This window comes from Elephas maximus, chromosome 20 (assembly GCF_024166365.1).
Source record: "Elephas maximus indicus isolate mEleMax1 chromosome 20, mEleMax1 primary haplotype, whole genome shotgun sequence".
NCBI classification, from domain to species: domain Eukaryota; kingdom Metazoa; phylum Chordata; class Mammalia; order Proboscidea; family Elephantidae; genus Elephas; species Elephas maximus.
In genome coordinates, this window is record NC_064838.1 from 74,963,619 (window position 1) to 75,035,707 (window position 72,089).

The window sequence follows — 72,089 nt, forward strand, 5'->3', positions numbered from 1 at the left end:
TGACTATTTCTCAGTGGAAGAAATCATAGGAAACTATTAACAGTGATTATCTGTTTACAAAAGGATGGGAAAAATAGATTTTTTTTTGTTTTGTACATTTTTTTAAATTTGTGGATTTTCAAAACTTATGCATGAATTTCTCTATGTTTTCATGTGAATAATATCATATAGATGGTGAAATTATAGGCTAAATTTTCTTCTTTTTGTATGTTTTTATTACAGAAAAGAAAAGCAGGAATTCATATTTAAAAAAAAGAACAGCATTTCCTGTGAAACATGGTGAGCTATCCATAAAAGTGCATTTCCTCCCTCTTCTAAATTTTCATTAAAATAAAAGTGAAATTGAAAATTACATGTTAATTTACAACAAAAAAAAATACGAAATGCCAGGTGCTTAAAGACTTTCAGACATTTTTCAAAACATAATTTTAGGTACCTGCCTTAACAGAATGGAGAAAGTTACAACTATTTGAGGATGGTTAGAGGAAAAAGCAAATTAGCTCACCTGGAAAGCTCCTGATATGGTACAGGCTTGAAGCAGCAGTTTCAACAGAATAAAGTGGTGAAACATGCACTCGTGATTGGAGAATTATTTTATTTTCCCACTCTATATTCCATATAATCAGGAAACACCCTTCTACCCATGGGGCTCAGGTTTCAGCAGAGCTTCTAGACTAAGATTAGGAAGAAAGGTGAGTATATCTGAAAATTAGCCAATGAAAACCTTATGGATCACACAGAGTACTGTCTGATTTGCACAATTTGGACATTAGGATGGCTCAATAGCCAGAAGAGAATATCATGTTTGGTGAAGAAAAAGGAAAGCAAGGATGAGGAAGACCCTCAGTGAGGTGGATTGGCACAATAGGCACAACAATGGACTCGAACATGCTGGTGATTGTGAGGGTGCTGCAGGACCAGGCAGTATTTTGTTCTGCTATACGTAAAGTCTATATGAGTGGAGTAAATTCAGCAGCAGCTATCAGTCTATCTCTACTCTTTACTATCAGGTTGCCTGCTTATGGGTGATGGGGTGCATGGTAATCTGAGATGATGAGAACAATCTCATACTTTTGTTGTTCATGAATAAGTATTATGTCCTAGGCAATGTTTGTGGGATATCATGTCAGTGTATGACTTAGTCTGTGAACCCTCAATCATTGTGTAGTTGAAGACACTGTGAAGACAGAAGGCACAATCTATATCTGAAGTATTTATCATTTCAACCTATATATGAAGAATTTATCATTTCCAGTAAGTTTGTATCATTAAGGTCACAGGCCAAATTACAGTTGCTAATTATCTAACTTTAAAACAGGAAGATTATCCTGCATTATCCAGATGAGATCAGTGTAATCACAAGCATCCTTAAAGGTGGAAGAGAGAGGCAGAAGAGAAAGAGGAAGATGTGGTAATGGAAGATTTGTCAAAGATACGCAATGTGGCTGACTTTGAAGATTCATGAAGGGGATCATGAGCCAGGACACGTGGGTGACCTCTAGAATCTGGAAAAGCCTAAAGCCTCTAAAAGAAACACAACCATACTGACACCTTGATTTTAGCCCAGTGAGGACTATGTCAGACTTCTAACCCAGAGAACTTAAGATAATAAATTTAGGGTGTTTTAAGCCATTACATTTGTGGTAAGTTGTTACAGCAGCACTAGAAAACTAATACAACACCTTAAAGCATACACTTTAAAGAGCTGGCTCTGGATGCCCTTGCCAGAACATCACATTGCAAATCATTGGTGAGTGCCCTCATGTCAAAATTTTTTCAGTCTCCAGGCTTATGTTCTGTCTGCCTATGCTAACACCTTCAAGATTAACTCCCATAGTGAAGTGTTTCCCCATTTCTCACTGTACATATTAGCTAGGTACTGCAATTCCTTCATGTAAATCATTTCTAAAAGAGTGAGGATTGTACTTTCCTGCCTTGGCTTACCTGAGAATTATCGCTGGCTAGTTGTTTGGAAGTCTTAAGGGATATAGGACAAAGCTCTGGGGGAGAACAAATATCATCAGAAGACAACCTGTTCCTGTGAGATAATTGCATGGGATCAAGGCAAGGAAGACTGTATTCCCTCACATGGGAGAACTAACCCAGAGTATTCAGAAAATTTTGAAGTTCATGGTCTTCACCATTCCCCACAAAGATTGCCATATTTTGGCTCTCCGAATTTCATTCTATCACTATCAGGACACTGATTTCAACAAAGGAAGTTCATTTTAGCTGCACCTTCAGTCTTCTTTGCAGTTCTGCCACTTTTTTTTAAATCAAATCCTGACTCTGATCTAGAGCACAATCTCTGTCTGCAGCAGATGTGGTGACATTGGTAGCAAGGGCTGTATACTGAGTGCATGTCAAGAAGACATAATAGATGGAGTGTTTCTGGGTAGGCATCTAATCTGGATCCAATACACACTCCTTTTTTTATCTTTTCCTTACTTTGAAATAGAGAAAAACACCAGCTAAAACTCTGCCAACTGGAATCTACTACTATGTCAACCTTTCAAAAGCAGAAAAACTATAGCTTCCATAATCAATAATAAACTACTTGCTTCAGATTTCACCTTCAAATTCATATAATCTAAAAAAAAAAAATAGGGATGTGTATCTGTCACTATGGTTCATGGTATAATGCATAGCTTTCCACATCCAACAGAAATGTAAATGGTCATTTTCTCAACATAAAGAAATGGTAAAGCTCTTGGTACAATAAAATTGGTACAAATTTAACAGATGTAATATGATTTAGTACAAAAAAAATAGAAATAGAAGAATCAAATAAACACAAATACTCATTTTTATTTTCTTTATTGATAAAAATACAAATAAGAAATTAACTTGAAGTTAGGTTTTTATGATCATATAATTGGAGACTTGTGTTAGATGGACAGTGACAAAAGTTGGTTTCTATCTCCACTACAGAAACGTACATTTCATATAATCATTTCAAACCTCTGTACTCAAGTTATTCTCTTCTTTGGATTATATTGAAAATTCACTAAATTTTTCTATCTGTGTCATACATATTCCTGTTTCAAAGCCCAAAAATTCTCCTGTGGTTTATCCATTTAGTTTTGAAAAGAGAAAATCTGCTAGGGTGGGAATATAAGTAAAATTGAGTGCAAGCTATAACAACAATAAAAAAAAAAATCAAACAAACAAAATATCCATTGCCATTGAGTTGATTCTGACTCATGGCAACTCCATGTGTTACAGAGAACTGTTCCATAGGGTTTTTGGCTATCATCTTTATGGAAACAGATACACCAGGACTTTCTTAGCTCTCCTGGGTGGGCTCAAACTATAAACCTTATTTTAAAATTCCGGCAACACCAGAAAACAACATGAAGAATGAGAGAGAAAACACCAGATCAAAACCACAAATCATTGTAAGCATCGAGAAGAGGCAAAGAGAAGTGGTGAAAAACCTAAGACAAAAGACCTTATATACTTGTTTGTACCTTGTGTTTTTCTTCCTATACATGAAATTGACTCAACTTTAACAAGTGAATGTTTTCATATTGCTTATTTTCCTGAAGGAATTAGCTGACATTTCCCCAGATAGGATTCCACTAAATCTACAATACCCAAAAAACCCACTGCAGATCTACAATAAGAAGGTAATATTCTCTCCTGAATTCTTCTAGGTTGATCCAATTTTTTTTTTTTTTTTTTACTGATTATTAATAGTATAATTAGTGATTATAGATAGTTTTATAGGGTGCTTACATACATCATGGTCACAACTACATGCTTACATGTAGTTTCTTTGTCTATTTTGCGAAAAGAAGAAAATATCTTACTGGCAGCAGCACTCAGCACTCTTTCAGAACACAGGTATTTCGAGGGGTGCAGATGGTCACTTGGTTAAGACACCCTCTGGGCATATGGTTTCACATCCTGGTTTTGATCACCAGGAAAAACATGTTTTTCTCAAAAACATAGCTGTTAGTCTAGAATCCAGATTAAAATTAGATAGCATGGTCAGCATATTGTGCCTCTGTTTCACTGCACTGAAATTTGTCTTTTCCTGACACAATAGTACAGAGCAGAGCAGGAGCAGGCAAGGGATGGATCTGAGAGTAAAAAGACAAATGATTGTCATTACTGGTTTCAACTCACAACTCTAGTATTTACTAGCTGGGTGGCCCAAAATAAGTCACTTAATATCTAGCCCATCAAGCTCATCTGTAAAATTGAGGTGACTTCCTTTGCATATTTAGTTATTAAATTATGTAAGTTACATAACGGTGGTCATGACAAGATTAAAATGACTCTAAAGGAGAATGACTGAGTCACACTTAGACTATGCCAAGGTAAAGATAACAGCTGAAATCCCAGATTCCCTTGTTGGGAGCCCATGCCACAGTCATGCATCTACCCTGACATGGTTAACTACTCCATTTTTTTCTTATAGAGTGTTATATATATATGATACATTGTTATGGTAATTTTCAATTTACAGCTCAATTTTACATTATTTCTTGGGGCTTTCACGGTGGGCTAACTGGTTGCTATACATCTAGTTGATCTCAAGCCATGATAACTCATGTATGTCAGAGTACAGCTGGGCTCCATAAGGTTTTCAATGGCCTATATATATTTTCAAAAGTACCATGTTTTTACACAAGCAAACAACCCGCACCTTCTACTTTTGCTTGCCAGCAGCTCCCCGCACCCACCCCCGTGGTGTTTTTGTTAAGCGGCCTATACTAATTTTTTTACAGCAACATATAAAAATAATTAGCATTCTGTGCTTATGGAAATACCTGGGGAGGGGGAGGAGGGGGCCGTGTTGGCAAACAAACATAGAATGTGTACCTTATCTGCGTGAAAATATGATAGATGGCCAGGCCTTTTTTCTGAGATTTCTCTGAGCAGACTTGAACCTCCAACTTTTTTGGTTAGCAGCCACGAGTGTTAACAGTTTGTACCACCCAGGACTCCACTGTGGGCTAAACAAGATATTGCCCTCTGTTATTACTGGAGCCCTGGTGACACAGTGGTTAAGAGCTTGGCTATTAACAAAAAGGTTAGCTGTTCAAATCCACCATGCATTCGTTGGAAAACCTTTGGGGCAGTTCTACTCTGTCCTATAGGGTCACTATGAGTCAGAATCAACTCGACCACAGTGGGTAGGGTGTTTTATTAACAAGGGCTTAAGCAACTATTCAAGTAAATCCAAATAATAAATGATAAGGCTGAGAGTTCAACTGATGTCTCCTGACCACAAACCTAGTGTTCTTTCCTCCACATAGCTCTGCCTCTCAACCAAAAATTTGAAGCAGTCAAATCCTTGTTGGAATATATATTTTAAAACCAAAATTAAAAAAAAATAAAATGATTAAAGTCTGACATGAACAGAAAACACAAATATCTGAAGCATCTCTTCTTCTCTCAACCTAATGAATACTGTAGAAATACTCACTGTTAGAGTTGGGAGCAAACAGAACAAGGAGTGCAAGCTTGCAGGGTCTGCATTTCCAAGACATGTGACTCAAAGCCCTAGGGTCAGGGAGTGACAAGACAACAGGCTATTGTAAGTGTTCAGAGACTCCAAATGCACCTATTTATTTGCTCATTAAAAGTGTAACAGCTATGTCTTGAGAAGCTAAAAATATTTTGACATAAAAGGGGTTATAATAGATTTTTTTTTAAATGCAAATCACAGTTATCAGTGGTTCCCTGGCATAAAGCAAGGGTGAAAAGTATTGTCTCACTTTTGTATTGTGTGAATTTTTGCTATAAACATGTATTACTTTTATAAAAATGTTTTTTCCAGTTTTTTTTAAAAAAAATTTTATTGTGCTTTAAGTGAAAGTTTACAAATCAAGCCAGTCTCTCACATATAAACTTATATACACCTTACTTCATACTCCCCCTTACTTTGCCCTAATAAGTCAGCCTGCTCCCTCCTTCCAGTCTCTCCTTTGGTGACCATTTTGCCAGTTTCTAACCCCCTCTACCCTCCCATATCCCCTCCAGACAGGCGATGGCAACATAGTCTCAAGTGTCCACCTGATACAAGTAGCTCACTCCTCATCAGCAGCTCTCTCCAATCCACTATCCAGTCCAATCCATGTCTGACTAATTGGCTTCGGGAATGGTTCCTGTCCTGGGCCAACAGAAGGTTTGGGGACCATGACCACCGGGATTCTTCTAGTCTTAGGCCATTAAGTCTGGTCTTATGAGAATTTGGGGTCTGCATCCACTGTTCTCCTGCTCCCTCGGGGGCTCTCTGTTGTGCTCCCTGTCAGGGCAGTCATCAGTTATAGCCAGGCACCAGTTATAGGCAGGCACCATCTATTTCTGGTCTCAGGATGATGTAGTCTCTAGTTCATGTAGTCATTGCTGTCTCTTGGGCTCATAATTACCTGGTGACCTTGGTGTTCTTCATTGTCCTTTGATCCAAGTGGGTCGAGACACATTGATGCATCTTAGATGACTACTTGTTAGCGTTTAAGACCCCAGACGCCACACTTCAAAGGGGGATGCAGAATGTTTTCTTAATAGAATTTATTTTGCCAATTAACTTAAATGTCCCCTGAAGCCTAGTCCCCAAACCTCTGCCCCTGCTCTGCTGACCTTCGAAGCAGTCAGTTTATTCAGGAAACTTCTTTGCTTTTGGTCCACTTCGGTTGTGCTGACCTTCCCTGTATTGAGTGTTGTCCTTTCCTTCACCTAAAGTGGTTCTTATCTACTATCTAATCAGTAAATAAACCTCTCCTACCCTCCCTCCCTCCCTCCTCTGGTAGCCACAAAAGAACGTTTTCTTCTTAGTTTAAAGTATTTCTCAAGATCTTATAATTTTTTTTATACAGTAATTGTACTTTTGCATCTGACTAATTTCACTCAGCATAATACCTTCCAGGTTCCTCCATGTTATGAAATGTTTCACAGATTCCTCACTGTTCTTTATTGATGTGTAGTATTCCATTGTGTGAATATACCAGAATTAATCCATTCATCCCTTGATGGACACCTCGGTTGCTTCCAGCTTTTTACTATTGTAAACAGTGCTGCAGTAAACATGGGTGTGTATATATCTGTTTGTGTAAAAGCTCTTATTTCTCTAGGGTATATTCCGAGGAGTGGGATTTCTGGGTCTTATGGTAGTTCTAGTTCTAGCTTTTTAAGAAAACGCCAGATAGATTTCCAAAGTGGTTGTACCATTTTACATTCCCACCAGCAGTGTATAAGTGTTTCAGTCTCTCCACAGCCTCTCCAACATTTATTATTTTGTGTTTTTTGGATTAATGCCAGCCTTGTTGGAGTGAGATGGAATCTCATCGTAGTTTTGATTTGCATTTCTCTAATGGCTAATGATGGCGAGCATTTCCTCATGTATCTGTTGGCTGCCTGAATATCTTCTTTAGTGACGTGCATGTTCATATCCTTTGCCCAATTTTTAATTGGGTTGTTTGTCTTTTTGTGGTTGAGTTCTAGCAGAATCATGTAGATTTTAGAGATCAGGCGCTGGTCGGAGATGTCATAGCTGAAAATTTTTTCCCAGTCCGTAGGTGGTCTTTTTACTCTTCTGGTGAAGTCTTTAGATGAGCATAGGTGTTTGATTTTTAGGAGCTCCTGGTTATCTGGTTTCTCTTTGTCATTTTTTGTAATGTTTTGTATTCTGTTTATGCCATGTATTAGGGCTCCTAACGTCCCTATTTTTGCTTCCCTGATCTTTATCATTTTAGGCTCTATATTTAGGTCTTTGATCCATTTAGAGTTAGTTTGTGTGCATGGTGTGAAGTATGGTTCCTGTTTCATTTTTTGCAGATGGATATCCAGTTATGCCAGCACCATTTGTAAGAAAGACTATCTTTTCCCCAGTTAACTGACAGTGGTCTTTCGTCAAATATCAGCTGCTCATATGTGAGTGGATTTATATCTAGGTTCTTAATTCTGTTCCATTGGCATATGTGTCTGTTGTTGTACCATTACCAGGCTGTTTTGACTACTGTGGCTGTATAATATGTTCTAAAATCAGGTAGAGTGAGGCCTCCCACTTTGTTCTTCTTTTTCAGTAATGCTTTACTTATCCGGGGCTTCTTTCCCTTCCATATGAAGTTGGTGATTTGTTTTTCCATCACATTAAAAAATGACATTGGGAGTACAGGGGGCGGGGCCAAGATGGCGGACTAGGTGGACACTACCGCGGATCCCTCTTGCAACAAAGACTCGGAAAAACAAGTGAATCGATCACATACATAACCATCTACGAACTCTGAACAACAAACACAGACTTAGAGATGGAAAACGAACAAATACGGGCAGACAGCGACCGTTTTCAGAACTAGGAGCCAGCGTACCAGGCAGGTGACCTTCGGAGCCCGATCTGGGGCAGAGCCCAGGGGGGCAGACGGCACAGACAAGGGGCCCAGCCCTACCCCCCGAACCCATCCCGGGAGGGAGTCTAGCTGGTGGGCGCGGGCGGCGTAGCTGCGCAGCCGGTGGGAGAAGCACCCGGGAGGCAGTGACTGATCTTGGAGCGGGGAGAGCAGCATCCCAGCCGGGGAGCCGTCCCGCCGGGAGTTTGGCAGGAAGCAGGCGTGGCGCGAGAGGGGGGATCAACTATATTTCCCTAAAGCGACCCCTTGGCGGGGCCCACACGTTCGTGCGGGGGATACCCACCCAGTGCGCGCGTGCAGTGTGGCGCACCGGAGGGAGAAGTCCCTGGGAGGAAGTGACATGTCTTGGAGCAGGGAGAGCAGCGTCCCAGCCAGGGAGCCGTCCTGCTGGGATTCTGGCGCGCATGGGCGGGGCTTGAGAGAGGGGTCCCGTTATATTCCCCTGAATAGACCCCGGGGGCGGGCCCACCCATTTGTGCGGGAGACGCGCACCCAGTTCGCGCGAGTGGTGCGGCGCACCGGAGGGAGAAATCCCCGGAAGTGACAGGTCTCTGAGCGGGGAGAGTAGCGTCCCAACCGGGGAGCTGTCCCGCCGGGATTTTGGCAGACGGGGGCGGAGCGTGAACACGGGGATCAGCTCTATATTCTGTGTTGCTACACTCCTAGCTCTCTGATCCCTCCCCCACCCTCCCCAGGCGGCTCCATTAACATCCGAATACCCTGAGCCAGGGGGAGAATTCAGATAGGGATTTGACTGCATTTTTTTTATAGCTGATTACCTGGAAAATCTAGTTTCCCAATGATGGCTCGGAGACAGCAGTCCATATCAAACCACATAAAGAAACAGACCATGACAGCTTCTCCAACCCCCCAAACAAAAGAATCAAAATCTTTCCCAAATGAAGATACAATCCTGGAATTATCAGATACAGAAGATAAGAAACTAATTTATAGAATGCTTAAAGATATCACAAATGAAATTAGGCTAACTGCAGAAAAAGCCAAGGAACACACTGATAAAACTGTTGAAGAACTCAAAAAGATTATTCAAGAACATAGTGGAAAAATTAATAAGTTGCAAGAATCCATAGAGAGCATGTAGAAATCCAAAAGATTAACAATAAAATTACAGAATTAGACAACGCAATAGAAAGTCAGAGGAGCAGACTTGAGCAATTAGAATGTAGACTGGGACTTCTGGAGGACCAGGGAATCAACACCAACATAGCTGAAAAAAAATCAGATAAAAGAATTAAAAAAAATGAAGAAACCCTAAGAATCATGTGGGACTCTATCAAGAAGAATAACTTGCGAGTGATTGGAGTCCCAGAACAGGGAGGGGGGACAGAAAACACAGAGAAAATAGTTGAACTCCTGACACAAAACTTCCCTGACATCATGAAAGACAAAAGGATATCTATCCAAGATGCTCATCGAACCCCATTTAAGATTGATCCAAAAAGAAAAACACCAAGACATAATCAAACTCGCCAAAACCAAAGATAAACAGAAAATTTTAAAAGCAGCCAGGTAGAAAAGAAAGGTTTCCTTCAAGGGAGAATCAATAAGAATAAGTTCAGACTACTCAGCAGAAACCATGCAGGCAAGAAGGGAATGGGACGACGTATTCAGAGCACTGAAGGAGAAAAACTGCCAACCAAGGATCATATATCCAGCAAAACTCTCTCTGAAATATGAAGGTGAAATTAAGATATTTACAGATAAACACAAGTTTAGAGAATTTGCAAAAACTAAACCAAGACTGCAAGAAATGCTAAAGGAGATTGTTTGGCCGGATGACCAATAATATCAGGTACCAGCACAATACAAGGTCACAAAACAGACCGTCCTGATATCAACGCAACTCAAATAGGGAAAGCAGAAAAACAAATTAAGATTAATTCTAAAAAATAAATAAATAAACAAAATAATACACACAACAGGAAATCATGGAAATCAATAGATAAACGATCACAATAATCAAAAAGAGGGACTAAATATAGGAGGCATTGAACTGCCAGATGGAGAGTGATACAAGGCGATATAGAAGGATACAAGTTAGGTTTTTACTTAGAAAAATAGGGGTAAATAATAAGGTAACCACAAAAATGAATATCAATTCCACAACTCAAGATAAAAGCCAAGAAAAACGTAACGACTCAACTAACATAAAGTTAAACATTATGAAAATGAGGATCTCACAAGCTACTAAGAAAAACGCCTCAGCACAAAAAAAGCATGTGGAAAAATGAAATGGCCAACAACACACATGAAAAGGCATCAAAATGACAGCACTAAAAACTTATTTATCTATAATTATGCTGAATGTAAATGGACTAAATGCACCAATAAAGAGACAGAGAGTCACGGACTGGATAAAGAAACACGATTCATCTATATGCTGCCTACAAGAGACACACCTTAGACTTAGAGACACAAACAAACTAAAACTCAAAGAATGGAAAAAAATATATCAAGCAAATAATAAGCAAAAAAGAAGAGGAGTAGCAATATTAATTTCTGACAAAATAGACTTTAGACTTAAATCCACCACAAAGGATAAAGAGGGATACTATATTATGATAAAAGGGACAATTGATCAGGAAGACATAACCATATTAAATATTTACGCACCCAATGACAGGGCTGCAAGATACATAAATCAAATTTTAACAGAATTGAAAAGTGAGATAGACACCTCCACAATTATAGTAGGAGACTTCAACACACCACTTTCGGAGAAAGAACATCCAGTAAGAAGCTCAATAGAGACACGGAAGACCTACTTACAACAATCAACCAACTTGACCTCATTGACTTATACAGAACTCTCCACCCAACTGCTGTAAAATATACTTTCTTTTCTAGTGCACATGGAACATTTTCTAGAATAGACCACATATTAGGTCATAAAACAAATCTTGGTAGAATCCAAAACATAGAAATATTACAAAGCATCTTCTCAGACCACAAGGCAATGAAGCTAGAAATCAATAACAGAAAAACTAGGTAAAAGAAATCAAATACTTGGAAAATGAACAATACCCTCCTGAAAAAAGACTGGGTTAGAGAAGACATCAAGGAGGGAATAAGGAAATTCTTAGAAAGCAACGAGAATGAAAATACTTCCTATCAAAACCTCTGGGACACAGCAAAAGCAGTTCTCAGAGGCCAATTTATATCAATAAATGCACACATACAAAAAGAAGAAAGAGCCAAAATCAGAGAACTGTCCCGCCAACTTGAACAAATAGAAAGTGAGCAACAAAAGAATCCATCAGGCACCCGAAGAAAACAAATAATAAAAATTAGAGCTGAACTAAATGAATTAGAGAACAGAAAAACAATTGAAAGAATTAACAAAGCCAAAAGCTGGTTCTTTGAAAAAATTAACAAAATTGATAAACCGTTGGCTAGACTGACTAAAGAAAAACAGGAAAGGAAACAAATAACCCGAATAAGAAACAAGAAGGACCACATCACAACAGAGCCAAATGAAGTTAAAAGAATCATTTCAGATTACTACGTAAAATTGTACTCTAACAAATTTGAAAACCTAGAAGAAATGGATAAATTCTTAGAAAAATACTACCTACCTAAACTAACACATTCAGAAGTAGATCAACTAAATAGACCCATAACAAAGAAAGAGATTGAAATGGTAATCAAAAAACTTCCAACAAAAAAAAGTCCTGGCCCAGACGACTTCACTGCAGAGTTCTACCAAACCTTAAGAGAAGACTTAACACCATTACTACTGAAGGTATTTGAAAGCATAGAAAAAGACGGAATACTACCCAACTCATTCTTTGAAGCTACCATCTCCCTGATACCAAAACCAGGTAAAGACATTACAAAAAAAGAAAATTTTAGACCTATATCCCTCATGAACATAGATGTAAAAATCCTCAACAAAATCCTAGCCAATAGAATCCAACAACACATCAAAAAAATAATTCACCCTGATCAAGTGGGATTTATACCAAGTATGCAAGGCTGGTTTAATATCAGAAAAACCATTAACGTAATCCATCACATAAATAAAACAAAAGATAAAAACCACATGATCTTATCAATTGATGCAGAAAAGGCATTTGACAAAGTTCAACACTCGTTTATGATAAAAACTCTTACCAAAATAGGAATTGAAGGAAAATTCCTCAACATAATAAAGGGCATCTATGGAAAGCCAACAGCCAATATCACTCTAAATGGAGAGAACCTGAAAGCATTTCCCTTGAGAACGGGAACCAGACAAGGATGCCCTTTATCACCGCTCTTATTCAACATCGTACTTGAAGTCCTAGCCAGGGCAATTAGGCTAGACAAAGAAATAAAGGGTATCCAGATTGGCAAGGAGGAAGTAAAGCTATCAGTATTTGCAGATGACATGATCGTATACATGGAAAACCCTAAGAAAACCTCCAGAAAACTACTGAAACTAATAGAAGAGTTTGGCAGAGTCTCAGGTTATAAAATAAACATACAAAAATCACTTGGATTCCTCTACATCAACAAAAAGAACACCGAAGAGGAAATCACCAAATCAATACCATTCACAGTAGCCCCCAAGAAGATAAAATACTTAGGAATAAATCTTACCAAGGATGTAAAAGACCTATACAAAGAAAACTATAAAACTCTGCTACAAGAAATTCAAAAGGACATACTGAAGTGGAAAAACATACCCTGCTCATGGATAGGAAGACTTAACATAGTAAAAATGTCTATTCTACCAAAAGCCATCTATACATATAACGCACTTCCAATCCAAATACCAATGTCATATTTTAAGAGGATAGAGAAACAAATTACTAATTTCATACGGAAGGGAAAGAACCCCCGGATAAGCAAAGCATTACTGAAAAAGAAGAAGAAAGTGGGAGGCCTCACTCTACCTGATTTCAGAAGCTATTATACAGCTACCGTAGTCAAAACAGCCTGGTACTGGTACAACAACAGGCACATAGACCAATGGAACAGAATTGAGAACCCAGATATAAATCCATCCACATATGAGCAGCTGATATTTCACAAAGGACCAGTGTCAGTCAATTGGGGAAAATATAGTCTTTTTAACAAATGGTGCTGGCATAACTGGATATCCATTTGCAAAAAAATGAAACAGGACCCATACCTCACACCATGCACAAAAACTAACTCCAAGTGGATCAAAGACCTAAACATAAAGACTAAAACGATAAAGATCATGGAAAAAAAAATAGGGACAACCCTAGGAGCCCTAATACAGGGCATAAACAGAATACAAAACATTACCAAAAATGATGAAGAGAAACCAGATAACTGGGAGCTCCTAAAACTCAAACACCTATGCTCATCTAAAGACTTCACCAAAAGAGTAAAAAGACCACCTACAGACTGGGAAAGAATATTCAGCTATGACATCTCAGACCAGCGCCTGATCTCTAAAATCTACATGATTCTGTCAAAACTCAACCACAAAAAGACAAACAACCCAATCAAGAAGTGGGCAAAGGATATGAACACACATTTCACTAAAGAAGATATTCAGGCAGCCAACAGATACATGAGAAAATGCTCTCGATCATTAGCCATTAGAGAAATGCAAATTAAAACTACGATGAGATTCCATCTCACACCAACTAGACTGGCATTAATCCAAAAAACACAAAATAATAAATGCTGGAGAGGCTGTGGAGAGATTGGAACTCTCATACACTGCTGGTGGGAATGTAAAATGGTACAACCACTTTGGAAATCCATCTGGCGTTATCTTAAACAGTTAGAAATAGAACTACCATACAACCCAGAAATCCCACTCCTCGGAATATACCCTAAAGATACAAGAGCCTTCACACAAACAGATATATGCACACCCATGTTTATTGTAGCTCTGTTTACAATAGCAAAAAGCTGGAAGCAACCAAGGTGTCTGTCAACGGATGAATGGGTAAATAAATTGTGGTATATTCACACAATGGAATACTACGCATCGATAAAGAACAGTGACGAATCTCTGAAACATTTCATAACATGGAGGAATCTGGAAGGCATTATCCTGAGCGAAATGAGTCAGAGGCAAAAGGACAAATATTGTATAAGGCCACTATTATAAGATCTTGAGAAATGGAAAAAATGGAGAAGAACACATACTTTTGTGGTTACAAAGGGGGGAGGGAGGGAGGGAGGGAGAGGGCTTTTTATTGATGAATCAGTAGATAAGAACTGCTTTGGGTGAAGGGAAAGACAACACTCAATACAAGGAAGGTCAGCCTAATTGGACTGGACTGAAAGCAAAGAGGTTTCCGGGATAAAATGAAAGCTTCAAAGGTCAGCGGAGCAGGGGCTGGGGTCTGGGGAACTTGGTTTGAGGGGACTTCTAAGTCAATGGGCAAAATAATTCTATTATGAAAACATTCTGCATCCCACTTTGAATTGTGGCACCTGGGGTCCTAAATGCCAACAAGCGGCCATCTAAGATACATCAATTGGTCTCAACCCACCTGGAGCAAAGGCAAAGGAAGAACACCAAGGCCACACGACAACTAAGAACCGAAGAGACAGAAAGGGCCACATGAACCAGAGACCTACATTATCCTGAGACCAGAAGAACTAGTTGGTGCCCGGCCACAATCGATGTCTGCCCTGTCAGGGAGCACAACAGACAACTCCTGAGGGAGCAGGAGGCCAATGGGATACAGACCCCAAATTCTCATAAAAAGACCATACCTAATGGTATGACTGCGACTAGAGGAATCCCAGAGACAATGCTCCCCAGAACTTCTGATGCCACAGGACAGGAACCATCCCCGAAGACAACTCATCAGGCGTGAAAAGAACTGGTCAGTCAGGGGGAGAGAGATGCTGATGAAGAGTGAGCTAATTAAATCAGGTGGACACTGGAGATTGTGTTGACAACTCTTGACTGGAGGGGGGATGGGAAGATAGAGAGAGAGGGAAGATGGCAAAATTGGCACGAAACGAGAGACCGAAAGGGCTGACTCAATAGGGGGAGAGCAAGTGGGAGAAGGGAGTAAGATGTATGTAAACCTGCATGTGACAGACTGATTGGAATGGTAAATGTTCACTTGAAGCTTAATAAAAATTAATTAAAAAAAAAATGACATTGGAATTTGGATCAGAAGTGCATTGTATATATAGATGGCTTTTGGTAGAATAGACATTTTTACTATGTTAAGTCTTCCTATCCATGAGCACGGTATGTTTTTCCTCTTATGTGGGTCCCTTTTAGTTTCTTGCCATAGTACCTTGTAGTTTTCTTTGTGTAGGTCTTTTACATCTTTGGTAAGATTTATTCCTAAGTAATTTATCTTTTGGGGGGCTACTGTGAATGGTATTAATTTGGTGATTTCCTCTTCGATGTTATTTTCGTTGATGTAGAGGAATCCAAGTGATTTTTGTATGTTTATCTTGTAACCTGAAACTCTGCTGAACTCTTCTATTAGTTTCAGTAGTTTTCTTGAGGGTTCCTTAGGGTTTTCTCTGTATAAGATCATGTCATCTTCAAATAGACATAATTTTATTTCTTCCTTGCCAATCCGGATGCCCTTTATTTCTTTGTCTAGCCCAATTGCTCTGGCTAGGACTTCCAAAGCAGTGTTGAATAAGAGCGGTGATAAAGGGCATCCTTGTCTGGTTCCCGCTCTCAAGGGAAATGCTTTCAGGCTCTCTCCACTTAGGATGATGTTGGCTGTTGGCTTTGCGTAAATGCCCCTTATTATGTTGAGGAATTTTCCTTCTATTCCTGTTTTTCTGAAAGTTTTTATCATGAATGGGTGTTGGACTTTGTCAAATGCCTTTACTGCATCAATTGATAAGATCATGTGGTTTTTGTCTTTTATTTGTATCATGGATTACATTAATGGTTTTTCTAATATTAAACAAACCTTGCATACCTGGTATAAATCCCACTTGTTCATGGTGGCTTATTTTTTTTGAAATGTTGTTGAATTCTGTTGGCTAGGATTTTGTTGAGGATTTTTGCATCTATGTTCATGAGGGATATAGGTCTGTAATTTTCTTTTTCTGTGGTGTCTTTACCTGGTTTTGGTATCAGGGATACGCTGGCCTCATAGAATAAGTTAGGGAGTATTCCATCCTTTTCTATGCTTTGAAATACCTCTAGTAGTAGTGGTGTTAACTCTTCTCTGAAAGTTTGGTAGAACTCTGCAGTGAAGCCGTCTGTGCCAGGGCTTTTTTTTGGGGCGGGGGGAGTTTCTTGATTACCTTTTTAATCTCTTTTTTTTGTTATGGTCTATTTAGTTGTTCTACTTCTGACTGTGTTAGTTTAGGTAGGTGGTGTGTTTCTAGGAATTCATCCATTTCTTCTAGGTTTTCAAATTTGTTAGAGTACAATTTTTCATAGTAATCTGATATGATTCTTGTAATTTCAGTTGGGTCTGTTGTGATATGGCCCATCTCATTTCTTATTCAGATTATTTCTTTCCTTTCCTGTATTTCTTTAGTCAGTCCGGCCAATGGTTTATCAATTTTGTTAATTTTTTCAAAGAACCACCTTTTGACTTTGTTCATTCTTTCAATTGTTTTTCTGTTCTCTAATTCATTTCATTCTGCTCTAATTTTTATTATTTGTTTTTTTCTGGTGCCTGACGGATTCTTTTGTTGCTCACTTTCTATTTGTTCAAGTTTTAGGGACAGTTCTCTGATTTTTGGCTCTTTCTTCTTTATGTATGTGTGCATTCATCAATATAAATTGACCTCTGAGTACTGCTTTCACTGTGTCACAGAGGTTTTCATAGGAAGTATTTTCAGTCTCGTTGCATTCTATGAATTTCTTTATTCCCTCCTTAATGTCTTCTATAACCCAGTCTTTTTTGAGCAGGGTATTGTTCAGTTTCCAAGTATTTGATTTCTCTTCCCTGATTTTTCTGTTATTGATTTCTACTTTTATGGCCTTAAGGTCTGAGAAGATGCTTTGTAATATTTCAGTGTTTTGGATTCTGGGACGGTTTGTTTTATGACCTAATATGTGATCTATTCTAGAGAATGTTCCATGTGCACTAGAAAAAAAAGTATACTTTGCAGCGATTGGGTGGAGTGTTCTTTGTAAGTCTATGAGGTCAAGTAGGTTGATTATAGCAATTAGATCTTCCGTGTCTCTATTGAGCTCCTTACTTGAAGTCCTATCCTTCTCCGAAAGTGGTGTGTTGAAGTCTCCTACTATAATTGTGGAGGTGTCTATCTCACTTTTCAATTCTGTTAAAGTTTTTTTTATGTATCTTGCAGCTCTGTCATTGGGTGCATAAGTATTTAATATGGTTATGTCTTCCTGGTAAATTGTCCCTTTAATCATTACTTAGTGTCCTTCTTTATTCTTGTGGTGGATTTAACTTTAAAGTCTATTTTGTCAGAAATTAATATCGCCTCCCCTGCTCTTTTTTGATTGTGTTTGCTTGATATATTTTTTCCATCCATTGAGTTTTAGTTTGTTTGTGTCTCTGAGTCTAAGGTGTGTCTCTTGTAGGCAGCATTTACATGGATCATGTTTTTTTTTTATCCAGTCTGAGACTCTCTGTCTCTTTATAGGTGCATTTAGTCCATTTACATTCAGGGTAACTATGGATAAGTATGAGTTTAATGCTCTCATTTTGTTGCCTTTGTGTGTGTGCTGTTGAATTTCATTTTTCCACTTACTTTTTTATGCTGAGAAGTTTTTCTTTGTAAATTGTGTGTTCCTCATTTTCATAGTAGTTGAATTTATTTTTGCTGAGTCCTTTTGTTTTTCTTGGTTTTTATTTTGAGTTAGGGAATTGTTAGACCTCTTTCTGTTTACCTTAATATTTACCCCTATTTTTATAAGTAAAAACCTAACTTGTATCATCCTGTTTTCCTCTCCATATGGAAGATCTATTTTTATGCCTCCCATATTTAATCCGTCTTCTTTGATTATTATAATCTTTTACATAATGACTTCAATGATTCCCTGTTTTGAGCACTATTTTTCTGTTTTAAATTAATCTTATGTTGTTTTTGTGATTTCCCTATTTGAGTTGCAAGAGGGATCCGCAGTACCTTCTACCTAGTCAGCCATCTTGGCCCATGCCTCAATCCAAATTTTGGAGAAAGATTTGAAACTTCTAATCATCTTTGGTCATCTGAGATCAGTTTCTTGCTCCATAGCTTCCTCATGGCATTTTTCACCCTCTGCATTTCTCAACGTATAAATCAAAGGGTTAATCAAATATGTTCCAAATGTATAAAACACAGTTATCATCTTATCCATGGGGAAGGTCTCTGTGGGGCGTGTGTATATAAATATAGAAGGACCAAAGAAAAAGATGACTACAACGATATGGGAGATACAGGTGGAAAGGGCTTTTTTCCTTCCTTCAGTTCTGTGTTTTCTCAGAGAATGCAAGATGATGACATAGGAGAACATAAGCATGACAAAACTTACTGTGCAAGTTGCCCCACTATTGGACACCGGTAGCAGGTTGGTCATATAGGTGTCTGTACAGGCAAGTTTCAACAAGAGCTGAAAGTCACATAAATAGTGATCAATCACATTGGGACCACAGAAAGGTAAACTCAAGGCCAGATAAATCTGAACTGAAGAAGGCACCCAGGCCCCTACCCAGGCTACACCTACCAACATACTGCAGACTTGCCAGTTCATGATGCTCATGTAGTGCAGGGGCTTACAGATGGCCACATAGCGGTCAACAGCCATGAGGATAAGAACAAAAATCTCCAGGCAGCCAAAGAAACGGAATGAAAAGACTTGGATCATGCACTCACTAAAAGAGATAGTACTATTCTTCAGAAGGGTGTCCACAATCATTCTAGGGGCTATGGAAGTAGAGAAGCAGGTGTCAGATAAGGAGAAGTAGAAAAGGAAGAAGTACATTGGACTCCCAAGTGCCCGGCTGGTCTTGATGGTGACAATAATCAACGAGTTACCCAACAATGTCACTAAGTAGGAAAGCAAGAAAACGACAAACACTCTTTTCTTTTTAACAGGATCTTGTGTCAACCCAAGCAGAATGAACTCAGTCATGTTATTATTCAGCAGCATGATTTCATGAAGGAGGAGAAGGTATGAGTGTGAAATGGTTTATCTGAAAAAAAGAAAAAATACAGGAGTTAATTTAGGGTGCTATGGGAGAGTGTGAAATATTTTAAGCAAATTAATTTGTGGTGCTATGCAATGGCATCGGGTATTACAAGCAAAAATAAATATTCCACATCGGGGACATTCTAGCTGTTGTTTCTTAATGAGTCACATCACCTCTTTGTTCCTCAATTTTTAAGGACCTCTTCATAATGTCTTATTTATACATATGTATGTGTATTTTTTTCCTGTGCATTACATACTTGTCATGCATTCTTGTATAAATATATGTTAATTATAAGTATATAATAAGCCAAAAACAAACCCTTTGCCACCAAACTGATTCTAACTCGCGGAGACCCTATTGTTACAGAGTAGAACTGCCCCATAGGGTTCGGTTGGATGTAATTTTTAAAGAACAAGGTTATCAGGACTTTCTTCTGTGATGGTGGCGAGTGGGTTTGAATCGTGACCCTTTAGGTTAGTAGTTGGACACAAACCATTTACACCACCCAGGAACAAACAAATACATGACTCAGTTATTTACTGAACACTCAATTCCAGGTATTCCAGCTGAAAAAGGGAGGAAGAAACACTTATTTAGTCCATTGCGGTAGAGTTGATTCCGACTCATAGAGAACGTTTAAACACTTATTAGCCTCTAAATAATCTACTTTTACCTTCAAGCACCTTAATAATATTCAGTACTTGACATATGTTAAAAAACATAAAAGAACATTCTTCGATAATTTTTAATAAAATATCTAGGAGCCCTGGTGGTACATGGTTAAAGCACTCTACTGCTAAACAAAAGGTCAGTGGTTCAAACCCAGCAGCTGCTCCCTGGGGGAAAGAGTGGCAGTCTGCTTCCATACAGACTTAAACCTTGGAAAATGTATGAGGCAATTATACTCTGTTCTATAGGGTCACTGTGAGTCAGAACTGACTCAATGGTAGGGAGTTTGGAATAAGATATTTCAAAGTTTCTCCTTTCTATTTTCTTCTTCCTTTTTCTGAAAATCTGAAAAGCACTTCTTAAATCACTTGAAGTCCCTGAGGTTACCTTTCAAAATTACAGGGGGATGATGATTGCTTCATAGTTCATATTTTACAATTCAGATTTTTTGCTTAAACATTTTAGAACTGTGGCAGTAGGAGTGGGAATTGTCACCAGACACACCAGGCAGGTGGTATAGGATTAGACAGTCAATAAACACAAGCAGAAATATATGCATATTTATTCTATGTTTAAGTTGACATTTGATATTAATGTGGAATAATGGACTTTTCAGTAACTGATGTTAGGAATTTGAATCTCCATCTGATTAAAAAAAAAAAAACTACCTCACTATTCAAAAAACTATATATATCAAATCCAACTAGAAAATAATATTGGAAGAATAACTATTGATATTTTAGGGTAGAAAATTCATAAAGAGTAACTATAATACATTCAAGCTTCTGTAAAACAAAACTCAATATGAGCAAAGATTTTTAAAAAGTGATAGGATGTGATTAAATACTTACAATGCCTACAAATCATAATATAAATATTAACAACCCATTTTTAAGGAAACCTGTAATGCAGTGGCTAAGTCATTGCTGGTAACATGAAGATCAGTGACTCAAAAGCACCCAGAAGTTCTGCAGGAGAAAAGACTTGGCAATTGGCTCCCATAAGCATTTCAGCCTTGGAAACTCTGTGAGGGCAGGTCTACTCGGTTATAAAGCATTTCTGTGAGACGGAATCAACTTGACAGCATACAACAATGATAAAAAACCACATGATTTTACAAAACAGCAAAACATTTGAATAAGCAATACACAGAACAATTTAACTAGTCACTGAGCGTATATAAAACTACTCAACCTCATTAAAATCAGGGAAATACCAATTAAACAACAATGAAATGCTCATAAGTTTTATAAAAACCAAACATATAAAATTTGGATGATGATTTAGGGAATCAGCATGTGATCCAGTGAAATATCCTTAGAAATCTTTCAAAAAGATATACATAGCAGCCTTGTTAAAAATTGGGATAACTGGAAATGATCTAAATACCTAACAATAATAGCATATAACATGAAATATGCCCTTACTATTGAAAATTAGGTAGAAGTTTAAATATTGGATCTATATGAGCATCTAACATGGGTAAATCACTGAGATATATTTGAGTTTAAAAATTAACTGCACAAAAAATAATCATAGTATGATAAATTGTACGTTAAAAAAATTAAAAAACCTATACAGAATGCTGTATACTTTCTATGAGTACCTCTGGGGAAGAAAGGAAGTGAGGATCACAGAGAATTTTAGTGTTATAAAAGGGTTAATTTCTCTATTAGGGGATTATAATATTACTTCTTTAATCAAAGTTAATTGGAAATTCATTAATTTTAATATGGTTTAAGGAGAATGCATTATGTACTGAATGAATTTACACAAAATAAAACAGAAGCCACAATCCCGTAGTAGTATTCAGTGAACTTTTACATAACTTGTTCTTTCTTAGTTTCCTTATTGTTTCCTCTATTTATTTAGTAAATGTATATATATGTTTTTTTTTATATATATATAGATGTTATTCTCTCACCGTTATATTCTATGAATTTTCATTATTTAAATCCCAGGTGCATATAAAATGCAACTATAACTGGCCAGATACATTTCTGTCCCCCATTCTGCTACAAGGAGGTTTCTGAGATAAAGAAATTGGAAAAAATATATATATTGATATATATATATATTTATATCTACATTTATGTCAATAGCTACATCTCTTTTTATATTTTTATCTGGATTTGCTTTTAGTATCAACATTAACAAGCATATGCCTAGTTATACTTCTGTAATCCTGATAGGGTATGAATAAATTTCCAGATGATCACTTATATGTAACAACTGTTATCAATGAAGATTCAAATTTACAGTTTATTCTTTCTCATTACTCCTTGATTTGCTGAACACTGGCTGATTACAGTTTTAATGGAAGGAAATAGTAAATGTGTAAGAGATCGGAGATGCTGAATACCAAGTTATGCTACAGAAAACGTTAACTGCTTCTAATATCTACACATTGACCACAAACATCAGTGTAAAGATTCTGATAGTCTGAAATTCTTATTTCTGTTGCAACAAGTTCAAGAAGAAAATTTGCAATGGACAGCATCCTGAAAGAGATATTCAGGACATTAAGACTAACTCTGCTTTACCATGCCCTCTTAAAAAAAAAGAAACAAACAAAAATCCCCACACCACCTGATTTTCAGGAACATCTTGGCTTACTTAGCCTCATTAAAATGTTTTCTTAGGAAAAAAGATTAATATTCAACACCAAAAATATAACTGACAACTGTATCCACCAGGGAGGCAGATTTTCATAGTGAGTAAAAGTACTTGAGGCAGACAAAAGGAGTTTAAATAATTAGTTCACCACTTAACTATTGAATAATCTTAGGCAAGTTACATAACTCTCTGAGTCTTTGTTTCTAATTTGTAAAACAGTGATAAAATAAGAATATCTACCACATAGACTGCAACTGTGGAAAGGTGATGGAAAAGCTCAATTTCATCAGTCAGAACAAAGATATTAGTTGACTGCGGAACAGACTATCAAGAGCTGATATACAGTAGAAGATGAAAAAACGATGAAAAAAAAGATGAAGCTGAAGAAAATTAAAATAAGTCCATAAAGGGCAAAATTTGACCTTGAGTGTAACCCACCTGAATTTGGAGACCATCTTGAGGGCAGACTTGATGCAGTGAACTTTAATGACCAAAAGCCAGAGGTGTAGTGGGATGACATCAAGGACATCATACATGAAGAAAACAAAAGATCATTAAAAAGAAGAAATGGAAGAAAAAAACAAAATGGATGTCAGAAGAGACTCTGAAAGTTGCTCTTGAACATAGAGTAACTAAAGCAAAAGGAAGAAGTGATGAAACAAAAGAGCTGAACAGGAAATTTCCAAAGGCAAGTAGAAAAGATAAGGAATTACCACAAAATGTAAAAAGACCTGAAGTTAGAAAACCAAAACGCAAGCACGCTCTTGGCATTTCTCTTACTGAAAGAAGTGAAGAAAAAATTCAAGCCTCCAGCTGCAATTCTGAAGGATTCTATGGGCAGAATATTGAATGATGCAGGAAGCAGCACAAGAGGATGGAAGGAATACACAGAGTCACAGTACCAGAACTAATTGGTCCATGTTCAATCATTTCAGGAGGTAGCACACGATCAAGAATCATTGGTACTGAAGGAAGAAATCCAAGGTGCACTGAAGATATTGGCAAAAACAAGGCTCCAGGAAATGAGGGAATGCCAATAGAAATGTTTCAACAAGTGAGGCAGCACTGGAGGTGTTCACTTGTCTATGCCAAGGAATGTGGAAGATAACTACCTAACCCACTGGCTAGAAAATATCCATATTGGTGCCCATTCTAAAGAAAAGTGATCCAACAAAATGGGGAAGTATGGAACACCACAATTATAATCACAACCAATTCAAATTTTGCTGAAGGTAATTGAAAAACAGTTGCAGCAGTACATTGACAGAGAACCGCCAGAAGTTCAAGCCAGATTCAGAAGTGGAGTTGGAATGAGGGATATCATTGCTGATGTCACCTGGAATTTGCCTGAAAGCAAAGTATACCAGAATGATGTTTACCTGTGTTTTATTGACTATACAAAGGCATTCGGCTATTTGGATCATAAAAAATTATGGATAAAATTGGAAAGAATGGGAATTCCAGAACACTTAATTGTACTTATGTGGAACCAATACATAGAACAAGAGGCATTTGATCAAACAGAACAAAGGGGTACTGCCTGGTTTAAAATCAGATAAGGCGTGCATCAGAGTTTTGTTTTTATTATATTTATTCTACCTGTATCCTGAGCAAATAATCCAAGAAGCTTGACAATACGAAGAAGAAGTCAGCATCAGGATTGGAGGAAGATTTGTCTACAATCTGTTTTTTGACATACAGATGACTCAACCTTGCTTGCTGAAAATGAAGAGGGCTTGAAGCACTTACTGATGAAGATCAAAGACTACAGCCTTCAGTATGGATTACACCTCAACATCAAGAAAACAAAACCCTCAAAACTGGACCAACAAGCAACATCATGACAAATGGATAAAAAATTGAAGTTATCAAGGACTGCATTTTATTTGGATCCACAATCAACACTCATGGAAGCAGCTGTCAATATTTCAAAAGACATATTGCATTAGTCAGAGCTGCTGCAAAAAACCTCTTTAAAGTGTTGAAAAGCAAAGATGTCTCTTTGAAAATTAAGGTGTGCCTGACTCACCCGTGATACGTTCTATTGCCTCATCTGCATGCAAAAGCTGGACAATAAATAAGGATGACTGAAAAAGAATGGATGCCTATAAATTATGGTGTGGACAAAATATTAAATATAACATGGACTGCCAGAAAAACAAATCTGTCATGGAAGAAGTACAGGCAAAATGTTCCTTGGAAGCAAGGATGGCAAGAGTTCTTCTCACATACTTTGGACATCTTACCAGGAGGGACCATTCCCTGGAGAAGGACATCATGCTTGGTGAGGTAGAGGGTCAGCTAAAAAGAGGAATACCCTTAACACAGTGGCTGCAACAGTGGGCTCAAGAATAGCAATGATTATGAGGGTGGCGCAGAAGTAGGTAGTGTACAGGGTGGCTATGAGTCAGAAAGACTGGATGGCACCGAACAGCAACAAAATCAGCCACATAGGTGGGTAGATAGGTTGATAGTATTATGATCACTCTATGGCGTGAGTCAGAATCAGGTTTGACTTTTGGTTTTATGGGCATCTGTTTCCTCCTTACCAGGAAATAAGGAAGTATAGTCTTCATGGATTCTTCCAGCCACTAAGAACTAATCTTTATTCATCAAGTGATTTACTAAATCAATTATTAATTAATTAATCAAAATTATCAGTTAATATCTCCATCATTCCCTTACCATTTTTTATTCTGCTTATTGCTTGCATTATTCAACCATTTGATAATGTTTTCAAATATTAATATCTTTTTAGCATTCCTATTCTGTTTGAAGTAGAGTAAAAAATACTCCACAATTTCTCTCAATCTCTTCTCCCAGAATGAAACAGCCCCAAGTTAGGAGCCAGGATTTCAAGATAGCGTTCCTTGGTCAGTTTTCCATTAGAACAGATCTCTTTAATTTGACTTTTAAACTAATAAAAATGCCAAGCTGTGGCCAGAATTACAGGGATCTAAAGATTATAAAGGAATTACTAACAACCAGATATATTGTCAGAGCATTCATGGAAAAATATTTTCTAAAAGACTGATTCTATAGATTTTCAAAGAGGTGGCTTTAAATGGATTCATGCACTCAAAAAAAAAAAAAGATATGAAAGGAGAAGAAAAATGAGGAGGAAAAGGAAGGGAAGGGAAAGAAAGTGAAGAAACTCACATATTCAGTATCCATCAATTTCAATCAATATTTGAAGAGATTTTGTTGAATTTTGAACTCATGACATCATACGGAAAAAAAAATCTAACTCAAAATCATAAATACATCTCTTAAAAAAATAAAAACATTGAAAAAGTCTTTATTCTTGATATCTAGTTTTTAAATTATATTTACAATAAATTATCAAAAAATAGTATATTTAGTCAAAATGAGAATGAGATTTTTGTTACAAAACTGCAGGGAAAATATCAGATGCGTCTCAGCCTTTTGCTCTTGCTTTTTTATATATAACAATGAGCAGCAAAGTCCACGTCTAAGTTCACAGGGTCTGGGGGCTCCGGTAGAACCTGCCCTGACGGTATTAGGAGGAACATTTAAAGGCGCTGAGGGAGCTGAGTGTAATCCCACTGGCACTCCCTGTGGTAATTCCTGCAAAGGCTAATAAAAATGAACTCTGTTGTTGTTGCTGCTTAACTTTCTTACTGCTTTGGCTTTTCAAATGTGATTTTAAATTCTGTAAGATTGCTTCAAATAAAAAAATAGATAATGTTAAATATTTGTATAAGTTTTAAGGCCAATGACAAAAAAGTTAAAAAAAAAAGCCGTATTTCTTTCTATGCAAGGAATAAACTGTAATGCAGTCGTATTAAATTTACTAAGAGTCTTCTTTCTTTCCATTTACAAGGCTGATAACTTATTTATATTGACGTCATTCTGCTTTTTTCATGCAACAAAGGTGAGACTTAAATCTAGTTGTTTTTTTTTTTTTTTTCCCACTATATACGTCTTTTTAGGTGTGAGGGTGGACATTTGTGATTGAGTAGTAGAATTCTTGCCTTCCCTGTGAAAGATACTGGATTGATTCCTGGCCAATGAACTTCATACACAGCCACCACCTGTTTCTCAGTGGGGGCCTGTATGTCGCTATGGTGCTTAACAGATTTCAGTGCATCTTTCAAATTAATATGGACTAGAAGAAAAGCCTGGTGGTCCACTGCTGAAAATCCGCCATTGGAACCCTACGGATCGCAATGATTGAATGTGTAACCAAACACGGGGTTGGCTCACGGCCAGGTAACATCCCATCCATTGTGTGCTGGACTGACTAGATAGCAGCTCAAAACAGGAAACTGAAGAACATTTGTCACAATACAATAGCATCCATTTTAGGGAAAATATATAAGTTTAAGGTAGAAAAGGATTTTCAAAATAACTTTCTCAAACCCATGTGCTCATGTGCTAAGGCTTTTTTTTTTAAATTTTGAATCTGGAAGATTCCAATTTTGAGATGAATCAACTCAGTAGAAAATAATTACTAAGATATGGGAAAAAGAATACTGAAAACTTTACAGAAACAAACTGAGTTTAGCAAACAAGATATGACTAGGTAAAATTTTTGATTAGCTAATAAAATATTTTCAGCATTTTTTAAGAAGCTTGGGTGTTAACCATCCATGCTAAACAAACACCTTGGGTTGTCATATTATGGATCCCATTAGTCTTTTCCTTCTCCCTTCTAATCACAGTGTACCGGGAATGGATCTTGACTTAAGACATTCTCCGTAGAATGGCCAATAATCTAAATTACTACTCTACTCAACTCAAATTTCCTCTCTGGAATTCTGACTGGCTGGAGGGAGGAAGAAGAAGTTTGTAGAACTCAGAGAAGAACCCTTGTCTTAAAAACCAAAGACACGTGTAAGCAGATATTTTGAGGGAACAGAGAACATAAAGACAGTAGAGAGTAAAAAAGTGAGGTAAGAGAAAAAAGGCAAATAATTGCTCAGAGAATACAAGAGATGACACACTAGTACTGCCAGCATCCTGAGGTACTGATAATTTCTAATTTCCTCCTAAGTCAATGAGGGCTTTTATAATTAACATGATTTTACAAAAATAAAATGATCAGTGCTTTCTTTTTAAAAACTAAATAAGACTGACTTAAACCCAGTACCTGATCCATAATCTTCAAAATAACAATTGTAATTTTATTATGACATGCAAGAAGTAAAACAACTAAATGTACCTACCTTTCTTTCATTACGATGTGCAAATAAGAGACGAACATTTACCAGCAAAAGTGTAGAGAACTATACAATAAATGGTAGGCATAAACACAATGTTAGGTTACTTGGGATGAAGAATGAGATAAAAACCTTTGGTAACCTAATCAAAAATAAAATCACACCCAGTACCCTTGAGATGATTCAGACTCATAGCAACCCTACAGGAAAGAGTAGCACTGCACTGTAGGATTTTCTAAGCTGTGATCTGTGCTGAAGGCAACTTCCACATCTTTCTCCTGTGGAAGGGCTTGTGGTTCAAACTGCTGACCTTTCGGTTAGCATGCACGTGCTTAACCACTGTACCACCAGGGCTAAATATCCACTAACAACAGGAATAGAAAGTCTTGATTTTTCAATTTTAGGACCCAGCTGAATTGTTAAGGGAAATAGAGGTGTCACTACTCACAATATACCCAATAGAAAACCCTCTTTAAATTCAAAGACAAATTTCTATTGATTGGTCTTCCAATTCACTAATCCTGTCATCCTATCTGGAAGCAGAAACTCTCAAGTTATATTTAAAGGTGACAAAATGAAAAAGCACTTTGAAATCTCTAAATGTATAGGCAGGGTGTGTATGTTTTGGGGGATAACTTGCAGGTAATCAGACATTATGATATAGGCCACATATTTTCTCCTGAAAAAAAAAAACTCCCCCTCTCGTCCCCGCCGTCCCCCCCCCACCTGAGATATGCACTTGGTAATGGTGGATTATTGCAGTAGTGTGTACATGTGAGCTGGAATTCTGGGAGCAGAGAGAAGAAAGGAGCCCACAGTTCATTACATAGACTTTCATTTTATTTCCCCCACAGTTGTATCAGAAAATTTCTAGCTCAATTCCTACCTATTATTGATTTTCAAAAAATGTTGCCCTTGAGTCAATTCTGATTCATGGTGACCCCAAGGTTTTCCAGAGTAGAGCTGTTTTAAAAAGGGTTATCAATAGCTGTGATATTTTGGGAGTAGATTGCCAGGTTTTTTCTTCTAAGGCTCCTCTGAATGTATCCGAACTTCCAGTCTTTTGGATAATAGATGAGCACTTAACCTTTTGCACCACGCAGGGGCTCCACCTATGGCTATAAGCATATGATTATTTCTTAATGGAAGAAATAAGAAACAATTCATAGGATTATCTTTTTTACAAAAGGATGAGAAAGAGATAATTAGATTTTTTTTGATTTTGTACATTTTTGAAATATTTGGATTTTCAAAATTTCTGCATGCATTGCTTCATATTTTCATGTAAATAGAGTCATCTAGATGGTAAAATTATGTAGTGTTTTCATCTTTTTATTATAGAAAGGTAAACTTTAAGTTCATATTTTAAAAAAAGAACAGCATTTTCTGTTAAACGTGGTGAGCTAGCCATAAAAATTTATTTCCTTTCTAAGTTCTCATTAAAACACAAGTGAAAAAAGATTTTACATATTAGTCCACAATGACCAAAAAAAAAAAAAAAAATCAGGAAATACCTGTTGCTGAAAGAGTGTCACACATTTTTCAAAGCAAAATGGTAGTTAACAGCCTTAGCAGAATGGAGAAAGTTACAACTATCTGAGGAAGGATAGTAAAAGAAAAGCAAGTTAGTTCACCTGGAAAGCTCCTGAGATGTTATAAGCTTGAACCATCAAGTTTCATAGAATGAAGCCGTGAAACTTACACAGGATTACTGGAGGATTATTTTATTTTCCAGCCCATACGGTGTCAGAGTTATGAACACTGAAATTACATTCAACCAGTAGTTATGAACCAAACCTGTAAAGCCTACTATATTAAAAACTTGAGGTGCATAAAATGTTTCACAATAACATGTGGGCACTATTGCGTGATGAATATCAAAATATTCTTATTATTAATGTATGATTGTGTGAAAGATGTTTTAGTGTACCTGGAAGAGTTTCTTTTGTGTTTTTTTTACAAGTAGAAAAGTGCAGTATACACTATACAATAAGACAAACAGTTGAATAACTGATGTTAGATATGAACCTTACCTAACTGTTCTGACTTATTTACAAATTTAACTTAAAGACAGATTTAGGAATGGAACTCATTTGTAATCCTGGGACTGTCTGTATTCCATACAGCCAGGGGATAACCTTCTACCCATGATGGACAGGTTTCAGCAGAGATCGTAGACTAAGACTAGGAAGAAAGGTGATCTATTTCTGAAAATCAGCCAGTGAACACCTACGGATTACAATGAGTATTGTCTGACTCACATGCTTTGGACATGTCATTAGGAGGGTTCAATCACTGGAAGAGAACATCATGCTTGGTGAAGTAGAGGGCCAGCAAGGATGAGGAAGACACTTGGTGAGATGGATGGGCACAATAAGCACAACAATGGACTCAAACATGCTGGCAATTTTGTGGATGATGCAGGACTAGGCAATATTTTGTTCTGTTGTATATAAGGTCTACATGAGTGCAGTGGATTCAACAGTAGTTATCTATGTATCTCTACTGCCTTCTATCAGGTTGGCTGCTTATGAGTGATGGGATACATGAAAATATCTACACAGTCTGAGGTCACAAGAACAGACTCACTTGTCTGTTGTTCACAAATAGGTGTTATATCCTAGGCAATGTTTATGGGCTACCATGTCAAGGGATGACTTAGTCTATAAGCCTCAATCACATTTGGAGACACTGTGGACACAAAAGGCACAATCTATACTGAAGTATTTATCATCTCAATCTATATCTGAAGAAATAATTTCCATCAAGTATTTGTAATTACACAATCAACAGCCACAGAAGCAGCAGTCAAGAAATCAAAAGATGCATTGCATTGGGCAAATCTGCTGCAAAGGAACTCTTTAAAGTGCTGAAGAGCAAAGGTGTCACCCTGAAGACTAAGGTGCGCCTGACCCAAGCCATGGTATTTTCAATCACATCATATGCATATGAATGTTGGACAATGAATAAGGAAGACCGAAGAAGAGTTGACACCTTTGAATTGTGGTGTTAGCGAAGAATATTGAATATACCATGGACTGCCAAAAGAATGAACAAATCTCTCTTGGAAGAAGTGCAGCCTGAATGCTCCTTAGAGGCAAGGATGGCAAGACTGCATCTTACGTACTTTGACATGTTGTCAGGAGGGATCAGTCCCTGGAGAAGGACATCATGCTTGGCAGAGTACAGGGCTGGCGGAAAAGAGGAAGACCCTCAACGAGTTGGACTGACAAGTGGCTGCAACAATGAGCTCAAGCCAAACAACGATTGTAAGGATGGCTCAGGACCGGGCAGTGTTTCATTCTGTCGTGCTTAGGGTCGCTATGAGTCGGAACTGACTCGACGGCACCTAACAACAACAACAACATTTGTAATTAAGGTTACAGGCAAAGTTAAGGTGGTTAATCATCTAACTTTAAATAGGGAGATTACTCTGTGTTATTCAGGTAAAATGAATGTAATCACAAGTATCCTTAAAGGTGGAAGAGAGAGGCAGAAGAAAAAGAGGGGAATACATTAATGGAAGAATTGTCAAATACACGCAATGTGGCTGAATTTGAAGATTTAGGAAAGGGATCATGGGCCTAGGAATATGGGTGGCCTCTACAATCTGGAAAAGCCTATAACCTCCAAAAGAAACACAGCCATACTGACACCTTGATTTTAGCTCAGTGAGACCTATGTTAGACCTACAACCTAGAGGACTTAAGACAATAAATTTGCATTGTTATATGCCCCTACATTTGTGGCAATATGTTACAGCAGAGGTAGCTAACTAATACAAGACCTTGAAACATATGTTTAAAGAGCCTGGTCCAGATGTCTTTGACAGAACACCAAATCTCAAATTATTGGTGAATGCCCTCGTGTCAAAAAATTTTCAATTTCCACCTTTATACTCTGTCCTCCTATGCTAACACTTTCAAGATGAACTTCCATAGTAAAGTATCTTCTCATTTCTCACCATGTATGTTAGCTAGGTACTGCAATTCCCCCATGCATATCATTTCTAAAAGAGCAAGGATTGTACTTTACTGCTTTGGCTTTCCTGACACTTGCTCGTGGTTAATGTGTGGAAGTAATGAGATAGATCTAGGAGGAAGCTCTGGGGGAGAAAAAATATCGTTGTATGACGACTGCTTCAGATGAGGTAATTCCATGGGATCAAGGCAAAGGAAGACTAGTCTCTCACACGGGGAAGCAAAACAAAAAGATGCAGCATAATTTTTAGGTTCATGGTTGTTACTTTTCCCAACAAAATTTTAGCTCTCAGAATCATTTCTTTGTCAGGACACTGGTTTCAACAAAGGAAGTCTGTTGAGGTGGCACATTCAGTCTTCTTTGCAGCTTTGCCATGTTTATTATAATATTCTGACTCTGATCTAGAGCACAATTTCTGCCTGCAGGAGACTTGGTGACAGTGGCAGGAGGGGTTGTATGCTTAGAGCATGTCCGGGAGACATAAGAGATGGAGTGTTTCTGAGGAGACATGTACATTGGATTAAATGCACATTCCCTTTTTATCTTTTCCTTATCTTGAAGTAGAAGAAGACCGCAGCTAAAACTCAGCCAACTGGAAACTACTACTATGTGAATCTTTCAACAGTAGAATCAAACTGCAGCTTTTTTAATCACTGGTGAACTACTTGGGATGGGTTTTACCTTGAAATTCACAGAAGCTAAAAAAAAAAAAAAAAAAAAAAGTAATGTGTATATGTCACTACCATTCATTGTAGAATCCATAGTTCCATATCCAGAAAAATAGATACCAGTTTTCTCGAGGTAAAGAAATGTCAAAGCTCTTGGTACATAAAATTGCTACAAATTTAGTAACTTTAATACAATTTACTACAAAAAATCAATATAGAATTCTCATATAAACAAAAATTTCTGTATGGATATAAATACAAATAAGAAATTAACTTGAAATTAGATTCTTAATGATTATGTAATCAGAGACTGTGGTATCAGTGGATAGTGACAAAAGTTGGTCTTCTTCCCCACTGCAGAAACATAGGTTTCCTATACACGTTTCAGTCTCCTCTACTCTAGTTATTCTCTTCTCTGGATTGTATTGAAAACTCCCTAAAATTTTCTATCTGTGACGTAACATATTTCTGTTTCAAAGCCCAAATTCCTCCTCTGGATTATCACATTCAGTTTTGAAAGGAGAAAATAGACCAGAATAGGAATTTAAGCATATAGAGGACTAACTGTAATTATAAAAACAACAAACAAATAAAAAAATCTATTGATATCAAATTGAAACCCACTCATGGCAACCTCGTGCATTACCGAGGAGAATTTTTCCATAGGGGTTTTTGGGTGTAATCTTTACAGAAGTGAATCGCCAGACCTTTCATCTGTAGTGCTGCTGAGTAGATTCAAACTGTAAACCTTTAGGTTTATACTGGGGTGACACCAGAAATCAACATGAGGAAGGACAGAAAAACATCAGAAAAACAAGCGGTTCTAGTTACGCAAGAGAGTTAGAGAGACAGTAGTAAAAATCTAAAGCTATTGGTCTTACAGACTTGATTGTACCTGATTGTCTCTTCCTCTGCATGAAACTGACTCAACAGTAAAAACAGTAACCAGTGTATATGTTCATATTACCCAGTTTCCTGAAGAAAGTAGCACTTATTCTCCAAGATAAGATTCCCTGAAGTCCACATTAAGAAGAAAATATGCTTTGTTGAATTATGCTAGGTCAATGGAAACTATAAAGAAGGATTTGAAATTTCCATTAATCTTTGGTTTTCTGAGATCAGTTTCTTGCTCCATAGATTCCTCATGGCATTTTTCACCTCAGCATTTCTCAGGATATAACTCAGAGGGTTAGGAAAATGTGTTCAAATTCTATAGAACACAGTTATCATATCCATGGGGAAGGTAGTTGTGGGGCATGTGTATATAAATATACAGGGAACAAAGAACAAGATGACTACAATGATACGGGAGATGCAAATGGAAAGGGCTTTTTTCCTCCCTTCAGCACTGTGGTTTCTCAGGGAATGCAGGATGATTACATAGGAGAACGTTCGCATGATAAAAATCATTATGCAAAGGGCCCCACTATTGGACACCAGTAGCAGGTTGATCACATAGGTGTCTGTACAGGCAAGTTTCAACAAGGGCCGAAAGTCACATAAATAGTGATCAATCACATTGGGACCACAGAAAGGTAAACTCAAAGTCAGAAAAATCTGAACTGAAGAATGCACACAGGCCCCTACCCAGGCTATAGCTACCAACACACTGCAGACCCACTGGGTCATGATGCTCATGTAATGCAGGGGTTTACAGATGGCCACATAGCGGTCAACTGCCGTCAGCACAAGGATCAAGATCTCCTGGCAGCCAAAGAAATGAAGTGAAAAGATTTGGATCATGCACTCATTAAAAGAGATGGTGTTATTCTTCAGAAGGGTGTCCACAATCATTCTAGGGGCTATGGAAGTGGAGAAGTAGGTATCAGATAAGGATAAGTAGAAAAGGAAGAAGTACATTGGACTCCCAAGTGCCCAACTGGTCTTGATGGTAATAATAATCAATGAGTTACCCAATAATGTCCCTAAGTAGAAAAGCAAGAAAAAGGCAAACGCTATTTTCTTTTTAACAGGATCTTGAGTCAACCCAAGCAGAATGAACTCAGTCACATTATTATTCAGCAGCATGATTTCATGAATGAGAAGATGGTACAAGTATGAAATAGTTTATATGAAAAACAAATTTAAAAAATACAGTTATTTATGATGGTATGCAACAGTTTGAAATATTTTAAGCAAATTAATTTCTGGTGCTATGCAATGTTATGGGATATCATGAGCAAAAAATAAATATTCCACATCAGGGACATTCTAGCTATTTATCCTAATGAGTCACTTCACCTCTTTGTTCCTCAATTTTGTAATGACCTCTTCAGAGAGTGGTTTTAAATTTCAAATAAGCTTATGAAGGATACTTTCCTAAATCACTTTTAAAATGCAATTCCTTGTTAACATGTTTCTGCTCTTATTAATTTGATTTATTTGATAAATAAAAAATCAGGGTATATGATGCCAGTGTATTATTTAATAGTTTTCACATTCAGTAGACCATTGGGCCCACGTTTTGCATGGTTGGTTTATCAGGCAGCATTTAGGATACATTTGTCTTCTTTTTGAATTTAATGTTATAAATATAAAGTCACACACTGTTCCTGTCCACATAAATAATGTCTTATTTCTTCATACATTTATTACATATTAGTGATACATACATATATAAGTGTATATTACTCATGAACATATAATAAACAAACAAAAACATTGCCACGAAGTGGATTCTACTCATGGAGTCCACGTGTGTTACAGAGTGGAACTGCTCCATAGTTTTTTTTTTTTTTTTGAGATAATTTTTATAGAAACAGATCACCAGGACTTTCTTCCTTGGTTGTGGTGAGTGGGTTTGAATTCTGAATCTTTATGTTACTAATTGAGTAAAAACCATTTATGCCACCCAGGGACCAACAAATATATGACCCAGTAATTACTGAACACTCATTTCCATTTCCAGATATTTCAGCTTGAAAAAGGAAGCTATTGTGATCAAAGAAGATACTTTGCGTTATTTCAATGTTTTGGATTTTGTTGAAGGTTGCTCTGTAGCCTAACATGTGGTCTATTCTGGAGAACCTTCCATGTGCATTGGAAAAGAAAGTGTACTTTGCAGCTCTTGGGTAGAGTATTCTGTATATATCTGTGAGGTCAAGTTGGCTGATTGTGCACTTTAGCTTTTCTGTATCTTTGTTGAGTGTCTTTCTACATGTTCTGTCCTTTACCAAGAGTGGTGTGATGAAATCTGCCTTTATTGTGGAACAGTCAATTTCTCTTTTCAGTGCTGTTAGAGTTTGTTGTATGTGTTTTTGAGCCTTGTCATTGGGTACACAGATGTTTATTATGGTTAAATTCATGATGGATCATTTCTTTAATCATTATATAGTTATAGTGCCCTTCTTTGTTTTTTATGGTGGGTTTTGTTTTAAAGTCTATTTTACCTGAGATTAGTATTGCCACTCCTGCTCTCTTTTGGTAGTTATTTGTTTGATATATGTTTTCCCTTCTTTGATTTTTAATAAATTTACATCTTTCCTTCTGAGGTGTGTCTCTTGTAGACACGTATTGATGGATCCTGGTTTTTAATCCATTCTGTCACCCTCTGTCTCTTTATGTGTGCATTTATACCATTTACATTCAGTGTAATTATTGAGAGGTGTAAGTTTACTGCGGTCACTTTGTAGTTTCTTTTGTGTGTGTGTGTGTAGTGACATTTTCTTTGTTCCTCTTACTCTCCTGTTCTGAGTTCCTTTTGTTTGTGGATTTCTTTTTGTAGATTTTGTTTTTATTGAGATTTTATGTTTTTCTTCTTTATTTTGATGAGTATATTTGTTAACTTTCTTTGTTGTTACCTTGTATTGACTCTTACCTTCCTAGGTTTGAACCAGTTCATTATTACTTGGTATCACCTTGCCTTCCTCTCCATTAAACAATTCTACACCTACACCGTTTATTCCCGCTTTTATCGTCCTGACATTGTTGTCATTTATGCATTAGCCTCTCTGGCTCCCTGTTGCAATTCGTTTGGTTTGGGGTAGTCCTTGAGAGTTCATTCCCTAGGTTGTTATCCAGCTGGTACAATCTTGTATCCTGGATACTTTCTGTGGTCTGATGTTGTTTGTTCTCAGACTAAAGGACTCCCTTCAGTAATTCTTTTCTTTGGTTTTTACATATTCCCTTGATTTCTGTTTATCTGGAAATGTCCTCATTTCACCATCACATGTGAACGAGAGTTTTGTGGTATATATTATTCTTGGTTGGCATTTTTTTTTTCTTTCAAGGCTTTAGATATGTCATCCCATTACCCTCTTGCCTTCATGATTTCTGCCAAATAGAGCTTTGTCTCATTGTTTCTTCTCTGTATGTGACCTTTTGTTTTTCTTGAGCTGCTCTCAGTATATTTTCTTTGTCTTTGGTTTTAACAAGTGTGATTTGCCTTGGTGATTTCCTTTTGGGCTCTATCCTGTATGGGATTTGTTGAGCTTCTTGGACAGTCAGCTTTTCATCTTCCATTTTTTGTTTGTATTTTCCATGAATTTGTCTGCCTTTTCCAAAAATTTGCGTATTTTTTCCTCATTTTTGTCTGCTTCTTGCTTCAATTATTGAATAGCTCTGAATATTAGAGATTTGAATTCCCTGTCAGGTAATTCTAGTGCCTTTTCATCTACTGAAAAGTCATCTTGTGTTTTATTTTGGATGCCTACTGGTACCATTCTGTCTTGTTTTTTTTATATGTCTTGATTCTGTCTGCTGTCTTCAGGACATTCAGTAGTTATTTTCTTCATTTATCTATTGTAGATCTATTTGTTTCATCCTACTTTTTTGTTTTATTAGGTTATGTCTGAGAAGTTGGGCTGTGCATTCTTTGTTGTTTCCTTGTCTGTGCTCATGATACTTTTCACCTCCTTTTCCAATCACCAGGGCCAATCACTCAGCTATGGTGCAGCAGGGCAGGTCCTGCTCAAGGGAAGGTGCTGGGATGCGTTGTTTGTGGCATGTATAAGGGCTGACAATGTGGGCTGGAAATCAGGGCTGGGCAGGTTCTGGTAGGCCATGCCTGTTCTGGTTGGGGGTGTAATTTTTAGCTCATGATGCAGGTAGGCAGGAAGGCATGGGGAGGTTGTGATGTGAGCTAATATAGGCATGGGAAAGAAGAGAAGGAGAAAGAAACAGGAGCCAATAACCAAAAAAAAGTGATAAGGGAGCTTGCTGGTAGAGTAGAGAGATGAGAAACTGAAAAGTGGAAAAAAAAAAACAAAGGGAGAAAGAAAGAAAATAATAATTAACTAAAATATCTGGAACAAAATAAAGAAAAGCGCTCAGGGATCCCACTAGTGCAGCTGCAAAGACTGAGGAAGTGGTTCTCAGGCTGCACAGTATAGCCTGGCTAGGATGGGGTATAGTTGTCACACAGTGCGAGGTATTCAGGAGACAGGAAAATAAGGTATGTATAGAGAGACCAGAACTGAGAAATGAAGACAGAGAGGAAAAATGAAAGAAGAAAGAAATACCCCCAGGGGCTGAACAGACTGGGGCTGAACACACAGTGCAGCACAGTTAGAAGGGACTCCCAAGCCACGAAAAGAAAAAGAAAACAAACAATAAAACAAAGCAAAGAAAAAAAAAAAGCCCCAGGAATCCCACCAGTGTGGTGTCATGGGCCAGGGGAGTGGTTCCCCATTCACAGCCTTTTCTTTGTCTTTGGTTTTAAGGAGTGGTGATTTCCTTTCAAGAAGCAAAGCTGGCCCATGGAGCCAGGTGTTCAAGAGAAAGGAGGGGGTGGTGGTGGGAGGCACAGAAGAAACCAAAATAAATGGAAAAAAGCAATATCATCAGCAGACTAGTGGCACTCAGGGAGCTGGCCTGTGTGGGCGGGGTGAATCCAAGCAGCCCAGGACTGAAGCAGATGCCTCCCTATGAAGAGACTGCAGCTGGTGGGAAGCATAGGAGCCCAAAGATGGAGGGAGGGGGAGAAGGGTAAGGATTAGGAAAGCATATTTTGCTGGTTACCGGGTGCTCTGTCTCCTGCTGGGAACTTCATGAAGCTGCTTTCCCATACTCCTCATCTGCCGATATCTGATGTGGGTGGGGAGATCCAAGCAGCACGTATTCTGCATTTCCTGGCCATCTGAGCCACAGCAGCCAGCAAGGAACATGAAGGTAGAGCAGCGGGAAGAGGATGGGAAGGTTAGAAAGAATATATCGCTGGTTACCGGATGCTCTGTCTCTTGCTGGGAGCTCTGTGAAGCTGTTTTCCCATGCTCCCTGTCCGCCAATCTCTGACAGGAGTCGAGATGATGAATCTGTGCTGCATTAGCTGATAGGGAGCCTCTGCATGTTTGTCTCCTCCCTGTCTGTTCTCTGTCAGTTTCTTTTTCCATTTGGTGTTTGGCTGAGTTCTTTATCTCTTTGTTTGACACTTCAGGTTGCGGGAATGACATTTGTCTCTGTTTTACTTATTTTTGCTGTGGAGGGACAGTGTGGTGCTTCTATCTATGGCATCACGTTGTCCAGAAGTCTGAAATGTTCTTTTTAACGATGAATGGAATGCTATTCTTCTTTAATTTATCATTCTGGCATAATAGACCACAGAATTATCTAAGTCAAAATGGCCAATGGCAGTCCATTTCAGCTCACTAATGGCTGGACCAATGTTTATGTGTACCGTTTTATTTTTGATGATTTCTAACTTTCCTAGATTTATAATCCATGCATTCCATATTCCTATCATTAACAGAAGATTGCAGCTGTTTCTTTTTGAGTTGTGCCACATCTGCAAATGAAGGTCTTGAAACCTTGAGTCGATTCAAGTCATTAAGGTCTACTCTACCTTGAGGTAGCAGATCTTGCCCAATTGTATTTTGAGTGGCTTCAAGCCTGAGGGCTCATTTTTTGGCAGTATATTAGACAGTGCTTTGCTGCTCTTCATAAGGTTTTAATTGGCTTTTTTTTTTTTTTTTCTTTTCAGAAGTAGACTGCCAGGTCCTTCTAAGCCTGACTTAATCTGGAAGCTCAACTGAAACCTGTCCACCAAGGGTGAAATTACTGGTATTAGAATACCTGTGGCATAGCTTCCAACCTCACAGCAATGCGAAAACAGCCACATTAGCACAAACGGACAGACATGTGGGGAATTTTTTTTGATTAACTGATGAAATATTTTCAGAATGTTTAGCTGTTAAGAGTTAATGCTAAACAAACATTCTGGCTTGTGACATTTTGGATTCCATTATCCTTTCCTTCTCCCTTCTCATCACAGTATTTTATACCAGGGATGGATTCTGACCTAGGGCAGATACTCCATAACATGGCCAATCACCTAAATTTAGTCTACTCTACTCAATTATAAGAGCAAGCTTATTCAAATTTCCTCTCTGGAATTCTGACTAGGTAACCTGATAGGTTAGAGGGAAGAGAGAAAAGCTTGTATAATGCATAGGAGATCCTTTGTCTTGAAAACCAAAAGCACATGCAAACAGGCATTTTGAGAAAACAGAGAACATAGTAGAGAGAAAAAAAATGTAAGAAAAAAAAAAATGGAAATCATGCACAAAGTCACAGAACACAAGAGATGACACACTAGTACTCCCAACATCCTGAGGGACTTCCTAGTTTCCCCCAAGTCCATGAGAGTTCCTATGATTAACATGATTTTACAAAATAAAATGATCAGCGTACTTTTTTTAATCACTAAATAGATCTCACTGAAACCCAGTACCTGATTCATTATCTCCAAAATACCAATTGTAATTTTATTATGACACGCAAGAAGTAAAACAACTAATTGCTCCCACCATTCTTTCACGATGAGGAGCGCATAGGAGATGAACTTTTACTAGAAAATGAGTAGAAAACTATATAATAAGTTAGCGTTGCTGTTGGTTGTTGCCCTCGAGTCAGTTCAGACTCATAGTGACCCTGTGTACAACAGGATGAAACACTGCCCTGTCCTGCACCATCATCACAATTGAGGTATGCCTGAGCCCATTTTTGGCAGCCACTGTGTCAGTCCACCTCGTTGATGGTCTTTCTCTCTTTCATTGACCCTCTACTTTACCAAGCATAATGTCCTTTTCCAGGAACTGGTCTTTCCTGTTAACATGTCCAAAGTATGTGAGACAAACTCTCACCATCTTTGCCTCTAAGGAGCATTCTAGCTGTACTTCTTACAAGACACAATTGTCTGTTCTTTTGGTAGTGCATGGCATATTCAATATTCTTCACCAACACCGCACTTCAAAGACATCAATTCTTCTTCCTTCTTATTCATTGTCCAACTTTCACATGCATATGAGGCAATTGAAAACACCATGGATTGGGTCAGGCTCATCTTTGCCCTTGAAGTGACATCTTTGCTTTTTAACACTTTAAAGAGTTCCTTTGCAGCAGACTTCTCCAATGCCATACATCTTTTGATTTTTTTAAAATTTTTATTGTGCTTTAAGTGAAAGTTAAAAATCAAGTCAGTCTCTCATGCAAAAATATATATACACCTTGCTGTATACTCCAAATGCCCTCCCCTGATAAGACAGCCCACTCCTTCCCTCCGCTCTCTCTTTTCATATCCATTCCATCAGCTTCTGAACCCCTCTGCCCTCTCATCTCCCCTCCAGAAAGGAGACAACAACATAGTCTCAGGTGTCTACTTAATCCAAAAAGCTGATTCTTAACCAGCATCTTTTTCTATCCCATTGTCTAGTCCAATCGCTGTCTGAAGTGTTGGCTTTGGGAATGGTTCCTGTCTTGGGCTAGGAGAAGGTCTGGGGACCATGACCACTGGGATCCTTCTAGCCTCAGTCAGACCATTAAGTCTGGTCTTTTTATGAGAATTTGGGGTCTTCATTCCTCTGCTCTCCTGCTCCCTCAGGGGTTCTCTGTTGTGCCGGGCACCGTCTAGTTCTTCTGGTCTCAGACTGATGTAGCGTCTGGTTTATGTGGCCCTTTCTGTCTCTTGGGCTCATAATTACCTTGTGTGCTTGGTGTTCTTCATTCTCCTTTGGTCCAGGTGGGTTGAGACCAATTCATGCATCTTAGATGGCCATTTGCTAGCGTTTTAGACCCCAGACACCATTCTCCAAAGTGGGATGCAGAATGTTTTCTTAATGGATTTTATTATGCCAATTGACTTAGACGTCCCCTGAAACCATGGTCCCCAAACCCACACCCTTGCTACGCTGACCTTTGAAGCATTCAGTTTATTCAGGAAACTTCTTTGCTTTTGCTTTAGATCAGTTGTGTTGACCTCTCCTGCATTGTGTGTTGTCCTTCCCTTCCTGTGGTTCTTAACTACCATCAAAGTAGTGAATACACCTCTCCCTCCCTTCCCCCTCTCATAACCATCAAATTATATTTTCTTCTCTGTTTAAACTATTTATCGGGGTCTTAGAATAGTGGTCTTATATAATATTTGTCCTTTTGCAAGTGACTAATTTCACTCAGCACAATGCCTTCCAGGTTCCTCCATATTATGAAATGTTTCACAGATTCATCACTGTTCTTTATTGTTGCATTGTATTCCATTGTGTGAATATACCAGAATTTATTTATCCATTCATCCGTTGATGGGCACCTTGGTTGCCTCCACCTTTTTGCTCTTGTGAACAGTGCTGCAACGAACATGGGTGTGCATATATCTGTTCGTGTAAAGGGTCTTATTCCTCTAGGATATATTCCAAGGAGTGAGATTGCTGGATAGTATGGTAGTTGTACTTCCAGCTTTTTAAAAAAGTGCCAAATTGATTTCCAAAGTGGTTGTACCATTTTACATCCCCACCAGCAGTGTATAAGTGTTCCAGCCTCTGCACAATCCCTCCAACGTTTATTATTTTGGGTTTTTTGGATTAATGCCACCCTTGTCGAAGTGAGATGGAATCTCATTGTAGTTTTGATTTACATTTCTCTAATGGATAATGATCGTGAGCATTTCCTCATATATCTATTAGCTACTTAAATGTCTTCTTTAGTGAAGTGTCTGTTGATATGTTTTGCCCTTTTTTTAATTGGGTTGTTTTTTGTACTTGTGTTTTAGCAGTATCATGTAGATTTTAGAGATGAGGCACTGATCAAAATGTCATAGCTAAAAACTGTTTCCCAGCCTGTAGGTAGTCTTTTTATACTCTTTTGGTGAAGTCTTTGGATGAGCAAAGGTGTTTGATTTTTAGGAGCTCCCAGTGATCTAGTTTTTCCTCTGCATTCTTAATAATGTTTTGTATACTGTTTATGCCATATATTAGGGCTTTTAATATTGTCCCTATTTTTTCTTCTATGATATTTATCGTTTTACATTTTATATTTAGGTCTTTGATCCATTTGAAGTTAGTTTTTGTGCATGGTGTGAGGTATGGGTCCTGTTTCATTTTTTTGCAGATGGATATCCAGTTATGCCAGCACCATTTGTAAAAAAGACTATCGTTTCCCCAATTAACTGACACTGGGCCTTTGTCAAATATCAGCTGCTCAGATGTGAATGGATTTATATCTAGGTTCTCAATTCTGTTCCATTGGCCTATGTGTCTGTTGTACCATTACCAGGCTGTTTTGACTACTGTGGCGGTATAATATGTTCTAAAATCAGGTAGAGTGAGGCCTCCCACTTTGTTCTTCTTTTTCAGTAATGCTTTACTTCTCCGGGGCTTCTTTCCCTTCCATATGAAGTTGGTGATTTGTTTCTCCATCTCATTAAAAAGGTCACTGGAATTTGGATCAGAATTGCATTAAATCTATAGATTGCTTTTAGTAGGATAGACATTTTTACAATGTTAAGTCTTCCTATCTGTGAGCAAGTTATGTTTTTCCACTTATGTAGGTCTCTTTTGGTTTCTTGGCCAAGTGTTTTGTAATTTTCTTTGTATAAGTCTTTTACATCTCTGGTAAGATTTATTCCTAAGTATTTTATCTTCTTGGGGGCTACTGTAAATGGTATTGATTTGATGATTTCCTCTTCGATGTTCTTTTTGTTACTGTAGAGGCATTCAACTGATTTTTGTACGTTTATCTTGTATTTTGATACTCCGCTGAACTATTAGTTTCAGTAGTTTTCTGGAGGATTCCTTAGAGTTTTCTTTGTATAAGATCATGTCTCCTGCAAATAGAGATAATTTTACTTCTTCCTTGCCAATCCGGAGGTCCTTTATTTCTTTATCTAGCCTAATTGCTCTGGATAGGACCCCCCATACAATGTTAAATAAGAGTGGTGATAAAGGGCATCCTTGTCTGGTTCCTGATATCAAGGGTAATGCTTTCAGAATCTCTCCATTTAGGATCATGTTGGCTATTGGCTTCGTACAAATGCCCTTTGTTATGCTGAGGAATTTTCCTTCTATTCCTATTTTCCTGAGAGTTTTTATCATGAATGGGTGTTGAATTTTGTCAAATGCCTTTTGTGCATCAATTGATAAAATCATGTGATCCTTGTCTTTTGTTTTAATTATATGGTGGATTACATTAATTGTTTTTTCTCATGTTGAACCATTCCTGCATACCTGGTATGGATCCCACTTGGTCATGTTGAATTATTTTTTTTGATATGTTGTTGGATTCTACTGGGTAGAATTTTGTTGAGGATTTTTACATCTAATATCATGAGTGATATAGGTCTGTAATATTCTTTTTCTGTTGTCTCTTTACTGGGTTTTGGTATCAGGGATATGCTGGCTTCATAGAATGATTTTGGGAGTATTCCACCCTTTTCTATGCTCTGAAATACCTTTGGTAGTAGTGGTGTTAACTGTTCTTTGAAAGTCTGGTAGAACTCTGCATTGAAGCTGTCCAGGCCAGGAATTTTTTTTTTTTGGTTGGGATTTTTTTGATTACCGTTTCAATCTCTTTTTTTGTTATGGATCTATTTAGTTGTTCTACCTCTGTTTGTGTTAGTTGAGGAAGGCAGTGTGTTTCTAGGAATTCATTCATTTCTTCTAGGTTTTCAGATTTGTCAGAATCTGATATGATTCTTTTAATTTCAGTTGGGTCTGTTGTAAAGCTGCCCATCTCATTTCTTATTCAGGTGATTTGCTTCCTTTCCTTTTTTCCTTTTGTCACTTTGGCCAATGGTTTATCAATTTTATTATTTTTTTCAAAGAAGCAGCTTTCGGTCTTATTAATTCTTTTAATTGTTTTTCTGTTTTCTATTTCATTTAATTCTGCTCTAGTTATTTGCTTTCTTCTGGTGCCTGAGAGTTTCTTTTGTTCTCTCTTTCTATTTGTTCAAGTTGTAGGGGTAATTCTTAGATTTTGGCCTTTTCTTCTTTATGTATGTGTGCATTTATTGATATAATTTCACCTCTGAGCACTGCTTTTGATGTCTCCCAAAGGTTCTAATAGGAAGTGTTTTTATTCTCATTGGAATCTATGGATTTCTTTATTCTTTGCTTAATGTCTTCTATAATCCAGTCTTTTTTGAGCAGGGTATTGTTCAGTTTCCAAGTCTTTGATTTCTTTTCCTTGTTTTTTTCTGTTATTGATTTCTACTTTTATGGCCTTATGGTTAGAGAAGATGCTTTGTAATATTTCAGAGTTTAACATTCTGCTAAGGCTTGTTTTATGACCTAATATATGGTCTATTCTAGAGAATGTTCCATGTGCACTAGAAAAGAAAGTATACTTGGGTGCTGTCAGGTGGAGTGTTGTGTATATGTCTATGAGGTCCAGTCGGTTGATTGTGGCATTTAGATCTTCGGTGTCTTCATTGAGTTTCTCTCTGGATGTCCTGTCCTTCACCAAAAGCAGTATGCTGAAGTCTCCTACTATAATTGTGGAGCTGTCTATCTCACTTTTCAGTGGAGATAGAGTTTTTTTATGTATCTTGCAGCCCTGTCATTGGGTGCATAAAAATTTCTTGTGGTTATATCCTTCTTGTATATTGTCCCTTTAATCATTATATAGTGCCCTCCTTATCCTTTATGATGGATTTAACTTTAAAGCCTATTTTGTCAGAAATTAATATTGCCACTCCTGCTTTTATTTGATTGTTGTTTGCTTGATATATTTTTTCCAACCTTTGAGTTTTAATTTTTTTGTGTCTCTGAGCCTAAGATGTGTCTTTTGTAGGCAGCATATAGATGGATCATGCTTTTTTAATCCATGCTGCCACTCTCTGTCTTTTATCAGTGCATTTAGCCCATTTACATTCAGCATAATTATGGATATGTATGAATTTAGTGCTATCATTTCTATGTCTCCTTTTGTGTGCTGTTGACAGTTTCTTTTTCCCACTTAATTTTCTGTGCTGAGTAGTTTATATATTGTCTTTTCCTCATATTCATTGTTGTTGATTTTATTTCTGCTGAGTCTCTATTTTTTTCTTGTATTTTATTTTGATGTGTAGGATAGTTTGTCTCCTTTGTGATTACCTTAATACTTACCCATATTTTTGTAAGTTTAAACCTAAATTTTATTTTTTTGTATTGCTTTGTCTTCTCTGCATCTGAAAGATCTATGACTACATTTCTTTGTCCCTCTTTATTGTTTTATGTGGTCTTCTTTTACATAATAATATTGCTGTTTTCTTGTTTTCAGTTTTTTTTTTTGTCTTGATTTATTATTGTGATTTCCCTGTCTGGGTTGACTTCAGATTGCCCTGCCCAGTGTTCTAGTTTTGTGTTGATACCTGATAGCATTGGTTTTCTAACCAGAGAACTCCCTTTAGTATTCCTTTTACTTTTTGTTTGATTTTTACAAATCTCTAAACTTGTGTTCATCAGAAATGTCCTAATTTCACCTTTCTATTTTAGAGGCAGTTTTACGGGATATATGATTCTTGGCTGGCAATTTTTTTCTTTCAATGCTTTGTATATGTCATCCCCTTGCCTTCTTGCCTTCATGGTTTCTGCTGAGTAGTCCGAGCTTATTCTTATTGACTCTGATTTGTAGATGACTTTTCTTTTATCCCTAGCTGCTCTTAAAATTCTCTCTTTATTTTTGGCTTTAGAAAGTTTGATTATAATATGTCTTGGTGACTTTCTTTTAAAATCTACCACATGTGGAGTTCAATGAGCATCTTGGATAGATATCTTCTCAACTTTCATGATATCAGGGAAGTTTTCTGCAAACAAATCTTCAACAATTCTCTCTGTATTTTCTGTTATGCTTCCCTGTTTTGGAAGTCTAATCACTCGTAGGGTATTTCTCTGATAGAGTCCCACATGATTCTTAAGGTTTCTCCATTTTTTTAAATTCTTTTATCAGATTTTCCTTCAAGTGCTTTATCTTCAAGTTTGGAAATTCTGCCTTCCACTTGTTCAATTCTGCTCCTCTGACTTTCTATTGTTGTCTAATTCTGTAATTTTATTGGTAATCGTCTGAATTTCTGATTGCTGTCTTTTGATTTTTCCAGCTTATTTAATTTTTCCTTATGTTCCTGGATAACCTTTTTAATTTCTTCAACTGCTTTATCTGTGTATTCGTTGGCTTGTTCTATGTATTGTTGGATTTCCTTCCTGATGTCTTGAAGGGTTTTGTATATTAATCTTTTGTATTCTGCATCTAGTAATTCCAGGAAGGTACTTTCATCTAGAAGATCGCTTGATTCTTTGCTCTGAGAGCCTGTTGAGGCAACCATGGTCTGTTTCTTTATGTGACTTGATATTGACTGTTGTCTCTGAGCCATCTATAAGTTATTGTGTTAGTTTATTTTATGTTTACTTACTGTGTTGTAGCTTCTTGCTTTGTTTTGTTTTGATATGCCCAAATGGGTTGCGTGAGTGAGCTAGCCTGTTATTTTTGCCTTTGGAGCTCTGAGATCCTGTCCCCAGATGGCTAAATCTATTATCAGGTATATCAGCCTAGGAGGCGATTTACTTTTCTTGTATGAATTCAGCTCAGGTGTCCAGGTAGCTGAGCATTATGTGTATGGTACAGGCTCTGTCCTACAGTCTTAGAGGGGCAGGGGGGTTTGGTGTAGGTACCAGTATTTGGTTGCAGCAGGGGGTCACACTCTGAACAAGGCAGGGGTCTGAGGATCATCCCCCAAGTACCTCTGAGGAAAGTGTGTCCCTCTTCTCTATAGCATACAGGTGGGTGAGTTCTGCAGACAGACCATAGGCACCCAATGTTTTTGGTTGTAAGGACTGGGAGGTACCAGTTATCCTTGGACATCTGTCATGGGTGGCTGGGTGATCTGAGTGGAGCCACCAGTCTTTAGGCCCCTGATGTGGGTAGGTGAGGACTGTGTTTAATAGGGAAAGTGGTGTCAAACTTCAAACATCCACCTTTCCACTGCGCAGCTGAAACAGTTGTAGTCTCCCAACAAGGGCCTATTCTTCTGAAATGGGCCCACACAGATCCATACATGTGGCAAAGGTACTTAAGTCCATGGGCCATTTATGCCTGGACAGGAGCTGCTTTTGTCCTGAGCTCCCGTGGCTAGTGGAGCTGGCAAATTATCTTTTCCCCCAGTTGCAAATCTTTTCCTTCTCCAAGGCTGGGAGAATGGCTATAGGTTCTCATCAGGGCCTATCTCAGGTCAGGGAAATCAAGAACCACTGAAGCCAGGTTGGGGGCAGCGGGTGGGGTAAAATATACCCAAGTACTTAGCTTTTGCCGAGAGCGCTGTTCTTCTCTGGTTCCAAAGATGTGAGTAGGCTGTGTGGCTGGCTCCTTCTTCTGAGGAAACTGTGGCCTAACGTCAATATCAGCCCACCACAGCCACTCCTGGGAATGGTGTCTGAGGGTTCTTGGCTATTCATGTCTGGTAACTCCTCTCTGCATCTGAACCGTCTCTTCCTCCCCCTGCTGCTCAGTTATTTTTCTAACTTTCCCTTTGATGTTCAGGGCTCCTAGGTTGTCATAAATATACTTGTTTCACTTGTTTTTTCAGGTCTTTGTTTTAAGAGGGCTTACCAGAAGAGTCTGTTTATTCCACCATCTTGGCCTGGACCCCATCCTTTGATTTCTTTACTGCTTCTTCTATGGGTGTTGATTGTGGATCCAAGGAATGAAATCCTTGATACATCAATATTTTCTCCATTTATCATGGTGTTGCTTATTGGTCCAGTTGTATTTTTGTTTTCTTTATGTTGAGGTATAATCCATACTGACATTTTGATCTTCATTACTAAGTGCTTCAAGTCCTCTTCACTTTCAGCAAGAAAGGTTGTGTCATTTCCGTAATGCAGGTTGTTACCTGATGTCCCTTTCTTCTTCATGTAGTCCATCTTCTCGGATTATTTCCTCAACATACAGATTGAATAATTATGGTCAAAAAATACAACCTGATGCACATCTTTCCTGACATTAAAACATGCAGTATCCCCTTGTTCTGTTCAAACAACTGCTTCTTGTTCTTTGTACGGGTAAGCACACGACCACAGTTAAGTGTTCTGGAATTCCCATTCTTTACAATGTTATCCATAATTTCTTATGATCCACACAGTTCAATGTCTTTGCATAGTCAACAAAAACAGGCAAACACAGCTTACCTTCAAGAACTGTATCAGACAGCGTTTCACTGCTTTTCAGCAGATCCTTCTTCCTAGTTTGTCTTAGCCTGGAGGTTCAGCTAAAACCTTTCCACTGTGGTGACTGTGATGGTTAAGGTTGTGTGCTTTCAGCCTCACAGCAATACTCAAGCCCCCACATATGACAAAATGACAGACATGTGGGGAGGGTACAATAAGTTGTAGAGCTAAATATAACATTAGTTTGCTTGAGATGAAAGGTGAGGTGAGAACCTTTGGGAACCTAACCAAAAAAAGAAAAACTAATCCATTGCTGTTGAGTAGATTTCTATAAAGTAGTGACCCTGTAGGACAGAGTAGAACTGCTCTGCAGGGTTTCCAAGGCTTTGATCTTGATGAAAGCAGTCTGCCACTTGTTTGTCCTGTTAATTGGTTGGTGGATTTAACCAATGAGCTTTCAATTAGCAGCCAAACACTTAACCACTGGGCCACCAGGACTACATGTCCACTAACAATAGGAACAGAAAGCCTGAATTATTAAGTCTAGCCTTGATTATTAAGAAAATAGAGGAGTCACTCCCTCCAATATGTAAATTTAAATTTATATTCAAAGACAAATTTTTTTTGACCCCTCTTCCAGTTCACTAATCCTGCCATCCTATCTAGAGACAGAAAGTCTCAAGTTGTGTTTAAAAGTGAAGAAATGAAAAAGCTCTTTGGAATCTCTAAATTAGTGGGCATGATTTATATACTTTGGGAGATAACTTGCAGATAATCAGACAGTGCAACATAGGCCAAATAATTTCTCCGAAAAAAAAACAAACAACCTCCCCCCCCCACACACATATCCTCCCACCTGCTACCTGTGATATACAGTTGCTAGGAGTGGATTAGTGAGTTATTGTGTGCCTGGTGACTGTAATTTTGGGAGGAGGGTTAGGAAAGGACCCCACAGTTCATTATGCAGACTTTCACTTAATCCTTGTATATGTAGCTGCACACTTCCCAATTTTCCCCTATAGTTATATCAGAAATTTTCTACCTCAATTCTTATCTACTATTAATTTTCAAAAAATATTGCCCTTGAGTCAATTGCGATTCATGGTGACCCAATATGTTCCAGAGTAGAATTGTTTTCCATAGGATTTTTAATTGCTGTGATTTTTTGGAAGTAGATTGCCAGGCTTTTCTTCCAAGTATCCTCTGGATGCATTTTAACCTCCAATCTTTTGGTTAATAGCTGAGCACTTAACTGTTTGCACCACCCAGGGACTCCACCTATGGCTATAAGCATATGATTATTTCTTAATGGAAAAAATAAGAAGCTATTCATAGTGATTATCTTTTTACAAAAGGATGAGAAAGATACAATTAGATTTTTTTCATTTTGTACATTTTTGAAATGTTTGGATTTTCAAAATTTCTGCATGCATTACTTCATATTTTCATGTCAAAAGAGTCATCCAGATGGTGAAATTTTATACCGTGTTTTCTTCTTTTTATGCCTTTGTATTATAGAAAAGTAAACCGTAAGTTCATATTTTAAAAAAGAACAGCACTTTCTGTTAAACATGGCCAGCTACCCATAAAAATTTATTTCCTTTCTCATCTAAAGTCTCATTGAAATAAAAGTGAAAGGAAATGACCAAAAAAAAAAAAAAAAAAAAGCTAAACAAAACAGGAAATACCAGTTGCTGAAAGAGTGTCATGCATTTTTCAAAGCATAATGGTAGGTAACTGACTTAGCAGAACAGAGGAAGGTACAAGTATTTGAGGAGGGATACAAAAAAAAAAAAGCAATTTAGTTAACCTGGAAGCTCCTGAGATGTTACAAACTTGAAGCGTCACGTTTCACAGAATGTAGAGGTAAAACTTACCCCGGGTTACTGGAGGATTATTTTCCAGGCTATATAGATGGTCCCAGAGTTATGAACATCAGACCTACATACAACCAGTAGTTATGAACTAACTCAGGTAAAGCTTATTATATTTAAAATTTGAGGCACATAAAATGGTTCCCAAAAGCATAAGGGCACTATTGTACAATGAATATCAAAACATTCTTATTATTAATGTATGATTCTGTTAAAAATCTTTTAGGGTATCTGGAAGAGTTTCTTTTATTTTTTTATGTTTAGAAAAGTACACTATACGCTATATACTAAGACAAAGTTTTGAGTAACTGACGTTAGATACGAACTGTACCTAACTGTTCCAACTTATTTACAAATGCAACATAAAAACAGATATAGTAATGGAACTCGTTTGTAACCCTGGTACTGTCTGTATTCCATACAGCCAGGAGACATCCCTTCTACCCATGATGGTCAGGTTTCAGCAGAATTCGTAGACTAGGACTAGGAAGAAAGGTGATCTGTTTCTGAAAATCGGCCAATTTACACCTTATGGATTACAACAGAGTATTGTCTGACTTGCATGCTTTGAACATGTCATCAGGAGAGTTCAATCACTGGAAGAGAACATCATGCTTGGTGAATTAGATGGCAAGCAAGGATGAGGAAAACCCTTGATGAGATGGATTGGCACAATAATCACAAAAATGGACTCGCACCTACTGGTAATTTTGAAGATGTTGCAGGACTAGTCAATATCTTGTTCTGTTATATACAAGTTCTGTATGAGTGGAGTGGATACAACAATAGTTATCAATCTATCTCTACTGTCTTCTGTCAGGTTGGCTGGTTATCGGTAATGGGATACAAGGTAATTTCTACAAAGTCTGAGATCACAAGAACATTCTCACACTTCTGTTGTTCACAAATAGGTGTTATGTCCTAGGCAATATTTATGGGATACCATATCAATGGATGACTTAGTCTATAAGCCTCAAACACCATTGGAGACACTGTGGAGACAGAAGGCACAATCTATATCTGAAGTACTTAACATTTCAACCTATATCTGAAGAAATAATAATTTCCTTTAAGTATTTATAATTAAGGTTACAGACAAAATTAAGGTTGCTAATCATCTAAATTTCCATAGGAATGTTATCCTGTATTGTCCAGGTAAAATGAATGAAATCATTTAAGGGGGAAGAGAGAGGCAGAAGAGAAAGACGGGGTTGTAGTAATGGAACAATCATCAAATATATGCAATGTGGCTGACTTTGAACCTTTAGGAAAGGGGTTATGAGCCAAGGAATGTGAGTGGCCTCTAGAATCTGGAACAGCCTAGAGCCTCCAAAAGAAACACAACCATACTGACACCTTGATTTTAGCCCAGTGATGCCTATGTCAGACTTCCAACCTAGAGAGGTTAAGACAATAAATCTCTGTTGTTATAAGCCACTACACTTTTGACAATGTGTTACAGCAGAGGTAGAAAACCAACACAAGACCTTAAAACATATAGAGTCAGCTCTATATGTCCTTGCCAGAACACCAAATCTCAAATCATTGGTGAGTGTCCTCATGTCAAAAATTTCTCAATTTACAGACTTACACTCTGTCCCCCTATGCTAACACCTTTAAGATCTTCTCCCATAGTAAAATGTCTCCTCATTTCTCACCACATATATTAGCTAGGTACTGCAATTCCCCCATGTAAATCATTTCTGAAAGAGTAAGGTTTGTACTTTGCTACTTTGGCTTTCCTGAGACTTGCCCCTGGTTAATTGTGTGGAAGTAATGAGATATAGGAGGGAGCTCTGGGGAAGAAAAAATATCATTGTATGACAAGTGCTTCAGATGAGGTAATTGCATCAGATCAGGGCAAGGGAAGACCATTCTCTCACATGGGGAAGCCTACCAAGAAGATGCAGAATAATTTTTAGGTTCATGGTTGTCCCTTTTCTTCACAAAATTTTAGCTCTCTGAGTCCTATTCTTTCTCTCTCAGGACACTGGTTCCAACAAAGGAAGTCTGTTGATGCTGCACCTTCAGTCTTCTTTCCAGTTCTGCCATGTCTATTATAAAATTCTAACTCTGATCTACAGCACGATTTCTGCATGTCCAGGAGACATAAAGTAGTGTTTCTGAGAAGGCACTTACGTTGGATTAAATGCACACTGTCTTTTTATCTTTTGCTTATCTAGAAATACATGAAGGCACCAGTAAAAGCCAAGGAAACTGGAAACTACTACTATGCAAATCTTTCAATAGCAGAATCAAACTGTAACTTCTGTAGTCACTGGTAAACTACTTGGGATGGATTTTACCTTGAAATTCACAGGAACCAAAAAAAAAAAAAAATTGATCCATATATGTCACCACGATTCATTGTAGAATCCAGTTCCGTATCTGCACAGAAAAATGGATACCCGTTTTCTCAAGCTAAAGAAATGTCAAAGCTCTTGGTACATAAAATTGATACAAATTTAATAACTTTAATGCATTTTACTACAAAAAATAGATAAGTATTCTCAAATAAATAAAAATTTCTGTATGGATAAAAATAATACATTAATTTGAAATTAGATTCTTAATGATTATGTAATTAGAGACTGTGGCGTCAGATGGACAGTGACTAAAATTGATATCCCTCGCCACTGCAGAAACATACATTTCATGTGCATGTTTCAGCCCTTTCTACTCCAATTATTCTCTTCTCTGTATTGTATTGGAAACTCACTAAATTTCTTATCTGTGACACAATGTATTTCAATTTCAAAGCCTAAAATTCATTCTCTGGATAATCACATTCATTTTTGAAAGGAGGAAATTTTTTAGGATAGGGATTTAAGCATATAAAGGGCTAACTGACATCATAATAAAATCAACAAACTAACAAACAAAAAATCCATTGTCATGGAGTTGATACCACTCATGGCAACCTCATGCATTACTGAGGAGAATTTTTTCATAGGGCTTTTTGGCTGTACTCTTTATGAAAGTGATTTGCCAGGACTTTCTTCTGTAGTGCTACCAAGTGGATTCGAATGTAAGCCTTTAAATTAATAGTGGAGCGACGCCAGAAATCAACATGAAGTAGGACAGCAAAACACTAGATCAAAACCACAAGTGGTTCTAGTTATCCAAGAGGTAGAGAGACAGTAGTAAAAAATCTAAATCAATTGGCCTGACACATCTGTTTGTACCTGCTTTTGTCTCTTCCTCTACATGAAATTGACTCAACACTAACCAGTGTATGAGTTTATATTATCCATTTTCCTGAAGGAAGTAGCACTTTTTCCCCAAGTTAGGATTCTATGAAATCCACAATAAGAAGATAATATGCTGTATTGAATTATGCTAGGTGAATGCAAACTGTGATGAAGGATTTGAAGTTTCTATTCATCTTTAGTCTTCTGAAGTCAGTTTCTTGTTCCATAGCTTCCTCATGGCATTTTTCACCTCAGCATTTCTCAGTGTATAAATCAGAGGGTTAAGCAAAGGTGTTCCAATTGTATAAAACACAGTTATCATCTTATCTATGGGGAAGGTGGTTGCAGGGCATGTGTATATAAATACACAGGGAACAAAACAAAATGACTACAATGATATGGGAGATGCAGGTGGCAAGAGCCTTTTTCCTTCCTTTAGCACTGTGGTTTCTCAGAGAATACAAGATGATAACATAGGAGAATATCAGCATGACAAAACTCATTATGGAAATGGCCCCACTACTGGACACCAGCAGCAGGTTGGTCACATAGGTGTCTGTACAGGCAAGTTTCAACAAAGGGTGCAAGTCACATAAATAGTGATCAATCACACTGAGACCACAGAAATGTAAACTCAAGGTCAGAAAAATCTGAACTGAAGAATGCACACAAGCCCCTACCCAAGCTATAGCTACCAACACACTGCAGACCCGCCGGTTCATGATGCTCATGTAGTGCAGGGGTTTACAGATGGCCACATAGCGGTCAACGGCCATCAGCGTAAGGATCAAGACTTCCAGGCAGCCAAAGAAATGAAATGAAAAGATTTGGATAATGCACTCACTGAAAGAGATAGTGTTTTTCTTCAGAAGGGTATCCACAATCATTTCAGGGGCTGTGGAAGTAGAGAAGCAGATGTCAGATAAAGATAAGTAGAAAAGGAAGAAATACATTGGACTCCCCAAGTGCCCGACTGGTCTTGATGGTGATGATAATCAACGAGTTACCCAACAATGTCCCTAAGTAGGAAAGCAAGAAAACGACAAACACAATTTTCTTTTTAACAGGATCTTGTGTCAACCCAAGCAGAATGAACTCAGTCACATTATTATTCAGCAACATGATTTCACGAATAAGGAGAAGGTACAAGTGTGAAATGCTTTATCTGAAAAAAAAAAATATATGGGAGTTAATTTAGGGTGCTATGAAACAGTGTGAAATGTTTTATGCCAATTAATTTGTGCTGTTATGTGATATTATGGAATATTTTGAGCAAAAATAAATATTCCTCATCAGGGACATTCTAGCTGTTGTTTCTTAATGAGTCACTTCACCTCTTTGTCCCTCAATTTTTAATGACCTCTTGATAGGGTCATTTTAAATCTCAAGCTCATGAAGGATACTTTCCTAAACCACTCTGAAAATGCTACTCTTTGTTTACTTTGACATGTTTCTGCTGTTATTAATTTGATTTATTTGATAACTACATTTCAGGATATATGACTCTAATGTATTTTTACTTAATTTTTTTCACATTCAATAAAGTTTTGTTATGCCCATGTTTTGCATAGCCGGTTTATCAGGCAGCATTCAGGATAAATTTGTCTTTCTTTTTGAATTTAATGCTAAAAAGTCACACAGTATTCCTGTCCACGTAAATAATATCTTATTTCTACATATATTTATGTATTACATATTAGTGATGCATACTTATATGAATGTATATTACTTATAAATATGTAATAAACAAACAAAATCATTGCTGACAAGTCGATTTTACTCATGGAGGCCACATGTGTTACAGAACAGGGCTGCTCCATAGGGCTTTTTTTTGGATGTAATTTTTACACAAACAGATCACCAGGATTTTCTTCCGTGGTGGCGCTGAGTGGGTTTGAATTGTGAATCTTTAGGTTACTGGTTGAGTGCAAACCATTTACACCACCCAGGGACCAACAAATATATGACCCCAACATTATTGAACACTCATTTCCAGGTATTCTACCTTAAAAAAGGGAGCAAGAAACACTAATTTATCCTATTGCCATGCAGTCAGTTCTGAACATAGCAACCCTATAAACACTTACTACTTCCTAAAAATCAACTTTTACCTCAGACACCTTAATGATGTCTAGTACTTGACATAGTGTAATAAACATAAATGAATATTCTTTGATAATTTGTAATAAGATATCTAGATGCCTTGGTGGTACATGGTTAAAGGACTTCTCTGCTAACCAAAAGTTCAGTGTTTCAAACCCACAGACCACTCACTCCATAGGGGAAAGATGAGGCAGTTTGCTTCCATAAACACTTACAACTTTGGATACCTCTGGGGCAGTTCTACTCCGTCCTAAAAGGTCACTATGAGTTGGAATTGACTTGATGGCAGTGAATTTGGCATAAGGTATCTCAAATATCTCCATTTTTATTTTTTCTTCACATTTCTGAAAAGCTGGAAAGCACCTTGTAGAACACTCAAAGCTCATGAGGTTACATTTCCAAATTACAAGGGGAAGATGATTGCTTGATAGTCCATGCTTCAAGATTCAGGTTTTTTGCTTAAACATTTTAGATCCTGGGAAGTAGGAGTGGGGTTGTCACCAGGCATACCAGGCAGTTGATTTAAAATCATACGGTCAATAAACACAAGTGTAAATATATGGACATTTATTCTGTTTTAGTTGATATTTCATATTAATGTGAAATAATAGACTTTTCAGTAACTGATGTTAGGGAAAAAAAAAAAACTACCTCATTATTCAAAAAAAACTATTTAGTCCCGACAGTTGAAAGATACAAATGTATCAAACCAAAGTAGATAATAATATTGGAAGGATAACTATATTTTAGGGTAGCAAATTCATAAAGAAAAATTGTAATACGTTAAAACTTCTGTCTAACAAAACTCATATGAAGAGTTTTAAAAAGTGGTGGAATGGGGTTAAATATTTATAACTTCTACTAATCAATAACATAAGATTAGTAATCTGATTTTAAGGAGCCCTGTAGGTGCATTGGTTAAGTCCTCGGCATTAGGTCCATGGTTCAAACCCACCCTACATATCTGCAGAGAAAAGACCTTGGATTCTGCTCCCATAAAGTTTTCACCCTAAGAAAACCAATGGAGCAGTTGTGCTCTGTCACAAAGGATCACTATGAGTCAGAACTGACTTGACAACATACAACAACCACCACCACCACACAATTTTACAAAAGAGCAAAGCATTTGAATAAGCAATACACAAAAGAACATTGTAACTGGCCAATGAGCATATAAAAATACCTAATCTCATTAAAATCAGAGAAATACCAATTAAACAACAATGAAATACTCGTAAGTTTTGAAAACACCAGACCATATCAAATTTTGATACTGATTTATGAAATCTAGTAAAATATTCCCCCAAAATATTCAAAAGTCTATAAATTGCATCCCTGCTAAAAATTGGGATAACTGGAAATAAGTGAAATACCTAACAGTAGGGGTACATAGATAACGTGAAATATGTCCTTAGTATTGAAAACTAGGCAGAACTTTAAATATTGGATCTATATAAGCATCTAACGGATAAATCACTGAGATATAATTATGACTTTAAGAATTAATAAATTGCACAAAAATAATCAGAGCATGATAACTTGTATGTTGAAAAGAAATCTATAAAGAATGCTATATAGATTCTGTGTGTACCTGTGTGCTTATAAATGCACTGAAAAAGATGTGGAAGGAAATCTTTACCTCGGGAAGAAAGGGAGTAATGGCCAAAGGGAAAATCAGTGTTAGAAATATTGTGATTTCTCTATTAGGAGACTATATTATAATATTACTTCTATAATTAAAGTTAATTAAAAATTCATTAATTTTAATACTGCTTAAGGAGATTGCAGTATATGATGAATGAAATTACACAAAATAAAACAGAAACTACAATCCAGTAGCAGAATTCAGTGAACTTTTACATAACTTGCTCTTTCTTAGTTATCGTATTGTTTCCTCTATTTCTTTAGTTAATGTATGTACAGAGGCTAGTCTCTAACCATTATATTCCATGAACTTTCACTATTTGAATTTCAGGTTCATATAAAATGTAAATACAACTAGCCAGGTACATTTCTGTACCCTATTACACTAAAAGACATGGAGATATTTGAGATAAAGAAACCAATATTTCGTTCTGTTGTACCTAGGGTGGTTATGAGTAGGAACAGGCTTCATGGCAACTAACAGCAACCACAACAACCACATAGGTAGGTAGGTAGGTAGGTACCATTATGATCACTCTACGGGCATCTATTTCCTCATGTGTAAATGCAGAAGTACAGACTTCGTGAAACTTTCCAGCCACTACCAATTAATGTTTATTAATCAAGTACTTTACTAAATCAATTATTAACTAATCATAATTGTCAATTAATGTTTTCATTATTCCCTTACTATTTTATGCTTATTGCTATTAATATTCCGTAATTTGAGAATGTTCTCAAAAACACAAATTTTTTTTTTAACATTACTGTTCTATCTGAAGTAGAGTAAAAAGCATTCCACAATTTCCTTTAGCCTTTTGTCCCAGAATCAAACAGCCCCAAGTTAGGAGCCAGCATTTCAAGATACCATTCCCATGGTCAATTTTCCATTAGAACAGGTCTCTTTACTTTGACTTGTAAACTAATAAAACTTCCAAACTGTGACCGAAACTAGAAGAGTCTAGAGATTATGAAATATACTTAACAACCTGGCGTATTTTCCCAGTATTCATGGAAAAATATTATTTAAGAGTAGCTTCTACGGATATTCAAACAGACAGCTTTAAATGGATTCAGGTATGCAAAAAAAGAAAGGAAAAAAGAGGAGAGAAGAAAAGGAAAGGGAATGAAAGGGAAGGAACTCACATGCATGTTATCTGTCAATGCCAATCAGTATTTTAAGGGGTGTTCTTGAGTTTCTGAAGTCATGACAGCATACAGAAAAAAAAAAAATCTAAATCAAAATAATAGATACATCTCTTTGAAAAAAAATAATGGTGAAAAAATCTTCATGCTTGATACTAGATCTGAAATTATATTTAAAATAAATATGTCAAAAAACTAACTTTATGTTTAGTCATAATAAAAATGAGAACTATGTTACAAAACTGCAGGGAAATGTGAGACTCAGCTGAGCCTTTTGCTCTTGCTTTCTTTGCTTCAATACAGCAGTGAGCAGCGATGGCCAGTTCTCTAAGTGCACGGGGTCTGAGGACTCTTGGAGGAGCTGCGCTGAAAGCATTAGGAGGAGCATTTAAAGGCACTTGAGGAAGCTGAGTACAATCCCATCTGTATTCCCTATGGTAGGTCTCGGACAAGACTAGGAAAAATAAGCTCTGTTTGCTGTTATTGTTGTTATTTAACTTCTTAATTCTCTTAGCTTTAAATGTGCTTTTTTAAATTCTTTTAAATGGCATCAAATATACAATGTTAAATATTTAGTATAAGTTTTAAGACCAATGACCAAAAAAATTAAAAATAATATAGCCTTATTTCATTCTATGCAGGGATTAAACACTAACACATTTGTTAAATTTATTGAGTCTTTCTCTGCTTACATTACCAAGGGCGATAATTTATTTGTATTGCACTTATTCTGCTTTTTTAATGCAAATAAGGTCAATCTTAAATGCACTTGTTATTTTCCTTTTTTTATCACAGCCATCCGGGTGGATGTGAGGGTAGACCTTTGTGACTGAGTAGTAGAATTCTTACCTTCCATGTGGGGGATAGTGGTTTGAGTACTGGCCAACGCACCTTATGCACAGCCACCACCCACTTCTCAGTGGAGACTTGTATATTGCTATGATACTGGACAGATTTCAGGGAATCATTCAGATTAATATAGACTAGGAAGAAAGGCCTGGTGATCTCCTTTTGAAAATCAGCCAATGGAACCCTATGGATCACAATGATTCAATCTGTAAGCCATCATGGGGATGGCACAGGACCAGGCAGCAGTGTGGGGACTTGCTGGATGGCAGCTCACAACAACAAATTGAATGATAATTTGTCACAGTGCAATAGCATCCATTTTAGGGAAAATATACATATTTAAGGTGGAAGGAAAATTTGAAATTATTTTCTCAAATGAAGGGGCTAATGTAATTATTATTTTTTAAATCTGAATCTAGAAGATTCCAATTCTGAGAGGTATCAACTCAATAGAAGAAAATTGTTCAGATTTTGGAAAAATATTGAAAGCTCAATGTGAACAAATTGAGCTTATCAAACATGACATGACTAGGTAAATTTTTTGATTGTTGTTGGTATTTGTTGTTCGGTGCTTTCAAGTCGGATCTGACTTCTAGAGATCCCATGGACAGCAGAACAAAACACTGCCCGCTCCTGCGCCATCTCACAGTCTTGTTCTTTTTGAGCCCATTGTTGTACCACTGAGTCAATTCATCTCGCTGAGGGTCTTCCTCTTTTTCTTTAGCACTCTACTGTACCAAACATGACATCCTTCTCCAGGGACCAGTCCCTCCTGATAACCCAAAGTATGCAAGACAGGGTCTCATCATCCTTCCTTTCTAAGGAGCATTCTGGTTGTGCTGCTTCCAAGATAGATTTTTTCATTCTTCTGGCTATCCATGGCATATTTAATATTTTTGCAAAGGCCATTATTGGGAGGCATCAAATCTTCTTCAGTCTTCTTATTCATCATCCAGCTTTTTCATGCATTAGAGGCGTTTGAAAACAATATGACTTGGATCAGGTATACCTTAGTCCTTAGAATGACAGCTTTGCTTTTTAACGCTTTAAAGAGATTTTTGCAGTAAATTTGCTCAATACAAGGTGTCTTTTGATTATTTGACTGCTGCTTCCCTGGGTGTTCTTTGCGTATGCAAGTAAAACAAAATCCTTGACAACTTCAGTTTTTTCTCCGTTTTTCACAATATTACTTATTGGTCCAGTTGTGAACATTTTTATTTTCTTGATGTTGATGCATAATCCATACTGAAGGCTGTAGTCTTTGATCTTCATCTGTAAGTTCTTCAAGTCCTCTTCACTTTCAGCAAGCAAGGTTGTGTCATCTGCATAATGCACAGGTTGTTAATGAGTCTTGCTCAATTCCTGATGTCCTGTTCTTCTTCATATAGCCCAGCTTCTTGGATTACTTGGTCACCATTCAGACTGAATTAAGTATGGTCAAAGGATACAATCCTGACCGCACACTTTTCCTGATTTCAAACCATGCAGTATTCCCTTTTTCTCTTCCAACAACTGCCTCTTGCTCTATGTACAGTTTCTCCATAAGCACAATTAAGTGTTCTGGAATTTGCATTCTTTGTAATGTTATCCATAATTGGCTATGGTCCACACAGTCGAATGCCTTTGCATAGTCAATAAAACACAGGTAAACCTCTGTTTGGTATTCTCTGTTTTTACCCAGGATCCATCTGGCATAAGCAATGATATTCCTCATTCTACTGCTCTTCTGAATCCAACTTGAATTTCTGGCAGTTCCCTATCCATGTACTGCTGCAACCACTTTTGAAGGATCTTCAGTAAAATTTAACATGCGTGTGAGTGGCTCAGTGGTTAAGAGCTAACACTGCTAACTAAAAGGTCAGCAGTTTGAATCCATTGGCCACTCCTTGGAAATCCCGTGGGGCAGTTCTACTCTGTCCTATAGGTCCCTATGTGTCAAATTTGGCTTGACGACAATGGTTTTTGCTAATATAAATGATATTGTTCCATAATTTCTGCATTCAGCTGAATTACCTTTCTTTGGAATAGGCATAAATATGGATTTCTTCCAGTCTGTTTGGCAGGCAGCTGGCTTCCAAATTCTTTGGCATAGATGAGTGAGCACTTTCAGTGCTGCATTAGTTTTTTGAGTATCTCAACTGGTATTCTTTCATTCCTGGAGCCTTCTTTGTCTCCAATGTTTTCAGTGTAGCTTAAACTTCTTCCTTCAGTACCATTGTTTCTGGATCATATGCTACCTCTTGAAATGTTTGAAAGTTGACCAACACTTTCTGGTACAGCGACTCTGTGTATTTGTCCATCTTCTTTTGATGCTTCTTGTGTCATTCAATATTTTTCCCATAGAATCCTTCAATATTGCAACTGGAGAACTGAACTTTTTCTTCAGTTCTTTCAGCTTGAGAAATGCAAAGCATGTACTTCCCTTTTGGTTTTCTAACTCCAGGGCTTTACACATGTTATACTTTACATTGTCTTCTCCTCTTCTTTGAAATCTTCTTTTCAAGTCTTTTATTTCATCATTTCTCCTGTTCTCTTTAACTACTCTACATTCAAGAGCAAGTTTCAGAGTCTCTTCTGACATCCACTTTGGTCTTTTCTTTTTTTTTCCTGTCTTTTTAATGATCTCTTGATTTCTTGATGTATGATGTCCTTGATGTCATTCTACAACTCATCTGGTCTTCGGTCATTAGTGTACAATACCTCAAATCCATTCCAGAGATAGTCTCTAAATTCAGGTGGGATTTACTCAAGATCATACTTTGGCTTTAGCGGGATCGTTCTAAATTTCTTCTGCTTCAACTTGAACTTCCATATGAGCACTTGATTGTCCGTTCTGAAGCTGTCACTGGCCGTGTTCTTGTTGATGACGTTGAGCTTTTCCATGGTCTCTTTCCACAGATTTAGCAGCTTGATTCCTGTGTATTCCATTTGGCGAGGTCCAAGTGTTTAGTTGCTGTTTATGTTGGTGAAAAAATGTATTTGCAATGAAGAAGTTATTGGTCTTGCAAAATTCTATCATATGATCTACAGCATCATTTCTATCACCAAGGCCATATTTCCTAACTACCAATCCTTCTCCTTTGTTTCCAACTTTCCCATTCTAATTACCAGTAATTATCAATGCATCTTTATTGCATGTTTGATCAATTTAACACTGCAGAACTTGGTAAAAATCTTCAATTTCTTAATTTTAGGCATTATTTGTAGGTGCATAAATTTGAATGATAGTCATATTAACTGGTCTTCCTTGTTGGTGTATGGATATTCTTCTATTACTGACAGCGTTATACTTCAGAGTGTATCTCGAAATGTGCTTTTTGACCATGAATGTAGTGCCATTCCTCTTCATTTTTTCATTCCGGCATAGTAGACCATAAGATTGATTGTCTGTGTCAAAATGCCAAATATCAGTCCATTTCAGCTCACTAATGGTTAGGATTAATGTTTATGTGTTCATTTCATTTTTGATGATTTCTAATATTCCTAGATTCATAGTTCATATATTTCATGTTCCTGTTATTAATGGATGATTGTGGCTGTCTCTTCTCATTGTGAGTTGTGCCACATTAGCAAATGAGGGTCCTGAAAGTTTGAGTTCTTCCAGGTTATTAAGGTCTACCCTACTTTGAGGAAGCAGCTCTTTCCCAGTCGTATTTTGAGCAGTGTCAAGCCTGAGGGCTCATTTTCTGTCACAATATGAAAAAATGTTCTGCGGCTATTCATAAGGTTTCATGTGCTTTTTTTTTTTTTTTTAGAAGTAAACTTCCAGGTCCTTCTATGTCTGCCTTAGTCTGGAAGCTTAGCTGAAATCTGTCCACGAAGAGTGACCCTACTGGTGTTAGAATACCAGGGGAATAGCTTCCAGTCTCACAGCAACAAGAAACCTACCACATCGCCACAAACTGACTGACACTTGGGGAATTTTTTTTTTATTAACTAATGAAATATTTTCAGAATGTTTGCCTATTAAGGGTCAATGCTAAACAAACATCCTGGTTTGTCACATTTTGGTTTCCATTACCTTTTTCCTCATCCCTTCTAATCACAGTGGTTGGAACTAGGGCAGATACTCCAAAAAATGTCCAATGACTTAAATTTAGTCTCCTCTACAAAATTATAAGAACAAGCTTATTCAAATTTCCCCTCTGGAATTCTGACTAGGTAAACTAACAGGTTGGAGGGTGAGGGAAAATCTTGTAGAATGCCTGGAAGGAGATCCTTTGTCTTGAAAACCAAAGGCTCATGCAAGCAGACATTTTGAGAAAACAGAGAACATAAAGATAGTAGAGGGTAAAAAGGTAACGTAAGAGAAAAAAGGAAAATCATGCAAAAACTCACAGAACACAAGAAATGACACACTAGTACTCCCAGCATTGTGAGGTACTTTCTAGTTTCCCCCAAGTCCTTGAGGACTCTTATGATTAACATGATTTTACAAAATAAGCAGCATACTCTTTTTAATCACTAAATAGGTCTGACTGAAACCCAGTAGCTGATTCATTACCTCCAAAATACCAATTGTAATTTGATTATGGCATGCAAGAAGTAAAATAACTAATTGCTCCCACCACTCTTTCATGATGAGGAACACATACAACATGAACATTTACTAGAAAATGAGCAGAGAACTAAATAATAGGCTAATATTGTTAGTTGCTTTCAAATCAGTTCAGACTCATGGTGACGCTATGAACAACAGAAGGAAACACTGCCCGGTCCTGCACCATCATAACAATTGATGTTATGCTTGAACCTGCTGTTCCAGCCATTGTGTCAATCCATCTCGTGGAGGGCCTTCATCTCTTTCGTTGACCCTCTACTTTACCAAGCAAGACGTTCTTTTCCAGGGACTGGTCCTTCCTGTTAGCAGGTCCAAAGTATGTGAGACAAAGTCTTGCCATCCTTCACTCTAAAGAGCATTCTGGCTGTACTTCTTACAAGACACAATTCTCTATTCTTTGGGAGTACATGGTATATTCAATATTCTTCACGAACATCATAATTCAAAGGCATCGATTCTTCAACCTTCAACCTTCCTTGTCCAACTTTCACATGCCTAAGAGGCAACTGAAAACACCATGGCTTGGGTCAGACACACCCTAGCCTTTAAAGTGATATCTTTGCTTTTTAACACTTTAAAGAGGTCTTTTGCAGCAGATTTTCCCAATGCCATACATCTTTTCATTTCTTGCCTGCTGCTTCTATGGGTGTTGATTGTGGATCCAAGTAATGAAATCCTTGACAACTTCAATATTCTCTCCATTCATCATGATGTTGTTTATTGGTCCAGATGTAAGGATTTTTGTTTTCTTTATGTTAAGGTATATTCCATACTGAAGTTTGTATCCTTGATCTTCATTAGCAAATGCTTCAAGTCCTCTTCACTTTCAGCAAGCAAGGTTGTGTCATCTGCATAATGCAGTTTGTTACCTGATGCCCCGTTCTTCTTCATGTAGTCCAGCTTCTTGGATTATTTGCTCAACACACAGATTGAATAAGTATGGTCAAATGATACAACCTGACACAAAGTATCCCCTTGTTCTATTCAAACAACTGCTTTTTGTTCTTTGTTCAGATTTAACGTGAGAACAATTAAGTGTTCCAGAATTCCCATTCTTTGCACTGTTATCCATAATTTGTTATCTTCCACACAGTTGAATGCCTTTGCACAGTCAATAAAACACAGGCAAACACAGCTCATTTTCCAGCAGTATATCAGACAATGTTTCACTACTATTCATAAGGTTTTCACTGGCTAATTTTTTTCAGAAGTAGACCACCAGTTCCTTCTTCCCAGTTTGTCTTAGCCTGGAAGCTCAGCTGAAACCTTTCCACCATGGGTGACTGTGATGGTTAAGGTTGTGTGTTATTGAATAACGGTTGCATAGCTTCTAGCCTCAGAGCAACACACAAGCCCCCACATATGACAAACTGACAGACATGCGGGAGATACAATAAGTGGCAGGCCTAAATAGAGCTTTAGTTTGCTTGGGATGAAAAGTGAAGTGAGAACCTTTGGGAACCTAAACAAACAAAAAAATATGTTGCTGTTAAGTAGATTTCTACTCATAGCAATATTCTAAGACAGAGTAGAACTGCTCTATAGGGTCTGCAAGGCTTTAACCTTTTTGAAAGCAGACTGCCACATCTTTCTCCTGTGAAGCAGTTGATGGACTAGAACCAATGACCTTTCAATTAGCAGCCAAGCACTTAACCACTGCACCACCAGGGCTCCATGTCCACTAACAATAGGAATAGAAAGTCTTGATTTTTAAGTTTAGCCTTGATTGTTAAGAAAAACAGATGAGTCACTAACCCCAATATATAAATTTAAATTCAAAGACAAATTTCTATTGACCTATCTTCCATTTCACTAATCCTGCAATCTTATCTGGAAACAGAAACTCTCAAGTTGTATTTAAAATTGAAGAAGTGAAAAAGCTATTTGGAATCTCTAAATGTGTGGGTAGGCTTTGTATATTTTGAGAGATAACTTGCAGATAATCAGGCAATATCATATAATCCACGTATTTTCTCTTGGAAAAAAAAATTCTCTGCTACCTGGGATATGCACATGGTAATGGAAGATTGACAGGTAGTGATGTGTGCTTGGCTACTGGAATTCCACAAACTCACAATGTGGACTTCCACTTAATCCTTGTGTATAAGGCTGCATGCTTCATCATTTTCCTCCCAGTGACATCAGAAGTTTTCTAGTTCAATTCCAATCTATGCATCTATCTATTGATATGCAAAAAAATGCAATTGGTCTTGAGTGGATTCTGATTCTTGGTGACCCCATGAGTTTCAGAGTACAAGTGTGTTGTATAGGGTTTTCAAAGGTTGTGACATTTAAAAGTAGATCTCCAGGCCTTTGTTCTGAAGTTCTTCCGGATGGCTTGAACTTTCAATATTTTGGATAATAGCTGAGGACTTAACCATTTGCACCACTGAGAGACTCCATTTATGGCTATAAGCATATGGGTATTTTGTAATGGAACAAATCAAAAGAAACTATTAATAGTGGTTACCTTTTTACAAAAGGACAGGAAAGAGATAATGCAAATTTTTTTTTCATTTTGTATATTTTTGAAATGATTGGATTTTCAAAACTTATGCACATTACTTCATATTTTCATGTGAATAAAGACATCTAGATGGTAAAATTTTATCCTGTATTTTCTTCTTTGTTCTATAGAGAAAAAGCTATAAATTCAGATTTAAAAATAAAGAATACCATTTTTTGTTGAATATGATGAGCTATCCATAAAAACTTATTTCCTCTCTCTCTCGTTTATTAAAATAAAAGTAAAAAAAGAAAATTCTTTAGTCCATGATGACAAAAAAAAAAGGAAATATCAGTTTCTCAAAAAGTTCCAGACATTTGTCAAAACATAGTGAAAAGTAACTGACTTAACTAAAGAGAGAATGTTACAACCATCTGAGGAAGAATAGAGGAAAAAGTATGTTATTTCATCAGGAAAGTTCCTGAGATGCTACCACTTTGAAGCGTGAGGTCCCACAGAATATAGGGGTGAAACATACAATGGATTATTGGAGGATTATTTTATATATATATATATATATATCCTGAGATGCTACCACTTTGAAGCGTGAGGTCCCACAGAATATAGGGGTGAAACATACAATGGATTATTGGATAATTATTATATATATATATATACCATATATAGTGACTGTGGAACAGACCATCAATTGCTTATATGTAAGTACAAGTTGAAACTGAAGAAAGTTAGAACAAGTCCATGAGATCTAAAGTACGACCTTGAGTATATCCCACCTGAATTTAGAGACCATCTCTAGAATAGATTTGACCCATTGAACACTAATGACCGAAGACCAGATGAGTTGTGGAATGACATCAAGGACATCATAAATGAAGAAAGCAAGAGGTCATTAAAAAGACAGGAGAAAAAGAAAAGATCAAATTGCTGTCAGAAGAGACTCTGAAACTTGCTCTTGAATGTAGAGTAGTTAAAGGGAACTGAAGGAATGATGAAGTAAAAGCATTGAAAAAATTAAAAAGGGGAGCAGGATAAGACAAAGTAAAATATTAGAATGACATATGCAAAGATCTAGAGTTAGAAAAACAAAAGGGAAGAACAAGCTCTGCATTTCTCAAGGGGAAAGAACTGAAGAAAAAATTCAATTCTCAAGTTGCAATACTGAAGGATCCTACGGGAAAATATTATAGACGCAGGAAGCACCAAAAGAAGATGGAAGAAATACACGGAGCCACTATACCAAAAAGGATTGGTCAACATTCAGCCATTTGAGGCAGTAGCAAGTGATGGGGAACCAACGGCTTGAAGGGAAGAGGTCCAAGCTGGACTGAAGGAGCTGGTGAAAAACAAGGTTCCAGGAATTGACCAATTGAGATGTTTAAACGAACAGATGTAGCTCTGGAAGTGCTCATTCATCTATGCCAAGAAATTTGGAAGACAGCTACCTGTCCAGTTGACTAGAAGAGGTTCAGATTTATGCTTATTCCCGAGAAAGGTGACCCAACTGAATGCAGAAATTATCAAGCAAAATGGTTAACATCACACAGAACAAAATTTTGCTGAAGATCATTCAATAGCAGCTGCAGCAGTATATTGACAGGGAATTGCTAGAAATTCAAGCCAGATTCAAAAGAGGATCTGGAATCAAGGATACCATAACTGGCTGAAAGCAGAGAATATCAGAAAGAGGTTTACCTGTGTTTTGTCGGCTATGTGAGGCATTCAACTGTGTGGACTGTAACAAATTGTTCAACAATGAAGAATGGGAATTCCAGAACACTGGATTGTGTTCATCAGGAACCTGAGCATAGATCAAGAGGCAGTTGTTTGAAAGGAATAAGAGGATACCGTGTGGTTTAAAATCAGTAAAGGTATGTATCAGGGTTATCTCATTTCACCACACTTATTCAATCTGTATGATGATCAAATAATCCAAGAAGCTGGACTATATAAAGAAATGCTGTATCAGGAGTGGAGGAAGACTCATTAAACCTGTGTTATGCAGATGACACAAACTTGCTTGCTGAAAGTCCACTTACTGATGAAGATCAAATACCACAGCCTTCAGTATGGATCACACCTCAACATAATGAAAATAAAAATCCTCGCAACTAGACCAATAAGCAGCAACATGTTAAACAGAGAAAAGATTGATGTTGTCAAGGATTTCATTTTACTTGGATCCACAATCAACAGCCATGGAAGCAGCAGTCAAGAAGTCAAAAGACGCATTGCATTGGGTAAATCTGCTGCAAAGGACCTCTTTAGAGTGTTGGAGAACAAAGATGTCACCTTGAAGACTAAGGTGCACCTGACCCAAGCCATGGTGTTTTCAATCACATCATATGCATGTGAAAGCTGGACAGTGAATAAGGAAGACCAAAGAAGAATTGACACCTTTGAATTGTGGTGTTGGCAAATAATATTGAATATACTAAGGACTGCCAAAAGAATAAACAAATCTGTCTTAAAAGAAGTACAACCAGAATGTTCCTTAGAAGCAAGGATGGCGAGACTGCATCTTTCATACTTTGGATATGTTGTCAGGAGGGACAAAGTACAGAGTCAGCGGAAAAGAGGAGGAACCTCAGTGAAGTGGATTGACCCAATGGCTGTAACAATGAGCAACGATTGTAAGGATGGCGCAGGACCGGGCAGTGTTTCGTTCTGTTGTGCATAGGATTGCTATGAGTCGGAACTGACTCAAAGTCACCTAACAACAACAACAATATCATTTCTAAAAGACTAAGGGTTGTATTTTACTGCTTTGACTTTCCTGAGACTTGCTCTTGGTTAGACCTTTGGAAATAATCAGGTATATAAGAGAAAGTTCTGGAAGAGAACAATTATCATTGCACAACAACTGCTTCAGATGAATTTTGGGATTCATGGTTCTCACTCTTCTGCACAAACATTTCCCTGTTTTAGCTCTGAGAGTCCCATTCTATCTCTATCAGGACAGTGGTTTCAAAAAAGAAAGTCTGTTGAAGCTGTACCTTCAGCCTTCTTTGCAGTTCTGACACTTTTATTATAAAGTCCTGACCCTAACCTAGAGCACAATTTCTGCCAGCAAGAGACTTGGTAACAGTGGCAGCAGAGGCTTCATACTGAGTACATGTCCAGGAGACATAATAGATGGAGTGTTTCTGGGCAGACACCTACCTTGTATCCAATACACACTCCTTTTTTTTTTTTTCGTCTTTTCCTTTTCTTTAAATAGAAAGAGACATCGGTAAAACTCTTCCAACTGGAATCTACTACTATGAAAAACTTTCAATAGCTGAATCAAGCTGTAGGTTCTATAATCAATGATAAAGGACTTGGGATAGATTCCACCTTGAAATTCACAGAATCTAAAAAAAAAAAAGTGATATATATATGTCACTATAATTCCTCACAGATTCTACAGGTTTCCATGTCCACACACAAAAATAGATGGTCATTTTCTCAAGCTAAAGAAATGCCAAAGCTCTTGGCAATAAAATTGATGCAAACTTAATTACTTTAATAAGATTTAGTACAAAAATAGAAATGGAAGTCTCAAATATACAAAAATATTCATGTCTATTTTTCTGTACAGATAAAAAATCAAATAAGAAATGAAATTGGGCTCTTAATGATCATGTAATTAGAGACTGTGGTGTCAGATGGATAGTGACAAATGTTGGTATCCATCCCCACTGCAGAAACATATATTTCATATAAACATTCAGTTCTCTCTGCTCAGTTTATTCTTTGATTTGTATTAAAAACCCACTGAAATTTCTATCTGTGACATACATGTTTCTGTTTCAAAGATGCAAATTCTTCCTCTGGATTATCACATTCAGTTTTGAAAAGAGAAAATCTACCAGGCTGGGATTTTAAGAATCTAGAGGCAAACTGTAATCACAATAAAAACAACAAACTCATTGTGGTTTTTTGTCTATAACCTTTACAGAAGTAGATTCACCATGCCCTTTTCTCTATAGCCCTGCTGGGTGGGTTTGAACTGCCAACCTTTGCTTGATAGTCAAGCAATACCACAAATCAACATGAAGGAGGACAGAGAAAACACCAGATCAAAATTACAAGTGGTTATAGGCATCTAAAGGAGGTAGAGAGACCATTGTGAAAAATCTAAGGCAATGGGCCTTACATACCTGTTTGTACCTGGTGTGGCCTTTTCCTCGACATGAAATTGAGTCAACACTAACCAGGGTATGTGTTCAGATTGCCAATTTTCCTGAAGAAATGAGCACTCATTCTCCAAGATGGGATTCTATTAAATCCAAAATAATAAGATACAATTTTCTGTTAACTCTTCTAGGTCAATTCAAGCTATGAAGAAGGATTTGAAACTTCCATTCATCTCTGGTCTTCTGAAATCAGTTTCTTGCTCCATAGCTTCCTCATGGCATTTTTCACCTCAACATTTCTCAGCATGTAAATCAGAGGGTTAATCAAAGGTGTTCCAGTTGTATAAAACACAGCTATCATCTTATCCATGGGGAAGGTGGTTGCAGGATGTATATATAAATATACAAAGACCAAAGAACAAGATGACTACGGTGATATGGGAGATGCAGGTGGAAAGGGCTTTTTTCCTCCCTTCAGCACCATGGTTTCTCAGAGAATGCAAGATGATAACATAGGAGAGCATCAGCATGATGAAACTCACTGTGCTAATGGCCTCACTATTGGACACCAGTAGTAGGTTGATCACATAGGTGTCTGTACAGACAAGTTTAACAAGGGCTGCAAGTCACATAACTAGTGATCAATCACATTGGGACCACAGGAAGGTAAACTCAAGGTCAGAAAAATCTGAACTGAAGAATGCATACAGGCCCCTACCCAGGCTATAGCCACCAACACACTGCGGACCCGCCGGCTCATGATGCTCATGTAGTGCAGGGGTGTACAGACGGCCATATAGCGGTCAGTGGGCATCAGCACAAGGATCAAGATCTCCAGGCAGCCAAATAAATGAAATGAAAAGACTTGGATTATGCACTCACTAAAAGAGGTAGTGTTATTCTTGAGAAGGGCACCCTCAATCATTCTAGGGGCTATGGAAGTGGAGAAGCAGGTGTCAGATAAGGATAAGTAGAAAAGGAATAAGTACATTGGACTCCCAAGTCTCCAGCTGGTCTTGATGGTAACAATTATTAGGAAGTTACCCAACAATGTTCCTAAGTAGAAAAGCAAGAAAAAGGCAAACACTATTTTCTTTCTAAAAGGATCTTGTGTCAACCCAAGCAGAATGAACTCAGTCACATTATTATTCAGCAGCATGATTTCGTGAATGAGGAGAAGGTACAAGTGTGAAATGGTTCATCTGAAAAAAAAAAAAATACAGGAATTAATGTATGGTGCT

The 72,089-nt window shown here is 37.4% G+C and overlaps 2 protein-coding genes across 2 annotated transcripts; both read right to left on the reverse strand.

The window, feature by feature from the left end:
* Positions 1-18,474: 18,474 nt before the first annotated feature.
* On the reverse strand, positions 18,475-19,380 carry LOC126063658 (olfactory receptor 4C16-like). Its single transcript, XM_049862084.1, has one exon. The coding sequence runs from the start codon at positions 19,378-19,380 to the stop codon at positions 18,475-18,477; it is 906 nt and encodes a 301-aa protein (XP_049718041.1).
* A 14,381-nt stretch (positions 19,381-33,761) lies between these two features.
* On the reverse strand, positions 33,762-54,739 carry LOC126063659 (olfactory receptor 4C16-like). The gene is made up of 2 exons (XM_049862085.1): positions 54,331-54,739; positions 33,762-34,483 (listed from the first exon to the last, which is right to left on the reverse strand). The coding sequence occupies exons 1-2, from the start codon at positions 54,737-54,739 to the stop codon at positions 33,762-33,764; spliced, it is 1,131 nt and encodes a 376-aa protein (XP_049718042.1).
* Positions 54,740-72,089: the final 17,350 nt, after the last annotated feature.

Bases quoted from the DNA above. Each gene is read 5' to 3' on its own strand.
- LOC126063658 (XM_049862084.1), bottom strand. From the start codon at position 19,380: ATGACTGAGTTCATTCTGCTTGGGTTGACACAAGATCCTGTTAAAAAG.
- LOC126063659 (XM_049862085.1), bottom strand. From the start codon at position 54,739: ATGGCCGTTGACCGCTATGTGGCCATCTGTAAACCCCTGCACTACATG. The intron at 34,484-54,330 runs GTATTTATATAC...TTTTCTACTTAG, and splicing joins CATTTTGTTTTGTTCCCTGT to GGACATTATTGGGTAACTCA.